At 39.1% G+C, this 71,215-nt stretch overlaps 4 protein-coding genes across 8 annotated transcripts in view; 2 read left to right on the plus strand and 2 right to left on the minus strand.

Annotated features, from left to right (window-relative positions):
- Positions 1–2,169: 2,169 nt before the first annotated feature.
- On the minus strand, positions 2,170–8,240 carry LOC118563939 (PRA1 family protein 3-like). Its single transcript, XM_036140264.1, has 4 exons — positions 8,049–8,240; positions 8,001–8,011; positions 7,349–7,517; positions 2,170–2,596 (listed from the first exon to the last, which is right to left on the minus strand). The coding sequence occupies exons 1-4, from the start codon at positions 8,197–8,199 to the stop codon at positions 2,421–2,423; spliced, it is 507 nt and encodes a 168-aa protein (XP_035996157.1). The 5' UTR covers positions 8,200–8,240; the 3' UTR covers positions 2,170–2,420.
- Positions 8,241–9,200: 960 nt separating this feature from the next.
- LOC118563941 (NEDD8-activating enzyme E1 catalytic subunit) lies at positions 9,201–19,718 on the plus strand. Of its 3 annotated transcripts, none has more exons than XM_036140271.1 (18): positions 9,201–9,213; positions 9,318–9,356; positions 11,052–11,175; positions 11,257–11,337; positions 11,447–11,529; positions 13,077–13,157; positions 13,259–13,302; positions 13,394–13,458; positions 13,601–13,756; positions 16,537–16,639; positions 16,727–16,837; positions 16,953–17,006; positions 18,562–18,598; positions 18,685–18,766; positions 18,853–18,953; positions 19,046–19,109; positions 19,185–19,239; positions 19,322–19,718. In XM_036140271.1, exons 3-18 carry the CDS (start codon positions 11,053–11,055, stop codon positions 19,408–19,410), a joined length of 1,329 nt encoding a protein of 442 aa, XP_035996164.1. In that variant the 5' UTR covers positions 9,201–9,213; positions 9,318–9,356; position 11,052; the 3' UTR covers positions 19,411–19,718. The 3 variants fall into 3 exon arrangements, with proteins under 3 accessions (XP_035996164.1, XP_035996175.1, XP_035996181.1); XM_036140282.1 differs by having other exon boundaries at positions 9,202–9,213; positions 9,318–9,380; XM_036140288.1 differs by lacking the exons at positions 9,201–9,213; positions 9,318–9,356 and adding an exon at positions 9,396–9,602.
- Positions 19,719–21,301: 1,583 nt separating this feature from the next.
- On the plus strand, positions 21,302–30,906 carry LOC105928553 (chemokine-like protein TAFA-2). 2 transcript variants are annotated; one of them, XM_036140294.1, is made up of 5 exons: positions 21,302–21,713; positions 22,427–22,543; positions 25,315–25,470; positions 25,739–25,863; positions 30,167–30,906. In XM_036140294.1, exons 1-5 carry the CDS (start codon positions 21,686–21,688, stop codon positions 30,176–30,178), a joined length of 438 nt encoding a protein of 145 aa, XP_035996187.1. In that variant the 5' UTR covers positions 21,302–21,685; the 3' UTR covers positions 30,179–30,906. The 2 variants fall into 2 exon arrangements, with proteins under 2 accessions (XP_035996187.1, XP_035996194.1); XM_036140301.1 differs by having other exon boundaries at positions 21,303–21,717; positions 22,437–22,543.
- Positions 30,907–48,549: 17,643 nt separating this feature from the next.
- The window catches only part of LOC105928557 (chemokine-like protein TAFA-1), a 64,679-nt gene continuing 42,013 nt past the window's right edge, over positions 48,550–71,215 (minus strand). For both annotated transcript variants that reach the window (XM_012865862.3, XM_012865863.3), the window contains exons 3-6: positions 56,684–56,824; positions 54,761–54,885; positions 49,521–49,596; positions 48,550–49,383 (exon numbers count right to left, since the gene is read on the minus strand). In XM_012865862.3, coding sequence (XP_012721316.2) covers positions 49,564–49,596; positions 54,761–54,885; positions 56,684–56,824 — 299 coding nt within the window. In that variant the 3' untranslated portion in view covers positions 48,550–49,383; positions 49,521–49,563. The remainder of the gene's footprint in view (positions 49,384–49,520; positions 49,597–54,760; positions 54,886–56,683; positions 56,825–71,215) is intronic.

The following is a 71,215-nucleotide window of genomic DNA, read 5'->3' on the forward strand; positions in this document are numbered from 1 at the left end:
TATGGTATGAGTGCTATCTAAGGGACCCATGTGCATCTCCAGGAAGAATCTTACTTAGATTTAACTCTGATACTGACTATAAATGAAAATAGAAATCAGTTTCAGCTGTAAAGACAGACTCTTAGTTAAAAGTTAATTTCTTTCAAAAAGTAAACTTTTAAACTATTCTCTAAACGAGACCCTTGTTTATTTTAGTTATCATTTCCTTTTATATACAGAAAATGTAAGAACCAAGAGCAAAATCTGTTTTTTTATCTCTATATTCACACCATGACTGTGCAAATTAGGTTAAACTTACAGAAGACAAACATGTGTCATTTTCAGGTGCCAGTAAATTTATTTACTTTTTTTTTTAAATAATGAAAAAGTCAGATAGAAATTTTACATTGTGTGCATTTATAACACACCTAACCAAATCTCTTGTATAGGCCGTCTGTAAAGGTAGCATGCATAGTCGGAGTGCATTTGTACAACAACAAAACAATTGCGGATAATTGTCAGAACAAGCAGTATATGATACATACGTAATACAGGTGACAGGCTTAATTTGACCCAACAGGAAAAAAAGCAACAAGGTGTCTTCAGCCATGTGTCGCTCAGGTGTTGCTGCCATTTTAAGATTTCTGCATGCTGTTATAAAAAAAAAAAATGTAACACTGGAATAAACAGGCTTGTACACACAGACTTTATAGTCATACATTAATGATGCACTCGGCATTCGTTTTTCAGTATTGCATAGCTGCGATTGGAGGGTATATACTCAGGCCAGACAGTTTGGCTAGGACGTGTATGTGTAAACGACTAACAACAGGGAAAAAAAAAAAGTCAACACTCCTGTGAAATTGGTCAGGCAATAAAAACATATTTACCAAAGCAACAAACTGGTCTCAGATCAGTAATTGTACAGCTCCTACAAACAAGATTGCCGTTCAAACAACAGTTATCTGGGTATAATCAGCGACTCTCAAAAGTGTACACAATTATGTTAAAATTGCAAAGCTTGATGAAGTAAAAAAAAAATTAGACCATGATGAATCCTTTCAACAGTTTGACTTTTAATGATTAAATCAAATTAGTAACAGACAACTTTTGAGGGGGGGGGGGGGTGATTGGGAATGGGGATCAGATGTTTGGGTTCATCATACCCTATCTACTCTCCCACAAAGCAAAGGGATATTTCAACTGGGTCCGGAGCTTCAATGATTGTGCAAAAAAAGAGAGATGCAGCAGAATACTTCAGCGACTGTGTTTTGCAACCCTACACTTTAGAACCGGACATTCGGAGAATACAAGAGATTGTTGTCACAAAAACAGTACTTGACAGAACATCCTGCCGCTCCTTCAGTGTTAATCTCAACTTCCTGACAAACTCCCTGACCGGTTGCCATTTTGCGTTTTTTGATCATTCTGGAAATAACATTCAATGTCTGTAAAGTCATTCCTTTCCCATATTTTCCTCAATTATTGATGACTGTCTGCCCAGAAGCTTGGTAAATGTTATAACGTGAACCTCTGTTTGTGCTCCTCTCCTAAAAGATACGCCTATTTAATGACATAATTTAAATCACTTGCAACTTTTTAAGAAGCACAGGAACGAATGGCAGGAAAATCCAAAAAGGACAGCTGATCTTTATTTCTGGTTAATCAGATTTACAACAAATAATGCTAGACGTGTACCCGACAATTTAATTAATGGATTAAACTAACGGTGTGCATACTTATGTCACCGTGCTATTACTGCTTTTTTTTTTTTTTTTCAATATATTTTACCCAGATTTGTTTGTTTTACAGTTGAAATTTAAAAGGATATTTGTTAAATGAAAATTGGATAATGGTTAAACATTATGTACAACAGTTCTTTAGTTATAAAAACCTGGCTTTTTCAGAGGGGTGTTTACACTCTCCTGGGCCTTGGTTATTTGTTTAATATGGGTTTATTAAGTGATGTGACGGATAAATGTGCTCATTCTGAGGTAGCAAACATAAATGTTTTGGTTTCTTTCCTTCTTTGTTTTTGTTTACATAACACATTTTTGCATCTTTTTACTTATTTAGTAGAAATAATTGACATAATTCAGCTGAAATAAATACTCAGTCATGATCTATAACAAAGCAAGTATCACTATCTGAAATTAGTTGATTTGGACACGTTTGCACTTAGGAATTATCTCCCCCTTATGTAGGGCACATTGCCTCTCAACTTCCTGCCAACACAGCAGTGATCATCTGTACACTATATTGTGAGAGTTAACACGAATACACGGGATCTAAAACTAAAATGGGTAAAAAGTGGGAATGCAAATATCAGTAATTTTACATGTGCAGGGACTGAAAATATTGACACACCAGGAAGATGCTGTAACCATTTCAAACCCTTCTGTATAACGCTCGCTCTCTTTGGCACTCAGCTAGCTCGAGGATTACTCCTTCAGTTTACTTTCGATAAAATCCTGAATCTTGTTAATCTTCTCCTCCTGCTGGTCGAGAAGATCCATGATCATGCCCATCGGGGTCTTCTTCAGCCCAACGCCTTCCATCTTGTTCTCCAGCCTGTTCTTCATGTTGCGCAGTCTCAGAGATGCATGAATCAGCATCACTAAAACAAAAACAAGGAACAAGGTATTTTTATGGTAATAATAAGAAAAAAAAAAGAATACATTTAAATGCCATATGTGTAAATAGCTTGCAATGAAAAAAAAAATCAACCGCTTGTTTGCATTATTCAGAGCAGTAGGTGAGTGTATAGGCACATGTTTTTATTTCCATGACAGTCAGATACTGAATGCATGACATCAGGCATTAAATGCGGTTCAGTCCAAACCAACAAGCCCTAGCAACCTGTCAACACAGGCATTGGGTGGGTCTCTTGGGATGTAATCAAACAGCTTTGTCTGCTTGCCAGAGCAGTAGAGCTGCTACATTTGCTCTAACGGTGTGAACTCTGCTAAAATCCATCTGCTGGGGGCCACTACATGCCTCAGGCGGTAGAGACAGTTCAAAGGTCTGCAGCACACCTTGTTGAGCTTTCTTTTGTCCTTATGCTGGCCATGGCAGCAGATTTTAGGATCTGGGCTAAAATAAATGAAGAATATACGACAAATAGGAAATGAAAGGCCTAGGCAGGGGCCAGTTACCTGTATGGGATAAAGAAAGGTTTTTAAAACAAGTTATGTTTCAATACCATTAAAATGTCATCGATCATATTGTTCCTATAGCTTTTCAGATGCCACAGAAGATGTTTTTGGCTGTATGGAACATTAGATTAACATAGCACTGCCACTCCCCCACCTGTTTCTATGCAAAGCCAGCCAACAAACCAAAATAAGCCACATACAGTTTTCCTTTGCTTACATAAATTACTAATTCAGCTGTCTGGTACTGTTTCTGTTTGCGAAAAAACAAAAAAAGAAAAACAAAGCATGTGTGTGGAAACAAAAGAAACCCCTCCAATCACTAAGTAATGTAACACAATTTTAAAACAACGCTTGGCGAGCTACAAGTGGCATGTCTGTTAAGTAGCTGACTACAGACTCTACCCGAGCAGGTCATCCGTCTAATACAGCAGCTCATATTAGCTTGTTATACTTGTGGCACTACTCAATAAAGAGGAGAACAGCAAAAGGTGTGAGTCAAAATGAAAATAATGAACATATGTTATAGATAACATTATTATAGCTTGAATAATCAAAAAGGTTCAATTATGTTTAGCAGCAGTAGGGACAAATATGGCTTTTTTAATTTGAAAAAAACAGTAACTATATCATATTTTTGTTTTATATGTTTATGTAAATACTGTGAAACTGTGGTATTTTTACTCAATGTTGTAACCTTGTGAGAACCTCATACGGGCCCATGCTTACTCAGGCCTCTCCAAAAGACAACATTTGGGAAAGGCTGATACTCATGTCTTTAACAAATCAGCAAATGTCCTGATTGCAATGTAACTAAGACAGTGAAAACACTTCAGGAGCTCCAGAAAGCTTTTAAAGTCTTGATTTTTGCAAGCACAAAACCTATGCTGCAGAAAATGGTATATTTGTTCCGCTAAACTGCAGAGGTTCGTCTAAAATGTTTTGAACTCAGCTGCAAAAACATGTATTGTTTTGAATACAATCTTACAGTATACTATATACAGCACTGCAGTATACTGCACAAATGCCCTTGCACAATCCAATTCTGCACGTTTAATGGTTTGTATACTGTGACCTTCTCCTGCATTGTTTACATTTCAATTGTTTTTATAGTGTATTTTAAATTCATGTTTACTTTTAAATCTCTGCTGCACCTAAAACTGTAATCTAACTTTTACTGCAATTTACAAAGCTGTATGCAACGAATTTCATTCTGTACTCACTCTGTGCATACAAAATGACAAATAAAGGTGTCTAAGTCTAAGTCTAAAAAAGAAAATATGTTTGGATAATGAGATAATCATTTTTGGCATTCCCTTGATCTAAAAGATCTATGTGAACTATCTTTCTGCATCATAATCTTGAGTAAATATACCACGTCTCAAGGTATCATAATAATTACACAAATATTTAAAGCATATAATTAAATCAGGATCCTATTTATTTTATTAAAAAGAGAAAGCAACAATTGTTCTTCCGACTGCTGCCAAAATAATGAAATGTTTGGAAAGTAGCGATACAATAATGATATCTATAACATTATTTATTTATTGCTTTCTTCTTATTTGGAATCACAGACTTAAAGTAAAGTAAAGTTTTTAAAGCTGGGGTATTAAGAGTGATGGCTGGCCCTTAATTTAAACACTGTACTGTTTTCCTTTCTTTTTTTGATCAGAAATACTTCCAACCAGGAACTTGGACTCGGGTGAAGAGAGGGGCGGAGCTCTCCACCGACCACTACCTGGTGGTGAGTTGGCTCCGATGGCGGGGGAGGAAGCCGGTCCGACCGGGCAGGCCCAAACGCACTGTGAGGGTTTGCTGGGAACGTCTGGCGGAGTCCCTGTGAGGCGGAGCTTTAACTCCACCTCCGGGAGAACTTTAAACACGTCCCGAGGGAGGCGGGGGACATTGAGTCTGAATGGACCATGTTCCACGCCTCTATTGCTGAGGCGGCTAGTCGGAGCTGTGGCCGCAAGGTTGTCGGTGCATGTCGTGGCGGCAACCCTCGAACCCGCTGGTGGACACCAGCGGTGAGGGAAGCCGTCAAGCTGAAGAAGGAGTCCTACCGGGCTTTTTTGGCCTGTGGGACTCCGGAAGCAGCTGATGTGTACCGGCAGTCGAAGCGGCAGGCGGCTCGGCTGGTCGCCGAGGCAAAAACTCGGGCGTGGGAAGAGTTCGGAGAGGCCATGGAGAAAGACTTCCGTACGGCTTCGAAGCGATTCTGGTCCACCATCCGGCGTCTCAGGAGGGGGAAGCAGTGCAGTACCAACACTGTTTACAGGGGGGGGTGGTGTGCTGCTGACCTCGACTCGGACGTCGTGCGTCGGTGGGCGGAATACTTCGAAGACCTCCTTAATCCCACCAACACGTCTTCCATTGAGGAAGCAGAGCCTGAGGACTCTGGGTCGGGTTCTCCCATCTCTGGTGCTGAGGTTGCCGAGGTTGTTAAAAAGCTCCTCGGTGGCAAGGCTCCGGGGGTGGATGAGATTCGCCCTGAGTACCTTAAGGCTCTGGATGTTGTGGGGCTGTGTTGGTTAACGCGGCTCTGCAACATTGCGTGGACATCGGGGGCAGTTCCCCTGGATTGGCAGACTGGGGTGGTGGTCCCCCTATTTAAAAGGGGGACCGGAGGGTGTGTTCCAACTACAGAGGAATCACACTCTTAAGCCTCCCTAGTAAGGTCTATTCAGGGGTTCTGGAAAGGAGGGTCCGTCGGATAGTCGAATCTCGGATTCAGGAAGAGCAGTGTGGTTTTCGTCCTGGCCGTGGAACACTGGACCAGCTCTACACCCTCAGCAGGATTCTTGAGGGGGCATGGGAGTTTGCCCAACCAGTCTACATGTGCTTGTGGATCTGGAGAAGGCATTCGACCGTGTCCCCCGGGGGATCCTGTGGGGGGTACTCGGGAGTATGGAGTACCGGACCCTTTAATAAGGCTGTCAGGTCTCTGTACGACCGGTCTGTCAGAGTCTGGTCCGCATTGCCGGCAGTAAGTCGGACTCGTTTCCGGTGAGAGTTGGACTCCGCCAAGGCTGCCCTTTGTCACCGATTCTGTTCATAACTTTTTATGGACAGAATTTCTAGGCGCAGCCAAGGTGTTGAGGGGATCCGCTTTGGTGGCCTTAGGATGCGTCTCTGCTATTTCGCGGAATGACGTGGTCCTATTGGCTTCATCAGGGAGTGATCTACAGCTCTCACTGGAGCGGTTCGCAGCCGAGTGCTGAAGCGGCCGGGATGAAATAATTAGTGCCTCCAAATCCGAGACCATGGTCTTGAACGGAAAAGGGTAGAGTGCCCTTCTCCGGGTTGGGGAGGATGTCCTGCCCCTAGTGGAGGAGTTCAAGTATCTTGGGGTCTTGGTTCACGAATGAGGGGAAGATGGAGCGGGAGATCGACAGGCGGATTGGTGCAGCGTTCTGCTGTGAAGCGGGCCGCTGTAACCGATCCGTTTTGTGGTGAAGAGAGAGTCGGAGCCAAAAGGCCAAGCTCTCGATTTACCGGTCGATCTACGTTCCTACCCTCATCTATGGTCACGAGCTTTGGGTCGTGACCGAAAGAACGAGATCCGGATACAAGCGGCTGAAATGAGTTTTCTCCGTAGTGTGTCTGGGCTCTCACCTTGAGATAGGGTGAGGAGCTCAGTAATCCGGGGGGGGGAGGAACTCAGAGTAGAGCCGCTCTGCTCCTCCACGTCGAGAGTGAGCCAGTTGAGGTGGGCTCGAGGGCATCTGGTCAGGATGCCTCCTGGCGCCTCCCTCGGAGAGGTGTTCCGGGCACGTCCCACCCGGGAGAGGACCCAGGGAAGATCCCAGGACACGCTTGGAGGACTATGTCTCCCGGCTGGCCTCGGGAACGCCTTGGTTCTTCCTCCCTGTAGGAGCTGGCCCAAGTGGCTGCGGGGAGAGGGACTTCTGGGCCTCCCTACTGAAGCTGCTTACCCCGCGGACCCGCAACCCGGAATAAGCTGGAAGGACAACGGACGGACGGAAGCGGACTTCCAACCAGCCTTATTTGTCTCGCTCTACGCGATAAGATCATCATCTTAAAGCATGGAGCAGCAATGCACAACATTATGTCGATAGGTTGCCCAATCAAAGTGATAACAACAAATACAACTCTGAAGGATTTTAAAATCCTCCTAAACTAAGAAGACTCAGTTTTCTCCCCCTTCAGATTCTGGAAGCTGGTAAAAGTTCATACAACACAGCGAGACTCACACAGCAAGGGGAACGTGATGCCAAAGATGAAGACCATGACACCTCCGCACAGAGACAACACAAAGTAACTGGTGACCATGACGGCGATCACGAACAGAGTGGGGTTCTTCCTCTTGAAGTTCTTGATTGTGGCCTTGTTTTTCACCGGCCCACACAGAGCCAGCGAAGACTGCACACACCACAGCACCACCCAGGAACATGCCGAAGGGATTCAGGAACTGAAATGGAAACGTGCACAAATTACAACACCACACATGCCAAGGCGTAGCTCCTTTTTCAGTTTATTTTTTTGCACACATCACAGTCACAGTGTGGCTATGGCAGACATTTTTCCACTTACGGTCTGCTGTAAAAACTAAAGCCTCATAGTTTCCACTATGTTACTTTTTTACCAAAGCAGATTATTAGAAGAAAAAAAAAAAGCCAGATTTGACCCTTTAAATACACATAACCCACACGATCACCTGCAAGTTGTAATTTACACAATGAGACACGACAGTAAAAATGGTAACGAGGTCACGTTTACAAAAAGTTTACATCTCATTTTTATATGGAGAAGATTATCTAAACATTACCGTACAAAGACTAGGCTGCATACTCCGGATGGGTGTGTGTGTGGCAAAGTGACAGATGCTATCTGCTAGCTTTAGACTGCAGCTAGGACTCACCCAACAACGAGGAAAACCACCAAGGCCGCCACCAAAATAGTTGGTCTGGTAGTACATCAAATTGCTGATCACTCTGTTGTTCCACTTGGACAAATCTCCGAACTCGGGTTTAGAGAACCGGTCCGCTCCGGGGAAGAAGTCCCCCCACGGTCTGAGAGGAGCAAGCTCCATTTTGGCTGCCATGACTCCAGTTCAACGTGCGGTATAAATAATAAATAAAAAACCAAACAAACACTGCGTAATGTGTTTGACAAGTCAGCTGATCTCCGCTCTCTCTCTTCACGCAGCGGACTGACGTCAGGCAACTCTCGCGAGGTTAGTCGGGCCGAAGCGTTAGATGGGGTTCAACCTGTGCAGTAAAATGCGCAGTATGCGTTAGAGATGACACCAAGGGAGTGGAAACAAACGTTTTATGAGTGGAAATGGCATCTAGGTCAGCCAAGGAAACGCAAAAATTATTTCAATTATTTCATGCATATTTATAACCTAATAGATCACCTTTCTGACAAAAATGAGAAAAAAGTGTAACCCGAACAAAGGGGTTAGTCATATTTATTTTGTGAATTTACGAAGGTGTGGTGTGTGTGTGTGTGTGTGTGTGTGTGTGTGTGGCTTTTATCCCCCTTAAATAAAATCGTCATTAGAAAATTGCCGTTATATTGGTTTCCAATTGTCTCATGTAAAAATGTGCAACTAAACATCAATCACCGATTAAATCTTTTTGGATACAAATACTGAACAATGGATGTACGGTGGATGGCCAGAACATCCACCGATGCATCACAATGTCATTATTCGCATGTTTCTTCCCACCTGGTGCATAGCGCCATGTTTTTAAATCTTTTTTTAATCAGCATCGCTGGATTGGACCACACAGGGCAGCATTTGCTCCAGTCGAATGCTTAACTGCTGCCTAACAATAATAAAAATGTATTTAAATAATCAGAATATGTTACCATGTTTTTTTTTTTTTTTTTTTTTTTTTGTCCAGTTTTTTACTATGTCAATGGCGTTTTGATAGTAAATCAAGTACAAAAGCAACAGCGCCCCCTGGCGTCACTGTAGCGGACTGGTCACCTCATTCGGTGTTAACGCGAGAGGCGGCAGGTCGCTGCGCAGCTTTGACTTCCCTGAAACACGGGCTAGCTTGAATCGAGGACATGGGACCGTGAAAGTATGGCGGATTGCCGAGGAGCCGTAAGTCTCAGAAGCCCTAAATAAATATATATATATTTTTACAGTCAATATAACCCAGACAGTTTCTCTCAAACCAAGCCTGTTTTACTGTCCTTTTTTTCCAGGGAGAAGAAAAGAAGGCGATTAGAGGACCTGACTGAGAAGTTAGTGACGAATGCTAAATAAAGGTCTCTGACTGGCGGCAGGTTTGCGTTGCACTGCGAGCAGCGACTGCTGGGCCAGCAGACATGAAAAATATACATGTTGGCAAGGAGCAGCGGCTTCAGCAAGCTTGTTAGCTGCTAGAGCTAACAAGCCCTTTACCCAGAGGGGAAATATTACGCAGTAAGATGATGAGCTGTCATCTTCTGAGAAAGGCAAATCTGTACAGCGCACATCACTTGTTAGCTGTAAGCAGGTTATGAGCATGTATTGTTGATTTTCCCAATAAAGTACGATTACAAACCCTAAGGTCAATATTCTAATGAATTTGCTCACATGCCTAAACTGCAATTACAGCATGCTATTCAAACAGTTGTTGCTCAAAGCACATCCTTACAGTAATCTAGAAATCTGGTTTCTGTTTTTGCAAACTTTACTGCTTCAGATAGATCTTTTTTAATGGGATTCCTGTGGCATACTAGAGTGCAATCTTCTCGTCCAAACTTGTCCATCCCTGTGTGGTGCCGTTACCAAGCAAGCTCTGCACTGGTGGCATCCTGATTCCTTAGCTGAGTTTACTTTAGATCAGGGGTCTGGTGTCCTGCAAATTTTATATGTGTCTCTGCTTCAACACAGCTGAGTCAAAGAAACGGGTCATCAGCCAGACTCTGGAGAACCTGACTGCAGACTGAGGAGATAATTTAGCCACTTGATTCAAGTATGTTGGACCAGGAGACCAGACCTCGAGGGCCAGAGTAGAAGACCCCTGCTTTAGATGATTCCCTTGGTGGTTCTTGCACTTTCTAGGGCTTCCAGCATTGTATCAGTTGTCATTTAGGTTCATAACTGTTTCATATTCTTTTGATCTTCTTGCTATCCTACTAGTTGCAACATCATGGCCTGTGTGGTGCCTCCAGAATGATTTGAGGCACCACTCTCTTTTAAAGCAGGTACTGCTCCTCAGTTCCCACCATAATGTCAAAGTGAAATGGCTGCCCTGCCCCAATCAGCAAGTTTTCACAGCGTTGAAAAGTTTCAGTTTCATGTTGTGATTTTGATTGAATAAAAACATTCAAAAACTTAAAAAAAAAATTATTTTGTCTGATCAGCCCTCGTAAAGCCTATCTTATCTAATCATTGCCCGCTCAGTGTAAACTTTTACCAATAAATGCAAAGATGTAAAGTGTATTTTTTTTTTAAGACAAGATTTCTCTCATTCTCTCAACTTTTGAGCGCAACTGTAAAAGTGGGAGCGTTTTTCTAAGGATTTACAGCCAAGTATGCTACGTCTCAGGGTCCTTCTCAGTGCTGCACAACAGATTTGAGTTCTAAGGCATCCTATTCACATGTTTGTATTTAAAAAAAAAAAAAAAAAAAAAAACCTTAAAAGAAGGACTGCACAGTTGAGTGCACTTTTGCCTTGCAGCGTACGTAGTTGTGTATAGTTTGCATGTCGTCGCTGTGCATGCATTGGTCTTCTTCAGGTGCTTGTGCAGCTGAAAACGATGCATGTTAAGGTGAATGTTAGGTGTGTGCATGCATGGTTGTGTGTGTGTGTGTGTGTGTGTGTGTGTGTTGCCCTGTGATGGAGGTGCAACTAGTCGAGGTTGTATCCCGCCTCCAGCCCACTTACCCCTGAAGTTATTCGCCCTTTTAAGGATTAAGAGATTGTTGTCTTTGGTGTGTTTTGCGTCCAGAATGGCCGTCGACGGTGGACACAGGGATAGCGGTTGCGACTGGGATGGTCGCTGGAATCATGTGAAGAAGTTTTTGGAGAGGCCGGGCCCCTTCACACATCCTGACTTCGAGCCAAGCACTGAGGTGACGGCGATGAAAATGTGCACGCCGCTCATGACTGTGTGTTCAGATGAAGTCTGGTTCGAACATGTTTTGTCGGCTCAGTCTCTGCAGTTTTTGTTGGAGACGTGCAAGATTCTGGTCATCGGTGCAGGAGGACTTGGGTGTGAACTTCTGAAAAATCTGGTAAGCGAACGCCTTCAATCATTCCTGTAATGGCATACCTTAAAGTCATCAAACACATTCGCTGGACTGTTCGAAGGTGGATGATTATATAAAAGCGTTCTCGTTTCAGGCCCTGTCCGGGTTTCGCCTCATTCATGTGGTTGACATGGATACCATTGACGTGTCAAATCTCAACAGGCAGTTTCTTTTCAGGTTGGTTTTAACTCTCTATTTAAAAAAAGCCCTCGCAGTTGAAGTGATTGGCAACAGCAGCTGAAATGGTTTGTGAGAGCAATTTAATCAAAGGAGATTTACTGCAAAATACGTCCAATGCCTCTGTGTTCTCGTAAAGGAGTCATACCGTGGTATTTCATATATAGTATCCTGCTGAAAATGCCTTTAAAATAACGTTCAGTCATTTTTGGGAGAGAAATGTTTTTAATCGAGCTCATTCTGACCCTTTTGCATACCCCTTTTTATTTCTCATGAGGGTACGCGTGAGAAATTGACTTGCCTGTGCGTTCATGCGCCATGGTGTTTTTACCTAACCTGACAACAGCCAGCTGCATGTATCGCTCCGCCTAGCTCCACTCACATACATCTGGGACCTCTCCATAGGAATTGCCTTTACTGAAGGCTGGGCCTTATCAAAACTCCTTGCATATGATTGGATAAGCCACTTGTCTGTCATCTTTATCGACGTGCTATTTCAACCAGTCACACCGAAGCTAACCCGTGACGCTGATGAGACAGACGCGGAAAAAAAAAAACTTTTTTTTTTTTTTTTTTATGTGTTTGCGGCTGTAGTGCAGGGTTTCCCGCAGCGCTATCTTGGCGAGGCGGCCGCGGAAAACGTGTCGTCCCAAACCCCTCCCCCCCGCTCCGCGAGCCGGTCCGCCTCGCAGAAGCAAATTCCTGCGGGAAACACTGTAGTGGTCACACCGAAGCTAAGAAGAGGGGGGAAGACAGGCGCCGCGGGTTGGAGTCGATCCCGGGCCGACCGCCCGAGCCGTTCTCTGATGTTCTTTTAATGAAACAATATTAGGTAGATTGGACAACACGGAAGAAATAGCAGCATCAATGCTAACGCTTGCTTCCTCGATGCGAGCCGCCATTGTTGTTGGAATCTCACGGTGGCTTCTCCACTACGTCACATCCATGAAACACCCGCCCTGCGTCCTGATTGGCCAGACCAAAAATTTGGTTGGGGAAATCACTTTCAAGGAGCGGTGTCCCAGATGTATGTGAGTGGAGCTAGGCGGAGCGATAACATGCAGCTGGCTGTTGTCAGGTTAGTCCTTTACCACCATTTTCCGGCATTGTTGGCGCTGCGTGACTGTCTGTCTCTGTCACACACATGCACAGACACACAGACACTGCAGCTCTTGTGTTTTTATGGTTTGTACAAAGAGCCCATACAAAAAAAACAAGTCACTTTCACACTCCTGATTTTCTGGAGGGTTTTGAATGAGGCCCAACACCAACACACAAGTTTTAGCATGAAAAAGTCAGAATTCCAGGTGATGACTCCTTTAAGTTTGCTGATAAAATAATTTACATCATCATGAACACTTTGGCGCGTTGTCAGGGTTCCTCAACAGTCTGGAGAACATGTGATTTATGTGTTCCTCACGTCTGGATCAGTATTTTAAAAGAAAAACTATCCATCTATTCATTCCCCCACCCACCTCCTCCACATAAAGCCTGGTATATACAGCCAGTCACATGTGGCATAAATAACATATTAATGTTTGGTGCAGGGCCAAAGATGTTGGAAGACCAAAGGCAGATGTGGCGGCTGATTTTATCAACAGCCGGATCTCAGGATGCAAAGTTGTCCCGTATCCTTCCCTCTTCATCCTAAAAATATAAACGGCTTGTGTTTATCTGGTAGATCTTGTAGTACTCTGGCTTTTTTGTTTTCCTTAGCGATAGCATCCAGTCACTTTAAAAAGATTCAAGACTTCGATGATTCTTTCTACAGGCGTAAGTGGATCCGCGTCTCAAAATCTTAGCAGAGCTAGTCACTTAAGTGAATGGATGAGTGAAGCTCATCTGGAACTATTCATCTTTGCAGAGTTTCACATCATTGTCTGTGGACTTGACTCCATTGTCGCTCGGCGCTGGATAAATGGGATGCTGGTATAAATTGAATTAAAGAAAAATTAAAATATGATTTTGTTTTTTTCTTTCTCTGATCTAGTATTGTATTGCCTGATGTTTTTGTGAAGAGATTTAGCTAACTTTGTTTTTGAGATAACCTGGGATGGCTTGGCCTCTCTAGATATCCCTCCTGAGCTACGAAGATGGCGTTCTGGATCCCAGCTCGATTATCCCCCTCATCGACGGAGGGACAGAGGGCTTTAAAGGAAACGCTCGCGTCATCCTCCCCGGCATGACAGCGTGCATTGATTGCACACTGGAGCTCTACCCTCCCCAGGTAGCACCCACCTCCCGGCACATTCTGCATTTATCCTCTAGGTTCACTTTATACATTTTTTTTTTTTTACTTTTGAAAGCCTATTGATGTCGTCTGAGAAGCTGATACAGCACTCTCTGAAATGATGGGAAACCCAAGTAGAGATGCGTTAAAAGCTTTTAAAATACACTCATTACACATCACGGCAGTGTAATCTCACTGAAAAATGTGGCCAAGCCATTTGTTTGAGTACAGGTATTTGGTAAGGAAAGAAGTTGAGATAAAGGAGTTTTATGTTTGCAGTGATGAACCAGTTTTTAGTTTTCTGGCAGGGACCACCAGGTTTTTATCTAAAATATTCTGGTCTAGTATAACGCAGTGCATTCTAACAAGGGTTGCACAGCCTTGGGGAGGGAAACGATCCTGCAGCATGATGGATCCGTCCGTTAACGTATCCCTCGTTTCTACTCAAGGCACCTGGGATTTCAAAAACGATTAATGTTTATGTTTTAAATGTAGGGACTTATTCTGGTATAAGTCCCAAACAACAAGTTACCGTGGAGACTTGGTGACCCCAAGCCATGTTGGTGCAGCATCGTCACCCACCTATACACCACCTATATGTACCTTCTAGTCCTTTTATACCATACAGTTGTTCTACAGTTGTATCGTACAGTGTGTGGCTCAGTAGAGTAGTTGTCTTGCAATCAGACAGTTGTGGGTTCGATTCCAGCTTCCCCCTGCCACATGTTGATGCGCCTCTGGGCTAGGCACTTAACCCCAAGATGCCCACCGATTTGTGTGTTGTATGTGACTGGGTAAACGTGGCTATAGTGTGGTCTGTATGGCTAGAAAGGTGCTATTATCATCTCAGACCAGTTAGCAGTTCGTTTTTTATTATTTTATTTATTTATTTGACAGGGACAGTGCACATTAATTAGCATTCCTGCAAATGCACCAGAATTAGCCAAAAGGCTATCTGTTGTCCCTGGACAGATCTTAAAATTGTCTACCTAAAAACACAACGGTAAGAATTTTACAGTGAACAATACAAATATAAAAAGAAATAAAAACAGCTATAACTCTTCAGAACTTGTTTAATAATACAGAGTTCATGTTCGCTTAGACTAAAGATTTTAGGTTCCTAAAAATAGAATAAAGCATTCAAATATAAATATTTATACTATTTTTATATATATATATATATATATATATATATATATATATATATATATATATATATATATACACGCAGCAGAGATTTATTCGGATTCAGAATGACAGATTTATAAATTTTGTTTAACTCTCAGCAATCCGTCTGCTGCATTGTGACGTGATCAGTTTCACGGTGGCATGTTACCTCCCCACCTTCAGGGCGGGTTACAGATGGATAAATTATACTTTATTGTCCCTATAAGGGAAATCTGTCTTGGACTACATGTTTATAGTGCCACGTCCAGCTTGACAGCTATTAAGCCCAAACAAAAGACACGTCTTTGCTTTCTTGTACGTAGTAAGATACACTATACCTGGTGGCATTTTACTATTTCAGAGAACTATTTAATTGGGATACTAATGGTGAAAATTGAGATAATGGTGTTCATTACAATTAACCCTCAGCTTTGGCCCACTTGATTTTTACCACCGCCTCTCCTTATTAGCTTTAACATGTCAGCCACTAAAGAAATACGTCTGGTGTGGGCATTACAGCACAATTAGTCCATTTAGCTAGCTGAATATTTTACAGAGAAGCAAAGTGTAAACACGTAGCACATTAATATTTACATGCAAGCAAGTAACGGTGTCTAAGCAGCCCTTTGCTATGGTCATATTACACAGACTGATGTTAGGATGATGGGTATGATTCGATATATTGTGCAGCTCTAATATCTGGTAACATATTTGTGTGTTTCTCAAGAAGTCATTTCTAGTATGTTTACTGCCTCTGAATTATTTTATTTTTACATAAAAAACTCTTGACTTTGTTCCAGAAGCTTTGCTTTGTTGACAAAAACAAACTCACAATGAAAATATTTCAAGTAAAGAAAAGTTTCCATTTATTGATCAAATTAAAAAGTGAATATAATTGGAAAAACTGTCTTTGTTACATTTATTTTATTGGATTTCTTAGTGTTGCCATTGCAGCCCTGGGCATTTTGTCGCAAATTACTATTTTTCAACACGAGTTTTTTTTGTTTTTTCCTCTCTCCACTGAATAAATCGAGTCCAATTAAATACGAGTGGGAATTGGAATTAGTTTTCTGAAATGTTTTTCAGTGTGAGGTTTTTTTCTTATACTATAAACAAACATTTTTTACCATGGGGGAACCTATAAATGAAGAGAATAATGCCTGCAGCAAAAAAATTAATAATAAAAAAGTAGCTCTTACAGAACTTACTTGCTGTTCAGATTATATTTTACAAATTATGAATCTGCCATACACAGGTGCCCACTTTCCATTTTCCATCAGGGACAGCTTTTAATTATATTAAAATTAAAACGAAATATTTGAACCACAAGGTTAAAAATGTCATAACCTTCAGACTGAACAGAATGATCTAACGTGAAGCGAAGGGAAGTGGTCTGCTGGAGTTTTTTGGCAAAATAAAGTTGAAAGAATTTAGCTTTAATGGCTTTGAGAAAGACCCTAAAGAGCAGCAAATGCAACATCAGACGGAGGAAATGTTGTAAACACAACAAAATGGAACAGGATGAAAGTATTTCAGAAAAGACGAGAGCATGTGAAAACCAATTTCCCCAAAGGAAATATGTTTACCCTTCAATTCTTTTCAATCCACAGATAAATTTTCCCATGTGCACCATTGCATCAATGCCCAGGCTGCCAGAACACTGCATTGAATACGCCAGAATCTTACAGTGGCCCAAAGAAAAGCCCTTTGGAGGTTTGCCAACATACTCTTCCATGTTTACGATTCATATGTATCTAACATTATGAAAATGTCTTAGAATAAATGTTTCTCCTCAACTAGACGCGAGTTTAGACGGGGACAATCCAGACCACATCCGGTGGGTGTTTGAGAGGTCCCAAGAAAGAGCAGCAGAGTTTAGCATCACAGGAGTGACGTACCGACTCACGCAGGGTGAGGCTGTGAATTGGAAGACTTTAATTCTTTCAGCGCTAATTTGTCACCTCACCTCTTCTTATTTCTGACAGAGCTGATTGAATTAAGCTCACAGATGGCTCTTGTGTTGCAGGAGTTGTGAAGAGGATCATTCCCGCTGTGGCATCAACTAATGCTGTCATCGCCGGTATGAAACTTGGGTTTTTGAAGCCATTATGCGTGCCAGTGCTGGGGATACCATTGGTGAATCTGCTCAGCCTTTTTATGAAAAGCAACACCATGCAGTCCAGTCTAAATTGGTGCGTGCCGGGCCATTTAGCAACAGAACAGCTTGTTCTTTTGTTGTCAGGTTGCTGTTGTTTTGGTTTTAATCATGGCTGCCTTAGGAACGTATGGTCTGCACACTACAATTAGATGCTGTTTAGGCCCTCTTCAAATTCAGCTCTGTTGGCACAGAGACGGAGAAACAGAATTTCTTCCTCATTAGGGAACATTTTTTTCTTCTGTATTCCAGTCTTCACAGGTTTGTTTATCTGACTGATTATAGAGAGGCTCACACGTGTTAAATCACCAAATTTATCAAATTTGTGAGGATGACTTTTTGACCCCGTTTTGCACATTTTCTCTGGGTTTTCATCATTTCCCTGGGATAGCCTTTTTGCCTTGTGAATTTGGTTATTCCAAATGAGGATGGTCTGTAGCTCAAATCTTATGATTCCTTCTCTGCTTAAATTGTTACATCACTGTTGAGCAGCAATGCAGCGGTGTTAAAGCGCTGACTTGAGATGATGACTTCTAAAAAAATCCCGTCCCTGGTGTCAGAGCGTCGTACTTTCATTGAAAATAAAATCTTACCAGATCCGTTTTACAGCCTTGATACTGTTTACTTCTCAGATTTACAGATTTGCTGTCTTCCTACAGTGGCGTCTGTGCAGAATGGACTATAATGTATCAGGATTATACTGTTTGGCAGCTGATTTTTTAAAAATATATTAATCATTCCAAAAAAAGGTTAAAAAACAAAAACCAGAAAGCTTATCAATTCAAATGTGTGGAGTCATGTGGAGTTCAGTACTCCACACTGAACTCCACACGACTCCAGACATTTGAATTGAGAAAGCTTTCTGTATGGGAAGCAAAACGTCTTCAAACTTCGGAAAAAAGTCCAGTTGTTTTTTTTTTTGGAATGATCCTGACCTGGATGACTGAGAATCTTCTTTTTATATTAATGTTTTTGTAATTATAAGTTATGCCTGTAAATGTGAATTGGTATTTTTTTTTTTAAGTTAGAGAAAATATATAAACTTTTTAAAAGTTTTTCTCAGAAAAACACAATGTTCCGTTGCGGTTTTTGCAAACTTTTTTTTTTTGTTGACATTTTGACTTGCTAAACAGCTATTATTATCCACCAGATGTTGTATTTGCAGAATACTGAGACGGCTTATGGAGCACACATGATATTATGACCAACATACGACCTTAGCATTGAAACGTGGTTTACTTTTACTTTTTCTTCAGCACTCACTTTAAATTGAGTTGTTTATACTGTTTCTACTAAACTAATAAGTGAAACTTTAAGTTAAACGGGTCTAATGCAACGTTAAAGCTACTACTTATTTATTGCATTGTTTATTTATTGAGGGAAAGGAAAATTGTGTAATTATTCTGCAGTCCAAGCACTTTTTTTTTAAATACAAAAGTTCACACACATCTTAACCAATTTTTCCTTTTGCTCCTCACAGCTGCCTGTGCAACAGAAGTCTTTAAAATCGCTACAAGGTTTGTAACTGAAACACATTTCATTCCTGTTTCTTTTTCTTTTTTTCTGATGCGAGCATCCATTAACGTCAGTTTTGTTTTTGCAGTGCATATATTCCCTTGAATAACTACCTGGTCTTTAATGATGTGGATGGACTATACACCTACACCTTTGAAGCAGAGAGAAAGGTTTGTGCTTTTTACCAACTATGCATTTGTGCTCGCAGTTTTCATGGAAAGAATAATCAGTATTCTAAATCATCTTTCTTTGACAGGAAAATTGCACCGCTTGTAGCCAGGTACCTCAGGATCTCCAGTTCCCTCCTTCTGCCAAATTACAGGAAGTTTTAGAGTACCTGACTGAGACGGCCTCATTGTGAGTCCTCAGCACAAAACATGACAATATCACAGATTTTAAAAAAGACACTCTGACTTTAACACTTTATCGTTTATTATTTTACTTTCCAGACAAATGAAATCACCTGCCATCACCACAACGCTTGAAGGAAAGAATAAGACTTTGTATCTGCAGGTAATTATCTAACATTTAAATTCCTGCCCTACAGTCTTTCCTTGAGCTAAAACAAGTTTTATATTCCTAATGTAGTCCGTAAAATCCATCGAGGAGCGTACAAGGCCAAACCTCTGCAAAACTTTAAAAGGTATGTCATTTTTTTTCCCTCCCCCTCACATTTTTGTCATTAAAAGTGTAACTGCAGCATGTTTTATTTTGCTCCAATGCAGAGCTGGGCTTGTCAGACGGTCAGGAAATAGCTGTTGCAGACGTCACCACTCCCCAGACGGTTCTGTTCAAGCTCAATTTCACCGCTTGAACAAATGGCAGATTAAACCGCACTGACGCATCTGAGAAGCTGGACGTTCGATAATTGCGGTCTATTTTTCATCTTTTTGCTCTCGCAGTTGCACATTTGACATTAGGATGTAAATAAGGCGAGTATGGTCTCACTTGTGAGACATCATGTTGTGTTGTCAGAACATTGAGTCAAATAACATTGTTTTTGTTACATCGTTTACTTCTTTATTTGCCCCGTGCAGATTCATATTGTATCCAGTTTCCTATCATTGGAGAATAATTATGTATGTAAACTTTAACCTAATAAAGTTTTATCATTACAAATTGTTTGGTGTTTTTTATAGCTATTTTTTTGTTAAGATAAGATAAGAATTCCTTTATTGTCCCGCAATGGGGAAATTCTGGTGTGATAGTGGCAAACACAGACAGTCACATTTGTTTGCAATGAAAAGAGGAAGGAAAAGGGAACACATTACTCTAATCAAAATTATCACTAAATGAATGGCAGTAATAGGAGATAAAAAGTTATTCTGTTTAAATTTAACACCAAATTGACTCCACCCAGACCACACTGTCTAGATAGTCTTAGGGTCACAGTTGTAGTTCTACATTTTTTTAATGATTACACTAGAAATAAGCAAGTTGAGACTGGTAGCTATTTTTGTCTTGCCATTTAATGACCAACAAAAATCTGTTGGCTTGAATGGCTTTAAAACAGACCGACCTCTATGTGCTGTCATATTTACAACCTGTTTTGTGCCAGTTCATTGACAGTTCAGCAAATGGAAATATAAATTCATGTAATTGATGTAATAGCGGCCAGTTTAGGTGACGATTGTAACGGAGGTCACTTTTTAATGGTCGATAATACACAAAATAAAATTGCTTTTGTATTTTGCAGCCATAGAAATGAATCCAGTTAGCCTGTATTTAATCTGGGTCATAAGGGCGTTAAAACACTACAGGGTTCCTCTAATAAGATGCTGACTGTTCAAGCACATTAGCTGACAAAGCCTTTAATGAGGCACATTTAAGAAATCTGCTGCAATTTTACCTACCTACCTGTATGAAGGTCTGGAAGAAGAGTTGAATGATTTATTTCTCACTAATTATCAGTTTTTAGAACTTTTTTGCAATCAGGATTTGCAAGTTAGAAAGGAGTAGGAACATACAACACTTCTGACAGCAGACTGATTGTCAGAAAACTTGGTTTCACATTTTTTATTCAATTAAATATTTTTCTCAGTCATTTTCTATATATTTCTTTCGTCGGGTTCATTCTTGGTACAAGTACAACACTACTGATCTAACCCTCTGGCTCCTTTTTTCATAGCCTGCACAACACATAAAGGGAAAAAACACTATAACATAAAGACTATAATGTTTAAGGTTATACTTTTTTATTATTATTATTATTTGATGGCCGTCAGCACGCTTCTTTAAGGCATTATTTCAAGCAAGGATATTCACTCTTTCTCTACCAGTCCACAGAGATTATCACTCTTCCAATTTAATCAGATTTCTCATAGTAGTAAGGCAGAAAAATGTTAGTAGAAAGCCAATTTTCCCCCAGAAAAATACATCTCATAGTTCCTGTTGAACTTAATTTTTCATTATTCTTTATTATTATTTTTTATAAAGAAATTTGCCTAATTCTTTTTCTTCCTTGCCTGATTTTATTAATTTAGTTTTATGTTACAGTGTATGCCTATTTAACACAACATAAAAGTCAACCTAATTTGAAATCTTAAAAAAAAATAAAAAAAGCACATAGTTATCTTTTAAAGAGAAGGTTGAATAAAAAAAAGGGTTATTCTCCATGATCAGTGTGCATGTCAACACGTCCTTTAAGCTTCTTAAGGCACTAATGAAAGTGGCCGCTTATTGTCCAGAAGACAGATGGTTTCTATCTTGATTAAGTTTTAATTTTCCTCTTGGATGGAACTGACAGGCTTGTCTGGTTCTGTCACGAACAAGCATCTCTCTTGCATTGCTTCCCGTCTAAATGGTATCTCCAGTGTGACTCCTGGGACAGGAGTGGATCTGTGAGAGTGCATTTTTTTCTCTCCTGAGCTGACTTTTTGAATCTCTCTGCTGCTCTTTGTTCAGCACAAGGCGGGAACTCCTGTGATTATTTATTGATTTGATTTTGTTTCATTTTTTTTTTTTTCAACTTTGAGGGATAACACTTCAAAAAGTGAAGATTGGTATTTAATGCAACCTTGTTTTCCTCCTGAACCGCGCTCTTGATGTTTACAAAGACTGACTGATGGGGACTCCTCCAAAGCCTTATCATGCACATAAGTAAGACACAAGGCTCAAGTAAGTGGAGAACATTAATTCTGAGCACTGCTAGAAGCTAGATACTTCAGCACAGTATGTACATAGTGTTTATAAAAAGTGGAGTAGCCTTAATGACACAGGATTACCAACTACTTCATCTAGCACAAATGTATTTTTGTCTCCCAATAGGAAAAACAGATATACTAAAACATATGCTGTTGTTAATACCCTCACATTGAAATGCTGACTTCACTTTGAAAATTGTATCCTTTATATATATATATATATATATATATATATATATATATATATATATATATATATATATATATATATATAAAGTTGGAGTCTTAAAACTGCCACAAGGAAACTCGCAGTCTGTTACTTCATGTCATTTGTCAGCTCCATGTTGCTTAGCATTAAACTTGCGTCCCAGTTTTACGTGTGACTCATCTGGAGTGCAAGTTTCGATTCCATGTTAGCTTTGCTTACAGAGATGTACACAGCTGAGAGGAAAATGTGACTCACATATGACTTTTTAAGTCTGGGTTTTGTCTGCTCCAAATATTGCTCCCCGATCAGGCTTTCTGTTGTTGTCCAGAAATACCTTTCTTGCATCTAGGCTTAATGGTTTGGCAGACATTTTTTCCTGGGGAATCACAGCTTTATGCACATAGTTTTGATTCACTTGTTTGACACATAGATTTGGCATGTTTCACGAAGTCTGCATGAATCTCTGTTTTCCTGTGCAGGTAAGATAAAGATGATCAAATTGACACAATTCCTCTGGGGGTTTATTTTGCTCTGTGTAATAAACCTCAGCATCCAGCAAGTGTCCAGTGGCAACCAAAGCTCTCGAGGACAGAGAAGTAAGCATCAGCCCTGCTCAGACCACTCACACACCCAGCGGGGCTCATTAAAGCTCCTGGTCAAAGGCCTGCTCACTTGGAGGGAAGCTCAATTAAAGCAAAAACATCTTTAGACCCACCATATCACACTAAACGTTTCTACACATCTTACACTTACAAATTTGGTATGTTATTATTTATTTTTTTCACAAAATGTGAAATCATTGTGAATAATGAGATTGTGCATGTCTGTATATAAACATTTGACTAAACAGTTTTTTTTATTTCTGTAATTTAATTCCACATTGAAGCTCAAATATACTTTCATTACTCATAGAATTACTATTTCAAACATTTGTCTAAGTTACTTTTCTTTATTATAGCATACACCTCATGAAAAACAAGATATAGTTTCTCAAGAAATTAAAATATCACACAAGATTAATAAAAAAAATAAAGAAATGTTATGTTAGGGCATGTTGGAATAAATGCAGCATTGCAAGCACATTTTCCTTCCACTAAACATTCCATTAATAGGCTTGGATACAGCACATTAAAAAGAAGCTTATTAAGCAATTACCTTGGACAACTGTGACATTTACATCGTATTTTCCGTGGTTGTATAGAAACATAACATCACGTTTATAAATAATTTTTTATTTGTTCAGTTTAATTTTACTCAATGTAGCATTCAAAATTGCTTTTGGGTTTTCAATTGTTGAAAGCCATATATATGAAAAATAAACACTTAAAATGTATAATTCTGTATGTACTGAATCTGTATAGTTTCCCAATTAGAATTGAATTTGTGATATAAATTTATTTTTGAAGATACTTTTCTTTACTTGGCTGCACATTTCTATTTTACAAGACTTTTTAGAATTAAAGGTCCTAAACAGGTTTTCTTTAAAAAGAAATACACGTCTCTATATGAGTTGTTGGCTGTAAAATCAGGGGCTTTTGCTTTAGATCAGGGGTTACTGAGGCGGGGGTCGGGATTGCGAGACACCTCTTGTGGGTTGAAAGATGATTAGATGCTGATGTGCTAGAAAGATTTTGTATTTCCTTATTTGTGAAACCGATACCAAGATGCTCAACATTCCTTATTGTGATGTGTGAGAAGGTTTGAGAAGAGTTCTTATAAAAATGCAACTTTATTGTTATTTTGCGACTTTTTGTTCTAATTTCCAAAAAAAAAAAAAAAAAAAAAGAAAGCAAAAAAATCCCACCCGTCAAAACAGGGTCACCAGCTTCTGGCTGTGAAGTTTGGGAAGCCCTGCTCTAGTGTTTGGATCCCCAAAAGCTTTTGGAAAATGTCCTTAATTCTTTTGAAATAATAATGTGATGTTTCGTAGATTTAAAAGAAACAGACTGGATATGGTGTCATGGGAAAAAAGGGTTTCCAGGCATTACTTAACGAAATCAAGCTATTATTTATGAAGTTCTGCATTTGCAAACAATGTGTTCTGAGAAGAGTGAATTCATTTAGTTGAAAAATTTAGTCAAATTAAGAGTACATTGCTTGTAAAGTACTGTCACAAAACAGCATTATTTTTCAAAAGCTATATATATATATATATATATATATATATATATATATATATATATTCACATTCAACATTAAACATTAAAATAGAAATGAATTGAATGAATGAAATAAAAACAGGAATGTCTGCTTAATGAAAATGTGTTTAGTACCTGCTTAAAAGGTTGTTATTTGCAAAAAGTACTTTTGTTCTGACAAACTAGCCTCATGGGAGCTCATACACTAATCAGTTGAAAATTATTGTCATTATATTTTTTATATAGATGTACAGCAATAATTTAACTTCTTTAAGTAGTAACCCAATGATGTGAAAACATCATTATTCCAGTGTTTTAGAAAGTATGTTTTTCAAATAATTCTAATTTAATAAAATTTCTACATTATGAAAACAATATCTGAAAATGTTTGGTTTTTCTTCCTTTTTTCTTTTTTATATTACTTTAAAATAACAGAATTTGCACATAACCTTCTATCTTTGTCCGATTACATTATTTTGATCAGTTACTCTTTCCTTGAATAACCAAATCCTTTTTTTTTTTGCCTTGACTCTGGTAACTTTTGAGATGACAACTTAGTAATACTTCTACTTGAGTAAAAACATAGTGACACAGCACTACGCCTACATGAGCACAATTTTCAGCTACTCAATCCACCTCTGATGTTTTGGTGAAACCATTTTTAACAGTCAACTCATGAACTGGACTGGTGATACTTTTTACTCCACTAGGCGGTGCTGCAGCTCTAAAAACAACATGGATCTAAAGTAAGCGATAAGCTGCTTTCATACTGGGTAACTAAATAAAATAAAAATGCAATTTATTTATTTTTCTTCAGAATTTAACGCTGACTAAAGCCTGGACACCGCTCACGTCTGTTGAGACACAACGGGAGCTAATCGAGCCCCCGCTGAGCATTTTTAAAGGTCCGGACCAGATGAGGTCCCTGAGGAATGCTTGAGTGGAACACAAACCCAAAAGCTTTAAATAAATATTTAACTTATACAGTCATCAGACACAGAGGGGGACAAAACCGAAGGATAAAATATAAATTAGTGAATAAACAGAACATTGCATTCGACTTGTCTGCACTTTCTTTCAATCAAATCAACGAATATTAATTTATAGCGATAGCCGTTGCCTCCTGTTCCCCCTTGGTGGTGCCACTGTTGAGGTAGTGAATGCGATGGCCTCGGGTGCCGTCTCGCATCGAACTTATCCTTTTCCTTACTGCATTTCTTTTTTGTCAGGGTCATCACAGGAGAGGACAGGGACATGTGAAGTGGTTGCTGCTCATCGCTGCTGCAATAAGAACAAGATTGAAGAGCGCTCTCAAACAGTCAAGTGTTCTTGCTTCCCAGGACAGGTAGCTGGGACAACAAGGGCACTGCCCTCTTGTGTTGAAGGTAATATTACAGAAAACGCCTCTCAGAAAAACGCCCTTGAAAAAGAAATGTTTTGCTATGGCATGAAAGGGTTGTGTGTCAAAGTTGAGTCACGTTCACGAGAATCCGCTGATGCTGAGGCTTTTAAAGACCACAGGAGCATGACATGTGATTGGGATGTTCCCCCCCCCCCCTCCAAACAACTCATCTTTTTTTTTTTTTTTTTTTTTTTAGAAGCTCTTCAATTGAAAAAAGTGACCTTCTGCCACTCCTTCCCTTCCCCCTCTAGCCTCCATTGTGCTCCAGAAATGGTGGTGTAGAATGGAGCCGTGTCTGCAGGGGGAGGAGTGTCGAGTTCTCCCTGACCTCACTGGTTGGTCATGCATCTCTGGGAACAAAGTGAAGACCACGAAGGTAAGGAGGGGCCCGGCATTAGTCTGAGTCACAGTTCGATTCATCCATCCATCCAGCTGTTAGCGCCACACGTTCGAGTCCTCAGAAGGGGGCAGATCCCAGCTGACAGTGGGCAAGAACTGAGGGACACCTTGAATAGGTTGCCAATCCAACGAAGCCGTTTAATTCAAGTTGTATTTTTATAGCAATCAAAATTGTCTCAAGACACTACACAGGATTGTGTGCCTAAGCTCCCTGGAGCGAGCACTAAGGCGAAAGCAAAGGGAGGGAGAAAAAAAAAAACCCTGCCTTTTAACAAGAGGAAACCTTGAAATCTGCCAAGCTTTTACAGATGGGATAGGGGGTGGAGGACTGAGATGCATAAAGTGAGCCAGATATCCAGGAAAAAAAAAAAAAAAAAGAACAGAGGAAGAGGGCATGGAAGGAGAGATTCAAAAGGCAAACCGATTTATTCATACAAATGTCACATTGAAGTTGGCCTAACTATTGCGTGCATACATGACACATTCGGATGGTACATTGCATTTACAAGAATGAAAATGGATAAAGCCGGGCGAGCCAGCGTTCGGCGTATTAATTATAGAGCAGCTGAGTGGGCATACAGTGTGCTTATGAGGGTTACTGTTGGAAGGATAAACAGAGCAATGAGGCAGATAACTGTGTCAGTGATGACAGTCATTTACATCAGGGGTCTGCATGTGGGCACACTATATAACAGATCTCATTAGCGGAATTGAAAGAAGTGGAAAAACTCAGCCTCAGCCGGACACAATACAAACCAGCGAATGACTTTACATTAAAGCATTTTATTTACAAATGTGGTTCAATGGTAAGTCCCATCTTATTTTTTTTTTTTAGGACTTTCAGGTCGGCTTGTTATACACATCTTAAATTTTTATTCTCTCCTGCTCTCCCTTGACTCTGACACGTTCCACAATCAAGTGTAATAACGGCTCCCATTGGCTGTATCAAACCTCTTGCTCTCGCCAGCCTCAGTGCGCTCGGAAAAAAAACCCTAATTCTATAATCTGGTGAATGATGGGGCCAAGAGGACAAACAGGAAATAAGCTGTGAACTAATTCTGCACACTAAAACCCATGTAATTAAATCTGACGGCCAAAGGAAAACCCCACCGCTTTTAGAAACGCGCTGTCTCTGAAGTTGCCTTTTTGTTGAACTGTTTTTTATGCATAATTCATGGCAGGGGGAAACATTTTACAGTGAAAGTGGGGCAGGTAAGCAATGGAAGCGTACCGAAAAGGATCAATGGCTTCGCTGCAGCCACAACACTCTAATCTTTAACAAAGGGCAGAACAGAATCGGATCCAGCTGTCTTTTATAAAAGGAGGTGGGATAACGTCTTTGCTGTCAGATGAAAAACTATCTTTAGCTTGATATAATTATTCAACCCCCCACCCCCAACCCAAGACCTCATAAGTCTAAGCAGAAATAATAGTAATTTGAAAAAAAAGAGCAAAGTTAACCCTAACAATGTTGTGGACCAAAAGCCAATGGAGGAGGATTTGATGCAATAAGAGGTTTTATTCTGCCACACGGGGGAAAAAAAAACAACGAGTTAATCCGAAGAAAATGAATTTTCCAATCGATGTGGGCATCTTTTATCTGCATCACATCCTCACCCAGTTGTTTGGTGAGCACTGTTTTCAACGTAGAAGACGAAAGATCCGTTATTGTCCCACAGTGGGGGGAAGTTGCTCTTACATTTCAAAGACTTCTTGAATCGGCGAACCAGTAACACAACTTGTGTGCTCGTGTGGCGATGGGCCAAGCAAAGACCTCCCCAACACATGCGCTTTAAAAGTGCCTTGATGTAATCATACTTTTACTTTCACATCCTCTTCACCGGTTCGCTGAGAGTTTAGAATCAGTTCAACATCAGTTCATGTTGCAGAGAAGCGGCGTAGACTGCGTACCTGATTTAACGATTATGTTTCAAGTTGTTTTGTCAGCTATGCAGCTGATAGTTACATTACTAATTGTGTTGCTTTTCCTTACTTTATCAAGGCAAGTTTACGTTTGCGTGTGTTTCTCAGCCCACGCAAAACGAGTGCCAAGGTTACAAAAAAAAACAAATTTCAATTTGAAGGCCTTCACAACCAGGCAACAAGTGAAAGGTTGGGAGGAGAAAGAGCAGAAAATGAGAAAGAAAACGGCAGAGTCCAGGCTGGTAACGCCACAGGCTGTCCGTTTCAAACATTAAGTTAAAGATTATGTGTTTAGTTTTTGTTTAAATTCCTTGTCTGCAATGACCTCTGCTGCACTACAAAATAAAAGGATCAACTTCCGGACAAACACATTAACTGTTGCCGCAGATATTCAAAATCGTACTGCGAGCACTGTGAGACTCGCTGCAATTAGAGGCGGCTGAGCTGCTGGTGGCTGAGGTCAGCTTCATGCTTTGATAGTCAAAATCAAGTATTGTGTGAGAGGCTTGAGTCTTTAGTCAGCTTCAGGGGAAAAAACTCCAGCAGTGACCTGTCATGCAGTGTTTATATGCTTCTGCAGGAGGTTGCCTGCACAATCTGGCCCATTTTGTGTTTATTACTGGTTTATCGCTGATCAAAAAGAACGAAAACGGGGCCTGCCAAGCCCACAGCGGGATGAGATGGGGGAGGGCGCCTATTGCTCATATATAAGAGAGTGACAACACCCTATAAAGGCCATTTAATAGGCTGATAACAGGCCAAGCAAATGTCTTGTCTTTAGTTCACGGGGGTTGATTCATCGGCTACAAAATAGATTTTTATAAGCCGTAGCTATAAGTTGGCGATAATACTGAGCTGACCTGACTGCTGCTCAATTATTTCTCTTTTTCACACCGCCGCTGCTCTGTTTGTAACAGTTACTTTATACTTTATTCACAACGCTGCAGTAAATTGAGATTTTGTCTAAGCTTGTAAATAAACTATGTAAACAGCCCCAGAAAAGTTTTCCAAAGTAAAGACAAACAAGAAGCATCAGAGACACATGGATTATTCTTTCGAATGACAAAGACGAAAGCACCAGAGGAATCCTTAAACATTATCCACTAGGTGTCTAAAGTAAGGTTATGGCATGGCTCTGTGTGTTGGGTCTCTGGCTACAAAAGAACATGCTAATTCTTGTCTGGTTTGCGTAGAACCATTTACTAATTTCCACACAGATTTTCAGTTACTGTGGGCAACCACAATCCAGGGAGGCACTTGAATCAATTCAATGTATTTGTCCTGCTGACTGTCCCTGCAAGCAGTTGTCTAAATATCAGCATCTTTAATGTCTAAAGGCTGTTTTAAGCAACAGCATGTCATCAACTCTGTTTACAATACAAACCGTCCTTGGAGATCTTTCACCAGCTTTTACAAATGATACTCCACACAGGAGCTAAGTGCACTCTTTCAATTATGATTTGCAAACACCAACGTGTGAAACTAACAGGCAACGTGTCTCTACACAGTTGCAAAAGACCCTTAAAGATTCATCTGAGAGTAGCGACGGTACTGTGCATTGCCCTGCGTATAAAGAAACTACTTGGTCATTGGTAACTTATCTTATCAAGCTCGCCCTTAGCTTTAATCTCCGGGTCTTTTATATGGACAGGGAAAGCGTTGGTGCCAAGATAGAAGCAGTTTTATGTTGCGGATTAGCACAGGAATGTTTTCAGGGGGAGAAAAAAAAACAACATTTTGACCTGGAATCCTTTAGTAGACAAAATGTTACCAGAAACATTTGATTACTTCTTATTAGAACTGCTTCACTACTGTCTTCATCAGGTATTTTTCTAAAGTAGGGTTTTTGATTACAGTGCTATAAACCTCTAATTAGAGAAGGATTAAAAGTGATTTTTCTTCAAGCAATTGTATGGATTTGATTTGTGAAAATGTTTTAGCAAAAGCAAAAGTGACAATTTCTGTTGAAATCTATACAAAAGCTTCCCAGCACAACATTCCTGCAGGAGCTACCACTGTTCACCGTCATTATTTTTGCTTCAATATTGAGAGCCTTTTCACTTTTAGATACAGTATTCATTTTATTATATGAAGACTTAGACTTTACTGGCCCTGGGATATATTTACCAACCATACCAGCTTTTCTCCTGACATACTTCAGTTTACGCAGTTTCAGATGTTGAGCTGTGTTTTAACGATCGCTTGGAGCTGGAGGTTGTAAATTGTGACTGTCACATTAAAAATAAGCAACACATTCCAACACATAGAGCTTTACTTTGTGTCACTGACATAAACATGTATTTTCCCTTAAAAAGAGAAAGAACCACTAACTCTTTTTTTTCTATATCTGTGTTTAGGTGGCACGGTAGCAGGAGAAGGTTTCTGCAGAAGACTGCGATCCTCACCTGACCTGCAGCAGATAAATTCAGCAATATTGGACCCCTCTCAGACAATGCAGAGAGAGAAAAAAAATATATATATTTATATATCTCCTGGCTGAGCTTAAAACTGCAGAACTCATTATTTAATTTTCATTTTTCTTTGAAAATTTTTTTGTGTGTGTGAATCCCCCAGAGAGAGAAAAGTCTATTAAATTTGAGAAGAGATTAAACGATGTAGTTTTCCAATCCAAACAGACAGCCTCTGCTGAAGTCTTTGTTTTTTGTGCTTGAAATGCTGGGCACATTGTGATGCGCTCAATCAAGGTTTGGACCGAGCGGCTGGCAGACCCTTAAAAAGAGATTTTGTGGATTTTTTTTTTTTTTTTTTTTCAGGTGGCAGAAAAGTGAACCTAGTCCGTGGCTCATGACTCGCGGCTGCTTAAAGCACCAGACCACAAATACTGAGAAATTTATGATTACACTGTGTAGCAATTGTAGCTGCTGCTGTCCCCTACTCTTAGCTTCCTAACGAGGTCAGGTCCCTTTAGACTACTCCTTAGCGCAAAAAAAGCACTCTCACTCCCTACACATCCAAACACACACAAACCCATGCAAGCAAAAGCAGCTTTTTTTTTTTTTTTACTCCACTGGTCACAGGACGCCACCTGCACAGCTGTGATGGCATGCACACAGGCATGAAGTCCTGACGAAAAAAACAAGGACCGTTTGAAATGCTAATCATCAGGAGAAAGAGGAGAAAAAGGAAAAGAGAAGAGGAGCTCCTTCGCAGCAGAGCGTCTTTACATCAGGCTTTTTTTTGTTTGTCTCTCTAAACTGAGAGCTCCCATGGAGGAGACTCTTCGTATAGTAACGATTTGAAGCACTGGCGTTTTTCTGCCTCAGAGCGAGTCGTCGCCTGTGAAAGAGCAGAATGTTTATTACCGCTTAATCAGTTGTCCTCTTAATATGCGTAATGCACATATTCCTCCTGGACTCCCCCTGATTGCCTCTCTTTTATCTCTTGAGCTCAACCGAACGTTTTGCATTTTACCTTTGTAAAAGCGATTTCTTTTTCTTTCTTTTTTTTTTTTTTCCTTTTTCAAATAGCATAAATTTAGCAGCTGCAAATCACTCCATTTTAGGCATCATGCTTGTATGAAGGCCACATGCTGCGCAGGCTGAAAGCACCTGAATCCCAAGCAGCTTGCTCAACATCACGCAATTATCCAATATAATTGTTTCCGTCGAGACAAGATTCTTTACTGAGCTATCATCTTGTTCAAGCATTTATGCAGGATTTACTTTGCAAACATTTAAGTCGTAATTATCATTTAATGTTTGCAGGGCTGGGAATGTTGACTAGATAAATCCTGTCATTTCAGGGTGATGACCATGTGTTCATGCCTACCCTGAAACGGGGAGGTGACTGAGAGCAAAATGCCTTTGCTCTGCAGAGTTCCTGTCAAATGTCACATGATGGCTAAACTCAGCTGAAGCTTGAGGCGCTGCTGACGCAGTTGGGTTAAAACGTGTTTGAACTCAGTTAAATAAAGTCAGACATTGGTGCTTTGACAAAATGTCTTTCTGTGCGGGTTGGCGAGTGAGCAAGTGAGGAAGAAAGTCATTTCTATTTATATGTAACTTAACACAGATTAAATAAAAAAAAAAGTCCTTTACAGAGTAGACACATGTTCCACACATAAAAATGTAGACTCAGAAATGACTAAAACAAAGGCAGCCATGCAATAGAAAAAAAGAAATACCTTAAATAGTGCATTTAAATGGGCTTTACTCTTGTTCAATTAAGAGCCCGTCTTCAGTATCTTTTTTAATGAATCTAAACAGCATAGGGCATTATATAGTTTGGATAGTGTTTAAACAATGACCTTTTATCTTAATAAGCTTGATAAGGCTTTCGGACTGCAATAAAGCAGCAAGGTCCGTATACAGTACAGCAAAAAGGAAAATAACCACTAAAAATGTATTTTGTTGTTCCTTCTTTGTCACACTGAATATTTTGGCTGATCAAATACATTTTAATATGAGACAAGGATGACCTGATTAATTAAAGTTTAATGTTGATTAATCACATCTTTTAGGTTAAATTGAACCAGCTACACTCCGATCTGATTACTGCCTGGGCTATAGAATTAGAAAATAAGGTGAATAGAATCTGTCTGACAGCATGAAGTAGGCTCAAATGTCTCAAAAATATGCATGTCATACCCTTATTTAAAGAACTTCAAGAACACAATTTCATCTATTAGTCTGGAAATGTTCACAAAGTTATTTACAAGAATTTGGGAATCCGGCAGACCACAATGAGAGCCATTATTCAGAAATGGAGAAACAGTGGCGAACCTTCATAGAAATGGCCGGGCTACAAAACGTATTCTAAAGAGGTCACACAGGAACCCTGATCAACATCTAAAGAACTGCAGGCCTCAATTGTTTCATTTAATATCAGTATTCGTATTTCAACAGTGATGTGTGTGTCCCAATAAATCTGCCATAAAACTAACAAAGCATTTCAGAAAATATAAACATTATACTTAATCACACAAGGTGGTGGCAGTGTGCTGTTGCTATTTCAGAACGTGGACAACTTGCCATAATTGCTGTAATCAGAAAATCCTGAAGGAGGATGTCTTCTGACCCTAAGCTCAAGCACACCTGGGTTAACCATCGGGACACCAACAAGTCCTCTTCTGACTGGCCTTAAAAAACCAATTGAAGCTTTTGGAGTGGCCAACTCAAAGAGAGGACTTAAATCCCCTCTGTGACAATCTGAAATTACCTTAAACAGGCCATTAATGTTCAAAAACCCTCTAGAGTGACAGAATTATACAAATTCACCAAATAAATTGTTGGGCCAAATTTTCCTTATATCTACGCAAAAGATTCACTCCAATTGAAAGTGTTTACTCAGGTTACCCAGGGCCAAAAATAAAATTATTTTGATGAGTTGAAATGTTGGATTGTGACAAAAAAGCAAATGCTTTTTTTTGACTGCACTGTATTTAAGTAACAGAATAAATAGTATTACTCAGTGACAACATTAAAGATTTTTGTAAAGAGGGTAGAAGTCAAGCATTTGCAAACCCAATCAACACGTTAAACCTACAAATCCTTAAACATTATCCACTAGGTGTTCACAGTAAGGTTATGACATGGCTCTGTGTTGGGTCTCTGGCTACAGAAGAACATGCTAATTGTTGTCTGATTTGTATAGAACTATTTACCAATTTCCACACGTATTTGCAGTTTCTGTGGGCAGACACAATCCAGGGAGGCACTTGATGTATCAATTTAGTGTATTTGTCCTGCAGACTGTCCCCGCAAGCAGAGTTCCCTGATAACATGACGTCATGTATCACTTTAAGTAGGGCAATTTCTATGGAAAATTTCTTTTCGGGACCTTTGGAGTTACACTTTTGTCCAAACGTGTATATCCGTCCATCGATTTTCCACTTAAAGTTCATGCCAGCAATCTTTTGGTGAAAGGATCACTCTGGACAGGACACCGATACCCCAGGCAGGAAGAGAAAAAACGACAATACATTAATAAAAATCTTCACAATATGAGTCAATTAGATGGAGCAATAACACATCGTTCTGTATTGTAGCGCTGCACAGGATGATGGATTATGTTATACTGTGGAAGAGTTCATGTAATTTAGCACTCCTCTTCAATTACTATTAGTGGGCATATGAGAAAGTGCACTGAAAAATTATACATTGAGACAAAATAATTGCACATCTGCTTTTTTTAAGGTGATAAAAAGTCAACATCAGTGTGTCAGTAAGATGGATTCACTTCATTGTGATCAATGTTTTATAGTTTTCAAATTAAAAATGCATTCGCTTTTTCTGTCTTCATTGAAATCTTGGTTGTGAATGTTTGGCCTTCAAATGCTCTGATCTATTAGTTTGCAAACAATGAAATTATATTCAGTCTGCAACCATTCTGATGGTTAAGATATGTAAAACCCAAAGTACTTCAGTATTTAGATGCAGCAGCTTAAATTAATCTTACAGCGGAAAAAGAAAAAATAGGGTTGTTAATAAACAACATTAGAGATAGCACAACTATGGGCAACCCAAACAGTTTCTGTCAAATATGTGAAATGATGGCATTTTTGTAATTGCAGTCTTAGTTTAGGTTGCTCAGAGTGTATTGTGACTTTAACTAAGTAATTCATGAATCTCTGTTTCTTTGGGGTGTGAAAATGGTGCCAGACAGAGACCCATTGCTCATAGTTAACATTTAAAATGTGGAAAACAAAAGAACATGCCATTCATGTAAGGGAAATTGGTTTTGGTCTTCATAAGTCTGGAAATACCTATAAGACTTGCCAGTATCTAAGTTTATAGCAATAATTAAGAGCTGTGACAAACCAGGCAAGAAAAGGTGGCGTTTATCTTGCCACCAGACTTTCAGAAAAATGTCAAACGTTTATTTTTAGAGAACTGCTACAATGAGTGGGCTTCACCTTTGATGCAATTCTTATTTTTTTTTTTTAAATATATTTAGGTATGTATCTCTGATTGAAAACCATGACACTATTTCCATCACAGCAGGTTGTTTTAGAAGGCATACTAGGAATATATATATATTTTGTCCTGCCACCGTAAATGTAATTGTGTGGAGCCATGCTAAACTCTGAGACTTTGACTAAAACTGTCTGCTTTCATCATATGAAACTAAGATTGGCCTCTTTAGCTATAAACATATGGCATAAAAAAGGATCTATATTTGGAAAAGCACCGCATACCTATTGTTAGGTATGATGGAGCATCTATGATGCTGTGGGCAACTTTCAAGGTCACTGGAACCTTGTCAGAGACCACGGCATACCTGAAAGTCTTATAAAATCTAATGCCTTCTGTGAGAAAGCTGAAAATGTGTAACCATTAACTCTCCCAGAGAACCTACAGCTAATGGAAAAACAGCGAGTTGTCCAAAGTATCAACGGGAGGGGTGGCAATAATTGTGATTTACATGATTTCACGTGGCATAGCAACAATTTATTCCAAACCTTTTCTTTTGCTCATATTATGCAGGGTTGTTGATAATTATGGAAGATGCTGCAATGTGAATTGCAAGTAAACAAAAGAGCCGGAGGATCTCCCTTTAGCCCCAACAGTCAAACAGATGCCTTTTTCTATTGCTCAATGAATTATTGTCCATGTAGGATTCTTATTCCTCTGAAATGCAAAGCTAATTGAACCTGAAGGTACAGTTACTCCACTAGTGTTTTTAAAGCATGAACGGGTCGTGCCAACTAAACTTCGGAAAGGTCAGGAACTCATGGAGCTAAAACTTTACAGAATCTGAACAGGAGCTGAAGCGAATGTAAATTTCTCATAGAGGCATATTTCCACCATTTCTTCTGTGTTTACTTTTTGACATACTTCTTTTTATAGTTTTGTTGTATTCCTGTATTTAACCTTTACAGGCCTGTACTTCCTATTACTTAATATTTTTGTATCTACGTCTCCTTTTATGAAGTGGATGAGTGCATAAATATTTTACGTTTAAGCAATAAAAGTTTGGAGTAAAAAAAAAAAATCCTTTACACCCAGGGGGGCTTATGTCAGTGCTGACATCACACATCCTCTGATGTTTCTAGTCCCAAAATACCAAGAGTATTCATGCACTTTTTACATTTAAAGGAGTTGTCTCACATTCAATGGGGGGTTTTCAGATGTGTTTGTGATCCAAACACTCTCATGTCGGGTCCTACAAAAAGTTTCAGGAGAGTTGCAGCAGTCTTGATTACCTTTTATCTGCGATCTACCTTTAAAGTCTCTCGGAGAGGTTTTATTTATGTTCTTCTTTAAAATTAGTTAGAAACCCTCTCAGCTCCTGTCAGAATACTTCTCTTTAAAAAATGCATCCCCTAATATGAAGATGACAGCAGCCAAATTAGATGATTAGGTTTATAGGTATTATAAAACCTAGACTCTTAGTTGAAAAATGGGAGAGTGCTAAAACCTGAGGTTTGAATGCTGAGAATAATAGACCACGTTATATTTGCAATGATAACTGAGGAAAAAGGGATTAAATATCCACAAAAGGATATGGAAATAATTATTTGCCATTTGAGATTTATGAGTCACTTCGTTTTCATAACACAAACAAGATCCACGAGTAATTTCTATCAGCCCATTTGAGATGAGCTTCAGGATGAGATGTGGGATGGCGTCTTCGGTCTCTGAAGTATCCTGTGGCAAATTAAAAAGGTATAGTTTATTCTCTACAGCACTGAATCTAGCACAGCTCACAGGTTTCTTTTGGTGGCTTTGTCATTATAAATATATACGTCAATACATAACTTTAATGCAGTAGGGAGAAATTGCCGTCTGTGTTCCGAGTCTGTAATGCAAATTTCCCTTAGGTTTTTATGAAAGCTTTGTATTTTGGATTTTTCTCAATGCTTACATTTCTTCTGAGGCTGGTGTTAAAAATCACCTTCATCTCACTTGTCTATGTAAACTGATGGCACTGTAAGTTTTTATTTCAAAAGAGTTTGTTAAATAAAAATATGTATGTACTTTTTTATGGGAATACATCCCCGCAAGATGAAATAATTCCTTCCTTTCAAGCTTTTTGCATTCACACAGACATTACTCAATTGCTTTCTAAGACCAATTGCATTGTGAAACTCGGCTTTTTGAAATGCATCGGGCAGTTTTAGTGTTCGCCACACGGCAGCATGATTTACAAAGTTCAGCGGTTTTGAGAGCTACAGTAAATCTTAGATGTGTTACAACTTAACACTTCAGCCCCGAACACTGACTGCTGGGAAAACAAGGCATATTTGAAGCGGGAATGTTGTTATCACCAACCAAACCCTGACTTATTTATTTCGTTATCAATGTTTAACTTGACATTATTTTATCACAGCAGCAGTTCCAAGATGACTCTGTGTCTCGGTTGAAGTAATGATAATACCAGTGGATCCTGCAGAGTACATGTGAAGGGTAGATCGGGACTCTGATGTACCCATTTAGTGAAATACTGCAAGATATACACTTTGAGGCTGTTTATGTAGTAAAAAGAAGACGGCATGAGAATGTGCAATCAGGCTAAATTGAACATATATGGCAGGGTGAAATTAGAATGGTGTTTATGATTTGTGAAAATGACATTGGTTTTGGTTATTGCTTATGTTTTGTTATCTGCACTCATATCTGTTTGTGTGTGTGTGTGTGTGTGTGTCTTCTTGGACTTGCAGCTAACTAAGAACATTTTTAGCTCAATTTACTAGTATAGTGAGGACTTTGATGTAAAGTGAGGGCCCTTTTTGGTCCTCACTTTTTTTCTGGGCTAGGGGTTAGGTTTAGCATGAAGGTGTCAATTAGGCTTAGATTATGGTTAGGGTTAGGCCACAGAAAGGCTTGAAAATGAATAAAAGTCTATGGAAGTAAATGCACGGTCCTCACTTTGGATTTTAAACAAGGACATGTGTGTGTGTGTGTGGTTGTGTGTGTGTGTTCCCTGGCTTGCTTCATTTACTCTTACATTCTGCTCTTTTCCTCCCACCTGGTCCTGGTTTGCTGTTCACACCACCTGCACTGTGTCGGTTGTCTGCCTCCATCAGTATAAATTCTTCTTTGTTCTCTGTCAGATCCTTATTTGTGCTTTTTTTCAGTCTTTTCCTGGTATAACTGGATTTCAGCTGACACAATGTTCCACTTTATGGATGAAGGTTTAGCTAAAATCTGTCTCTGAGAAAGATATTTTGTTCCTCTGTACATACAATGTATAAATATTGTTTATTATCAGCAGTGTAAAAACAGTCCAAGATGTACGTTTTTGGAAATGTTTAGTTCTTTCCTTTTTTCTCTATTCTCAATGAACTAAGATACTTTTAAACTTAACGATGAGCAGGATCTACTGTTAACCCTTTACTGCTTATGCTACAAAGCAAACAAGCTTCCCCAAAAGATCAAAATATGCATTTAAAAATGTTGACATTATTGGAGCAGATTATTGTATGCTTGCAGTGTCTTGGAAAAACATTCAATTTTCTTCACATTTTGACTCATTACAACTACAAGTTATAATACATTTCATTGGGATTTTATGTGTTAGACCAAGATAATATTGTGAACAATTGTGAGATGGAAGAAGAATGATGCGTTGTTTGGATTTTTTTGATCTGAAAAGTGTGCCATGCCTTTGGATTCAGCGACATCTCACAGAAGCATCCTTTAACTGAGATACCTGGAAGTCTTCGAGAGTGTTTCTCTATCAGTTTAGCGCATTTAGAGACAAAACATTTCTGATCATTCTTCTTTTAAAAATAGCTCAAGCTCAGCCGGATGGCATGACGAATGCCTGCAAAAAGCAATTTTCAAGTCCTGCCACAATACCTGTATTGGATTTAGGCCAGGACCTAGATCAGTTCTAAAACATGAATATTGATTTGATCTAACCATTCCTTTGTAGCTCTGACAGGATTATTAGCTATTTTTACATGTGCAAAATTCCTTGATCGGATTGAAATGTGTTTGGATTAAAAAAGAAAACATAATCCAAATACATTTTGTTATATGAGGGAGAAAATCAGTTAATCCGGTCATAACGTGTGTTTACATGCCCCAGGCTTTATTCAGAATAGAAGAACTCTGACATGCACAGAGTTGTCAAATTTCCCTAAAAAACACACAGAAGAGGCTGTATATCGGGCTGTGTTGAAAAAAACAAAAAAACAAATGTGGAAGTGTGATCATTCTGTGTCTGATGAGCTTCCAGAATCGACCTGCGGCAGGTTCTAGGAATGGTTGGGATGTTACTTTAAACCCTAATTAAGCTAGGGGCTCAGCGACACAGGCTGCTGGTTTTTCTGCGTTACAGGATAAGAGACATGGGGCACACGTGTGCAGTCATGGCAGCTTGCCCCAAATCCAAATGACATGATTGAAACAAGTGTTTAGATGGACGCTGTTCGGATTAAGGATCGGCATAAACCACCTGTCTCATTCAGAACACATTTTCTTTCAGATTGAGTTTAATCTGACCACGTCATTCCGATGGGCGTGTTCACAATTTGTTCCGATTGGCCCTTTATTCAATTACGTATGTCCATGGAAACATAGCGATTGTGCTTCTGGAAGGTAGGTCTGCACCTTAAACAGGTTTTCTACCATGATTGCTTTATATTTACCTTCACCCATCTTCCCATCAATGCCCTGTCCCTACTGAAGTAAAACATCCCCACATCATGATGCTGCTACTACCACATTTCATCATGGGGCTGTTTATTTTTTCCCAAACATAGTATGTGGCCATAAAGTTCCTCTCTGATCTTATCTGACCACAGTATCTTCCTCCATATGTTTAATTTGCCCTCCGCATAGCTTGCAGTTTCCTTTAAATAGAACTTATTATTGGTTTCTTTCAGCGATAGATTCTACCTCCCGAACCGTGGATCTTTGAGCTCCTCCAGAGTTACTATGGACATGCTGGCTGCTTCCCTGTTGAATGCGTTCCTTGACCGACCTGTCAGTTTAAGTGAATGAATATGTCTATGTAGGTGAGCTGTTCTACCACAATATTTCCATTTTCAAAAACCTTCCATGTTTTCAATGCTTGGGATATTGTTTGATAACCTGAACCTACTTCGAGCTTCTTCACAGCTTTCTCCCTGACCCCTCCGGTACGGACGTCGTTCTTCATGATGCTGCCTGTGCACTAATGTTCTCTAACAAAACCCAAGAGATCATTTCCCAATTGGGTGACTTCTGAGGGGAATCGGTTGCACTGGAATTTATTCAGGGGGAATCACGAACGGCAGTCAATATTATTTTATTTTACTTGTAAAACATTTTGTAAAACCACATACAACTAATGCAAAACTTGGTGTTGCTTAGTGTCGGTCTGTCACAAACAAATGCCTGGTAAAACACACATTTTTGTAGTTGCTCTGTAAAAAAAAAAAAAAGACTCTGGAATCCACGAACACTGTTTGGCTTAGCAAGGCTTTAAGCGACACCGCTATATTTTGGGAGCAAACAAGCACACAGACGTAAGCAAGTCTCTGTACCAATAACGGCGAAACGGCTTCTGAAGGATGATGCGGCACTGCGGGGCCGTGCCCTCCTGTATTTAATTTACTGCATCCTAATTTCTAGAACTATTTTTAAAGTGTCTCATACGGGTAATTGTGATTTACTGTCAGTACCCATTAGGTTCAAGTTTAAGTGTGAGGGGCGAGAGGTGGGGACAGAAAATAACTTGGAGCAAGGCACGCCGGTCGCAGAGAGAGATTGGACATGAGTCGCTTGCTGCTCATTTCTCGTCCTCAGCCCGGAGGCACCCGTGTGTCATAGTTAGTCTGTTCAGGTTCCCGCAAAGCCGAACCGCTTTACCAAACCTATTTTTGCAAACCTGAGCTAACTGCATACTATGTGCCGTGTTGTTCACAATAGCCCAACAAAAGGCACAGGGAGCTCATCTTTAATTCAAAGCTTCTCTCTCTCATGCACAGAGATAAATCCTCTTCCTATTTATAAGGGGGTGGAGGGGGTGGCTCCCAGTATTCATCGCTTCATTCAGCAATTATTTAGCGTACCTGTATCCTCGACAATTTTATAGAAGGATTCAATTTTACGTTTCCGTAGGCATTTAGGCGAAGCTTTCACCCAGAGTGACAATGAGTGCTTGAGCTCATTTTTTCTTCCACGAACCCTCGGCACGTGATCGAGGCACAGCTTGTCACGTTCATCTCTAAACAATCACATCAGGTTCTCAGCAGGTTACAACTTATTCAAGTCACCACACCTGCTAACTACACCTCTATAACACTGGGTACAAAAGTATTTGTCCCCTTGCAGATTTCTTCTGCCTTTGCTTTGTCGTAACACGGAAAGGTTTCAGATCGTTCAACCAACTGATTTTACTAGAAAGGGAATTTTAGTAAATACGACTTGATGTTTTCAAAAGAGGATTTCACTCAAGGAGGAAAAAAACCTTCCTAAACCAACCTGGGCCAATAAGAAAAAGCTTGCTTCCTCTAAATGAATACCTAATTGCGCAACCCTTAGTGATAGCTGTCATCAAATGTTTACAAAAATTGCCAGTGGGTCTTTGAGGAGGCTTTTTTCCATCTCCATGGGTTTTGTGAAAGGAACATTGTGGTTAGGGGGGTTGAAGTCAGCCCACTTCTGTTACTTCCTTGACTCAAAGGAAGTAACCTCTTGTACAGGGACAAGCCAACTTTGTTGTCAAAGGGAGTGATGCGGTGACGACGTATAGTTTGTTCGACCCGACAACTGCAGGATTTAAAAACACAACCTCACAAATAATTTCCGGCAAATAGAGGAAGAAAGTGGGATATATGATTCAAATTTGAGGAATTTACTTTCCAAATAATTGCCATAACTGTTTAAAAAGGAATTGTGTGGGAAGACTTCCTGTTATGGACAACACAAGTGGAGCAGTTGCCTTGCAACAAGGAGGTCCTGGGTTTGAATCCTGGCCTGGGATCTTTCTGCATGGAGTTTGCATGTTCCCCCTGTGAATGCATGGGTTTTCCTTGGGTACTTGGGCTTCACAGTCCAAAAGCATGACTGTTAGGTTATTTGGTTGCCCTGAATCGTCCTTTGATATGAGTGTGAGAGTGCATGGTTGTGTGTCACTGTGTGATGGACTAGAAACCTATCCAGTTCATACCCTGCTGCATAACCATAGTGTGCTTATGCATAAGGTTACATACTGGAGAGCTGGAACTTTTCCTTCAGGATCTTTGACTTCCACTACCTACGGCAATTTCTCAAAACTCCTAAAACACCAAAGTAGGCCACAATCATCACAGTAACACCGCCAAGTTTGACTGTAGGTTTGATGTTCATTTTCTAAAATGCTGTCTCAGCTTCAGGCCAGATGTAACATGATGCAAACCTTCCACAGAGTTCCCCCTTTGTCTCATCGATGCACAGAATATCTTCTCTCTAGTATTAAGGAGCATCAAGATGTTTTAAGGTAAAAGTTATTTTTGGTGAGTAGCTTTTTGTGACCTTTTTGTTCAGTCCCTTTCTTATGGTTGAATCATGAACCTTCACTGAAGCATGTTAGGTCTGCAGTACTTTAGATATCGTGCTATGTTCTTTTGAAGCCTCATGGATGAGTCGTCAATGCTGTCATCGGGTAATTTTGGTATGTAGGCCACTGCTGGGAAGGTTACCTGTCTTCTTCATTTCCACGTGTAGTTAATGCCTCTCACTGTTGATCGCTGCAATCCCAAAGCCTTAAAAATGGCTGTCAGTGGTTTGGATCAATCATCTGAGGTCTCTGAGCCCAACTTCAAGCTGCCAGACTTTAACGCAAGACTGTATTTCATGAAGTTCTTGATTCTACACATCTAGAAGTAATCAGGCCAGGATTTATCTAGTGAAGCTGAAGTCACCTGTCCAGCAAAGCGGACAGTTACAGTTAATTTGTGAGTAAACAAGGGAGGCAATTAACTTTTAACATTGGGCCAGGTTGGTAGGGATAGCTTTTTCTCCCATAATAACTTAAATTATAATTTGAAACTGTTTCATTGCATATTTAATCGGATTATTTGAAATCAAAATTTGTTTGATGATCTAAAACATTTAAGTGAAACATTCAATTCAATTAAATTTTACTTATATAGCGCCAATTCATGAAACATGTCATCTCGAGGCACTTTACAAAGTCAAAATCAATCATATTATACAGATTGGTCAAAAATTTCCTATATAAGGGAACCAGTTGATTGCTTCAAAGTCCCGACAAGCAACATTCACTCCCGGAGAAGCATAGAGCCACAGGGAGAGTCGTCTGCATTGTCCATGGCTTTGCAGCAATCCCTCATACTGAGCAAGCATGAAGCGACATAAAAAGCAGAAGCAGGACATGTATAAGGGCCGATTTTTTTCATCGCAGTGTATATGCATTTTGTAGTTTTATTTCAATGTGATTTCATTAAAAGACACATTTTTAGCCCTCAGATTTTATTTGCGCTCTACCGTATGCCAGCTTGGGTGTTTGTAAAAAAACAAAAACACCTCTTCCACAATACGTAAAATGCCAACTGAGTGTTCCTGCTTTGGTTTGACATGACTTGATCTAAGCCAGTGCAACAGACACTGTGCCGGGTGTCATTGTAAATCTATCTAAGTTTGTCTGCTTGTGATCAAGTTGTTATTCCTTTGCGGGGACCTAACGGCATGAAAGGCCTGGTATTCTCTGCATGAATCATTTAGATGAAAGCCTTAGGAGGAGGGGGGGAGAGGAGCATGAGGCACCTGATGTCAACTTTAATTAGAATCCAGTTTGGTCCGTGCTACCTTGACTTTGAAATCCGAGAGTCCTGCAGGGGGAAGTGGAGACGGTTCTCGGTTACAGGATGTGATTAGACTGCGTAATCATGGTCACCGCTTGATGCCGCAGAAAACAACCACAAAAGCTGTTGATAGCTTTCATGCCGTTAAATTTGTTTTTGTTCAAGCCTTTGAATATTTATTCTGTCCCGTCGTTGATTTTAATGGCATTACTAAACAGACATCCTCAGCACTGATCTTTGCTCATGCAGATAATTTCCGCCGCCTTTCGGGATTTGGTCTCAATGGGTACCATTTCACACCTAACACCTTATCGCCTCATCCTGTTGCTCCAAGTTGATATATGTGAAAAGAAAAAGAAAAAAAAAAAGAGTGCAGATATGCGGTGCCTGACCAGACAGCTTGGGTGTGTTGAGTGAAATGTGTCCTATGGGAGCCTCAAATCCCTGCTGTCCCCAGTGCGTCATGAAAAGAAAGTCAGGGCACATCACCGTCACTTGTGTCTGAAATCTCGCTGCTTTGTGGCACGATACGAAACAACAGAGCCCCACAGCAGCAGCAGCTTAGAGAGCGACTCTGGAGACTGACAGGAAAAGGGATGCTGTTTGCTTGCATCTTCCTCGCAATATAGGCATTTAGGAATCCCATGTCGGACAGAAGACCTTTCAGATTTTTGTTAAAAGTCTGGGAGCCTGAGGGGAAATAAGGCGACACCTAACACGCATGTTCATTAATTCGCACAGAGGTTGCACAGTCGCCGCAGCTGCCTTTGTGAGGAGTGTGAGAATGTGAGGACAGCTGATGATGGACAGAGAGCTGTAATTTGGCACCTGTCTCACTGCACGACTCTCAGAGCAGCCAGACATCACGTCACGTGCGGGGCGAGAAAAACTGCAGGGGGATTGAATATTGAATAAATGCCATTCAGATGCGTATTGATTGCTAATACACCCACACCTGGATTTACAGTAAAATATCACTCTCATTAAAGCCAAGCAAGTTGTTTCTGTTCTCATTAAAAAGCCTCAGCTGCATGCAGTTCACACGTAGTCTGCAAAAGGTAGAATCAATTAAAATGACTTTGCTGGCAACAGCCACGTGTCTCACCGAGCTCCCGTGCTTCCATGTAAGTACTGCTGCATGGCTGAAATTTATTCTGGGTTCATGTTTTTGATTAGGTCATAAAAGTCAAGTCGTTATTTTCTACCTGTTACACAGCAGTGATTTTCTTTTTTTTTTTTTTTTTCAAGGATATTATTTTAAAGCTGCAAATATGTGTTGTCTGCCTGGGGCGAGAGAAAAAAAAACATGACTGCAATATTTCTTCCGATAGTGTTGGTAACCGCTGTGGCCTGTGCAGTGGAGTGAACACTTAATCTATTTTTTATTTCTCCAAGATCCCTTGGCAAATGTTTCATCTCTTTAGACAAAACAGATATCTGCAAGATTATGAAAATACCTTTTAAGATTCCATCCTTTGATGGATTATGGCCAATATATGATTACATATTATGGAAGTGTCAAGACTGTAAGTGGATAAAGGGTTTCAAGTTACCAGTTAAAGCGGTATTTGTACAATACCACATTATGATCTCATATCGGAGCGAAAATGGCAAGGTGTTCATTCTTAGCTAGAAGATATTATGTTTGAAACGCAGTTCAATGTAACAACGAGTGACACGGCGGCCATTTGCAGTATTCATATTTGTACTGTTATTACTTTAAAACCTCAAATGATTTTTGGTTTTATTTTTTTTTATTTGTAAGATACAACAAAAGAAGTTAGACATGAAGTGGACAGAACATGAAAATGTTTCCTCTTAAGCGCAATTTACTTCAACCGAGGCTAAATAAGATTTTGTCCAACCAGCAGTGGGGGTTGGAAGCTTAGAAAATAGTGTGTGTGTGTGTGTGTGTGTGTGGGGGGGGGGGGGGGGGGTCCTGTGAAGGCCCCAAAGTGTTTGTTAGAGAACATTAGCTTACAAACATGATCATGGAGAAGACCAAGGAACCCACTGAGCAGGACAAGCAATATTCAAGAAATATTCACACCCTTTTTTTCCAAATTTGGTCATGTTAAAACCATGTATTTATCAGGATGATATGATAGACCAACACAGAGTGATATATATATTTGTAGAGTTGAAAGAAATGCATTTATTTTTGTTTTTAAAAAATCCTCTTACAATTGTGGGGTACATTTATCGAAAGCCATCTGTTACCCTGATTAAGAAACAGTGAACAGACAGTCTCCACCCATTCCGACTGAGCCTTCACTCTTTTTGAAGAGGAATGGGCAAAAACCAGAAAAAAATAGCAAAAGTGGTAAAGACAAGTTTTAGTCTTGGATAAGTTATTGGTGTAAAATGTTGTTCTGAAAGCAAATGACTCAGCCGGCTAGAAAAAAAAACAAACGAAAAAAAAAAAAACATACTTGGCCGCAGCCCCCAGCTATGATGTGCTACTGTAGCTGTCCATGGTAGCTTTCACTGCTCTGCCCTGGTGTACTCATACTGACAAAGGCGATGCTAGAGGTAATTATGCCAATATATGGAATAACTGCTGAATTAAACATGTACCAAGTAATCAAAAGCAGTATGCTTCTACGTTTCTATAATGTTTTCAGAATTTGTCTTTGGGAACTGCAGATATATGCTGGGGCAATTGTACCAGTAAAAAAATCAGTGCTTTATGCAATAGCTTGTGTCGGTTTATCACAGAAAACCCAAACATTATAACATGACTAAATCTTGCAAATTTTAAGGGAAATTAATATGTTTGCAAGGCACAGTACTTTTACTGTCTAGAAGCGACCCGAGGCTGATGCAATTGTTTTTTGTTAGTTTTTTTTTTTATTTTTTTTTTTTTTTTTTTTTTCTTTTACTCAAAACTGTTGTGGCTGGCGGATCACGCTTAAAGTTGGCAGACACAAAATTATTTTTAGGTTAAGAAAAAAGCAGATAAATCTAAAATCATTAATGTCAACTTATTCTACTTTGGTAATATCCTACAAAAAAGAGTTTTAACTTTCCAGAAATAGATGACACTATACACAACACTGGCAGCTCCTCTGGGAATAATTCCTGAGGGGCTTTAAAAGACTCGGTCAGTATCCTGCGGTGTTCTGCCCTTACAACAGCAAGTTCTGATACCCATTCATCTGTGTGTGGGATATTTCTAAAAGTCTTTTGAAATATGCAGAGCGACACCAAATAATGAATGTGCTTCTAGCTCAAATGCACAAGTGCGTTGGGCTAATGAGTTTTTAAACTGTTGATAACTAAACGCAATAATTTGGGATTTTTGAAAGTACGCTTGATTTATGTCTTGCTGGGGCTGGATTGAAAGATTTGATATTCTTCGATATGCCTGCTATTTATGAGGTAATTGCATGAACGTGGAGAGCAAAAAGAATCTTTTTTTTCTCCCCCAGATTGGCTGGATTTCATTTCTTACCGTCATTTCTGGTCCTGTTCCTACATTTCCTCTCTTAGTGCTTCATTTGAAAGCAGAAAGGGGCAGTGGGTCAAACAATCCACTACATAATGGGACATTCATTACTGTAGCTGTTGCTAGTTGTTTCAATATACAGACAGCAAAACATAGTGTATGACTTTTTTTCTTTTTCTTTTGATTGTTGAGGACAGTGATATAAAAGTACATTACAATGTGCTGTTTTAGGATTAGACAGAATTTCGTTTTTCAAGGTTACTCCTGTTTTCCACTGGGACTTACAGTATGTAGTGATTAAAATTTTCCACTAGGAAATAGGATACTCTTTATAAAAAAACATCATATCACCAACCCTCACAGATAGCTGTGTTTGCAAATGAAAAAGACTTAATTTTTCAACAGCTGTTGTATGAACAGCCATCAGCCCTGCGGCAGATGTCAGGATACATTATGTTTTCATGCTTTATGAGGAAAAACTAAAATGTTATCACAATGTATTCAAGTACATGAAACTAGACATTTTGGTTCTTGTAACAATTTATTTTGACCAGAAAAATCCCATGCATTTTTCATTTATTTATTAATTTTTTTTAAAAATTTTTTTATGGCTGACAAACACTTGAAAATACTTGTTTTTGGTCTTAATGTATGATTCTTTATAGGGAGGACCAGATGTTTCTGAAAAATGTTCAGGGGCAACCTTTAAAATGTATAGATAGGATCTGTGCTTGCAAATAATCAGAGAAATTAAAATATTTACTCATCTAACTTACTTTTAGTTGCACAATAAGAACTGATATGTCCAACTTAAAGTTTTGTATAGTTTTACTTTTTGCATCGCTCCTAATATGGTTAGCAAACACAACACTGATTGATTTAAAATATGCTCCCATCACTACCAGAAAACCATTTTTGTTCAATGTTTTCGGCTAAAAAAAGCTAAATGAAAAAAGGAAAAAATATACTATATCTCAGTTATTAGCATATTGTCACAAGACCAAAAACACAAAACACACTACATTATTTGGTTGATGTTTTTAGTTAATTTACATTTAGCTTTTTACTGATAAATTGATGTATGCAGATGTCAGCTGCAGGACTAATGATGCAAACAGGCTCATGAAGTCATATATTTTTGTACCTTTGCATACGAGAAACTGGCAAAAAGTGATGTTGAATCAGTTTCTTAAAGTAATGTCCCATGTTTTAGTGGAATATTTTAACCAATACCTCAAATAAATGTCAGTGTAAAATGGTTAGAGATAATACTATGAAGTAGGAGGTCCCTAAATTTTTTGTTGGCTGTTTAGATTAATCAGTTAATTTACAAATGAGTTGACAGATTGATTATAAAAAAACATTATTAGCAGCAGTCCTGCTATCTATCTATCTATCTATCTATCTATCTATCTATCTATCTATCTATCTATCTATCTATCTATCTATCTATCTATCTATCTATCTATCTATCTATCTATCTATCTATCTATCTATCTATCTATCTATCTATCTATCTATCTATCTATCTATCTAGTGCCTGAGTATTCAGATTGTCTTGAGTGAAAGTAAAAACGACATGTTCAGGTAAGTTACAGGAACAACAATTTTAATGGTTTTCAGCATGTATCAATAAATGGTTTCATATGTACAGAATCATCAGTTGAACCATTTAACATAAATAAGGCATTTCAAGTATTGAAAACAACCCACTGATTGCACATCTCTGTTGGGTTCATCAGTTCCAGGGCAAATGGTCGCTAGTTCAATTTGTAAAGCCATTTAGGAGGTGATGAAAGGCATACAAGTAGCCCACACACTAATGGTAAAATGTGTCAAGACAAACAAACATCTCTTTCAGAATGCATTTGTTTCATTTTCACATCATATACTCGGTTTCATCAACCTTTGGCTGTTTTGGATTTTTCCTGTAAGAGAAAGAGGGAAGATTTACCAACTGCACAAATTAAGTTTTCATGTACACTGGAAAAGACAAACAATTTATGCACAATATTTTACACTCCACAATATTAAAAAAAAGAGAAAAAAAAGTCCTGAGGGCTGTCAAGTTCTACATTTACTCCTTCCATGTCCTTTGATATCTTTCTCTGCTGTTATGGGTATTTTGCCGCAGACATCCGTCTCACTAAGCAGTCACTCCCAAAATATTTCTCCAAATGCAGAGACAGCCGTCTTCCATGTCAAAGTTGCAAAAAAAAAAAAAAAAAAAGATTAAAATAGATTCATTAGAGGGTTGTGATGAAGTTCCTCTCAGGCTGCCTGGAGCGTCGGTATTTTCAGGAGCCTCAAGCAAGATGTGCTTTATGTATTCTACATCTTTTTGACACTCTGATTTGAAAGTGTTCACATTTCTTGAAGCAACAATAGATTCATTGTCTCTTGTGATAATTGGTCCAATGACAGTGCTAAAATAGGATGAAAAAAAAGTGTGAATATCACAGAAGTTAGCATAAAACGACTGTTTGCCCTTTGCAGAGCTGAGCAATTAGATGAGAGAAATAAATTACTACAGTGGTGCTTCAGCATGGGGAAAAAGACTGACCTTTGAACCAGAGGTATTCCCTTGCATCCTCTCCAACCAAATGTTAATACGTCGACGTTGTGTATGGCTGAGTGTTCTGACGAAAAAAATAAAAATAAAAAATGGAAGGCAGAAATAGAAGGTTAGGCTATGTTGTTAACAAGTCAATTTGCAGTGAAATTCAGCAGCAATAACTGCTGTTTTGTTATTCCACAGCCAGCTTCACATTGCTGTGCATTTGTCTCCCTCTGCTCCGCTCTGCATTGCACGCGCACGTATTAGGCAAGCGAGTGCTCCGGCCCCGTCATTATTTCTGTGAATATTTTTCAACTCGAGAACGCCTGCTGAATTTCATCATTTTCAGGTTGTTCTTTTTCTTTTTTTATATATATATATATATATTTGTTGCACTCTCGGTCAAAATCAAAAGAGCAGGCTGTCTTGTGAGAAGAGCCTCCGAAATACAAAAAGAAGAAACACGAGGAACAGAGAGGGGAGAGAAAAAAAAGTCGGATTTAAACTCAAACAAGCTGTCCATCAGCTGATCAAATGTTTAAGACCTCTTGCTGTAAAGAGTCAAATTGCGCACAAAAATTTGGCTTTTATGTCATTTTCTATCAGGTTTTTACACTTTCATGACCCACTGAGGGGAAAGGCAAAAAAAGCTTTCTGTCCTTGAACGTGGCAGGATTTTTGAAATGCAGACACACACACACAAGGCCTTGGACACAGTAAGACATTCATTTTGAATTTCCTGTAAGATCCTGAGGCGGTCGGCATAAAAATGTCATATGCTACACCCTAACAAATTTCACCTGCACTGTGCTGGAGGATGTAGTGGGCTATCCATGAAGACACAGGCAGATCCTCCTTCCAAATGAAGGCTTTCGCTGAAGCTGACTACAGCCCAGTAACCACAAGGGCTTAGAGAACAAAAGCCACTTTTTCTCCCACGACAAGAGCCTGCCCAGTTAGACTGGGTGTAGCAATAGCAAACACAGGGCAGTGAACGGTGGAGGAAAAGCTTGTTCTCTGACCAGAAGAAAAATATAATCAGGGTGGTCCTAATTTACCTGACTCCGCCAGATGGATTTGCTCCGCATATCCATCTGGAAACCTTCTGTTGAAGTAATTTTGGGAAGGGGCGAAAATACTGGTTAGCTGATTGGCCTATGTTGGTGATAGACGGGCCAAATAAACCAATCAGATTCACAACCACAACCACAAGCCAAGCTACTCTTGCTGCTGCAGGTAAAGGCTCGTTAGCTCAGCAAAGAAATACTCTGTAATTCCGATAAAACTTGCTCGATAGCCACGCTAACGCTAGTTTCATCGGCTGAAGCCGCCATGTTCTTTAGACTGAACTGTCGCGCTTCCCGTTGCGTCACACCTCAACCCGCCTCAAAGCCAACACTGATTGGACGTTCGTTTGGTGAACGGCTCCAAATTTTCTTTAACGGAGAGTAGCCAGACTGATCTGCGAGTGAAACCTTGAAAGCTCGCGAGATCAGGATGGTCTCACGAGGCTAGGTCCTAATGGCTTCCATTGTCATTGGCATCGCAAGCAAATCCTACTTGAGATAATTTTTTTTATGAGGCACATGGAAGAAAGCTGTTATGATCTGTAGAGCTTTTTCTCTTAGAGGAAAATGAAGCTTCATGGTGGTCAGGTTGGCGAGGGGCATCACACTGCAGCGGCTGGGTATGGGGAGATGAAGCAGCTTGCCTCCCTCTTTATTGAGCCCCCTTATCTGTGCCGTAATGACTGGGTCTTTTTTAAAAGAATGAAGTAAAATGTTACTATGCCTGTCTGACAAAGGACTTCCCTCAGGAGAATAATGACCTCTTTTGGAACACCATGAATGTTCCCCTGATGATTTGTTTCGGTCAAATTGGTCAGGAACTTTGGATCAACTGCTGAACGTCTTAGTCTTTACTAAGAATATAACGTCCTTTCCTATTTTGGTTGTCTCTGTCTTTTTTCTTATATATGAATTGAGGCTTTTTTTCTGTTCAGGATAAACCTGTAGGATCTTTCAGACAGACAGAGAGTTGGATTAAAACCCCAAAACACCTAAAACATTCTCTGCATCTCAGAGCTTTAATTGCAAAAAAATGTTCATCACATCTGATTCAAGTGTACATCTCTTTGGTTGCCACTAAACAGCTGTGATGGTCTCTTCCACCTTTGAACAAAACCATACCAAGCTCTGGTGGCTATCTTACATCAATTTAGTGCCTCTAACCCCGACACTGCTCTCTGAATCATGACTACATGCTGTTACCATCAGGTCAAAGATCCAGGGTTGCAGAGTTTAACAAGCTGAAAAACTGCTTTTGTACATCAGTCAATCCTGAAGCTAAACATGGAAGAATAATCAGCATGGAATGCCATCATGTGTCTATATTGTCACATTATTAACTTATTCTTTATCTGAATAAAATGAGTTTCTCATGAGATTCATCTGCCTCCTAATTTTGCATGGAAAAGACAGAGAATCCTTTTATCAATCTAGTCAGATTTGTTTTTTTCTTTTAAAATACTGCTAGATAATATGGTGTGAACTAAAATTGCAAAAAACAAAAAACAACTTTGTCCACATTGTGTTCATTCAGGTCAAGTTGATAAGTTGAGTTTGGTAACTACTGTGGTACACAGTCAGCTTTTGTCAGATACCTAAGTAGATTCTAAAGCATTTTTATCCAGTTTGTTCTAGGTTTTTCCCTGAGAAACTCGTCTTAGCTGAAGCAGAACGAATTCAGTATGAGACAGTAGGAGCGTTTGAGCCACAGACAGTTTAATCTTACTTGTTTGAGTTTGACTTGTTTGACTGATGATCCGCTAGTCGTTATGGATGGTGAAACTGAAACAAAAGGTGATGGTGCAAATGTACGTAGCTCATTTTTGGAGTTTTCTATCTGATTAGTTTCCGTACATATTGCTTATAAATGCCTTATTCTGCTTGCATGGCCTTGATGAGTTACATTACATCCCAGTACGACGGGAGTGCAAGCAGCTTCTGAACATATGCAAACCGAATGTATTATATAGAACAGATCAAAACACCTTACTGAATAGTTCTCCCTTTCTTGGTGCACAGTAGTGTTAGTTTTATTGTAAGTTCCCTTTGATCTTGATTGGAATGATGTGATGGGATAGGCTGTATTGATGATAGTGAGGCTCACTGGTCGCACTGGGTTGACTATGTCTTCTGAATATGAAGTAGTATTTTAAACCTTTTAAATAATCTGCAATCAGGAGCTACAGTCAGCAAGCTAATGTTACCTTTAATGGCGTGCCATGCAGCAGTTCTGCACATCCCGACAAGAAACAGTCAGAACTAAATCTTATAATTTCCAGCTTCTTAACATATGTTATTGCCGTTTTTAAAATAACCACCTGGTTAAAAATAATTTCTTCCACTCTTTGATGATAAACTGTTTCCAGTCTACCACATTATCCTGCAATCCAAACAGTGGCATCCTGGCCAGCCAGATTGATAATGTATAACACTTTCCGTTCTGCACATTATATTTACAGTGGCTTAACTTGACAACTTAGAAACTAAATAAATTAAGTTGGATCCACTTAATTCAATTACTTGTTACCAACTGAAGCAATTAATTTATTATTATTATTTTTTAGAGTATTCTTGTAAAACACATATAAACAAATTGGCAAACCAATATGTGTTGGAGGTGACAACCAAGTAACTCTCAATAAATGAGACGTTCATAGAAAAGTTAGATAATTTCAGAACTTTAATTCAAAACGTGATACTCACATATAGACTTTGGTAATTACACTCTAAAAGAGAATGTTGAAGCACCTTAAATTATTTGCTTTAATTGGTAACAACTAATTGAATTAGGTTTACCTGACTTTATTTATTTAAAGTGGTTTAACTTGACAACTTGTAAACTAAATAAAATAAGGCGGATAAAACCAGTTCTATAACTGGTTACCATTTGAAGCAATTCATTTAAGTTTTCTCTTTTTACAGTGAAAGGCTTAATGTTTAATTAATAAAACAACACATTTTAGCTTCTTAGATAATTCGAAATATCATCTAAAATAATAAAAAAAAGTTTATTTCAAAAATGCTATTTTGTGGCTTACAAAATAATGGGAAAGACTGCTGAGTGTAAGCCAGAAAAGGTAAATGCTAAAGAATGTCACAGTAATTTCACAGAGTAATCATCTGTAGCTTAGTAGAAAGCAAAGGTGCGATAGTAAAATTGGGATAAACAATTAGAATAACTACAGCCTTGAGAAGAAGTTATGCACAGCCCATGCAAGAGTCTTGGGGAGATGTGGAATGCAGCTCGAGTTGGAGCTTCAAAAGCTACAACACACAGTGTCAAGGACATGGCTTACAACTGTCACATTCCTCCCATTAAGTCCCCCCTGAAGGGGAGACAATGTAAGAGGCAACTCACTTAGTTTAGGGAGAAACCGGACTGCCCAGTGGTTTAAGGCCCTTTTTTTTCTCCAATGAGAGTAAATTTTCCATTTCATTTTGGAAACCAAGGTCCCAGAATGTGGAGGGTGAGTGAAGAGGCACGGAAACCAAGTTGCTTGAGGTCCAGTGTGACATTTCCACAGTTAACGATGATTTAAGGGGTCCTTTCATCTGCTGTTGTTCATTCCACTTTGTTGTATCAAATCTGATTTAATTTCCCTGCAGGACTTGGTACCTGTCCAAGCTTACACCTAGTACTAGTACTTCACTCTGCTTAATTGTCCAGCGAGCTCACCTTCCTTGTTAGGAGCAAGATGCAAGAAATCAAAGCCACCAATGCCGATGGACTGAAGGCCGGTATTAAAACAATCTGAGCTCGCTTAACTGCTCAGCATTGCCACAGGTTGATTGCTCCTATGCAGCTCTCCATTGATGTAGTAATTCATGCAAAAGGAGCCCTGACCACATATTGGGGATGCATTATGTACAGCATATGGACATACTTTTTCTGTAGGCTAACATTTCTTTTATAAAAACATTTAATGTATAAAGTATTAAAAAAAAAACATTTCACATATATGTGAAATATGTTACTTTTTAACGTTAGTCTAATTTATAGAGATACAAGTGTATATAGCAAGTTTGACTGATTTTAGTTTAAAGGTAAACTATGTTTGAAGTCTAGTTTACTTGACTAATCCTGTTGTATGTTCAACAATAAAACGAGTCCTAAAGAGGTATGAAAGCTGTGAGTGCAAATGATTTATAATTTCTCTCACTTCTGGCAGGTTAACTTACCCTTGTGGTTTTGATCTTGTTTCCGGCGTAGCACATCCAGCCTGAGTTGTCAGGAAGCGTCTTGCATTCCTCCCCCTCCAGGCAAGGCTCCATCTCACACCACCACTTCCCAATTACTATGGATGCTACAGACAAGAGAATCAGCAGTGTGGGCATGTTTAACTTTAAATGAGAGCAAACCAAATCCAGCACCTAAAAAATAGATGAGCACAAAGTCTGACTGGGTAACTCCATTTCAAGTCTGCCAGGAGTTACCTCTTTAAATTTTGGATTTTGTTCATATTTCTGTGCTCTGGAATGATACTAGCCCAGTAAATAGTCTTTAATATTCTATGACACAATTATATGACCAGTGTAATGTATCTTCTGCTTGGGAAACTAAGCATTTAAAGCAGATAATATTTTGGGTTTCTGCAAGTTCCAGTGAGCAACATTTAAGATTTTTTTGAGACCTTAAAAATTACCTTATTATTTAAATCTAAGACGTACATGAACCATGAAAAATAACTTGGGTATGTTACCACAATAATTTGTATAATGTTTAATGTTTAGAAATTTGTAAATTTTCACTAGACTTCAGTTGTAGGCATTTTTTAGTTATGTTGGTAATTGAAAATTAAACTTTTCTGAGAAGGATCACAGGGGTTTTACACCGTGCGATAACACCATATCCCATCAGCCAGAACTATAACATTCAGCAACAGTAAGATGTAATCAAATGTAATTTAAGACTTGTTGTGGAAAATCTGAGTGTATTTAATGCTTTTAACGGCCTTAGCCAGAAATAAATTTGAGACATTTTATCACTTTTTACAACCTTACATAAGCCTTGATATTATTTTTCATTCTGAACCTGGTTTTAAAGCCCAGGCACACAAATTTAATGATATATGACATTTAAGCATCCTTGATCCAATTTATCAGGCTAGAACGTTTGACCTTTAGTTAAAGTAGATAATGTTCAATATATAACATTTCTGAATCATAAGGGTGACATTTTGCTAGAAACAACAAAAAACATAAGCAACAAATTGAAAGAAATGTATACATTCTGTGACACTCTTTCTTCTTTGCATGCAATTAGACCTAAATGCAGGGGAGGGGGACTTTGGCTTTTCTTTTAGAAGAGAGGACTGGGAGGTGTGACTCAGACTTGACTTTAATGCACACCGCACACTCTCCATCAGAAGAGAAAATTGCTTTAAATACAGGGTAAGTAGACAGTAAATGGTTTGTAATGTGAGACCGAAGGAAAGAATCTGTCAGAGCTGACATCGAGAGACCTCAAATTCCCGCGGTCTGCTCAGAGATTGCTGTAATATTTGCAAAAGGATTTAAGATAAAAGCTGCAGGTGAGAGATTTCCTGGAGCAAATATGTTTTTTAAGTTGTGTTATACCCATGCACCAAATCCATTTCCTGCGAAAGATTGAGGCTGTATTGCAGATATTTGTCAAAATACACATGTAACCGTTATGAAATACCTACCAATATATGTAAACAGCATGTATTTTGCCTGAATCTCTTTGCATTATGCTGCTTTGTATTTCTTACCTTTTCCCTCAGGTATGCTAAATTCAGCTGCTGTGTTTGTCTCGACTTGGAGCAAAGCTCCCACTTTTAGAAACCTTCTGTTAGTCTGTCTGCAACATGTGGATGGGACATTATCTCTAATGTTGTCTTGCTTGAGATACGGCACAGCATGGTTGACTCCGTATTTTAGGCGATGTGAGAAAGCCTCGGAATCTTTTACAAAACATGTCAGGTTTTTTTTGTACAAGGCATCACATTTGATGGAATACAATAATCCTTGCACTGTAGAAAGCACCAACACCTAAGCTTTTTCTTTCATTCTACAACCACAAAACAGGACTCCGAGATAAGCTGATCGCTCAGTGTTGCCCTTTGTTCGTGAAATACTAACCGTCCACACATGAGGGTCTATTTCTTGTGGTTCCGGCTACCTTCCCGGGCAGACAGGAGCACTTCACCGTCTGCGACCGCTCCTCGATTCTGTTCTTGTTACAACATCTGTGAGCAGCTATTACTTCACACGTGCCGCCCTCTGAGGAGGACAAAAACAGACAAAACGTTGAATTATGTTAGGTAAATAACATCCCTTTTAACAAATGACCACAGTGCCTTGTAGAAGTATGCATACAAACTTCACAAATACAATCTTATGAAACGGAAAATCACATTTTCTTTTGCGAAAATTACCCTGAATAAAAGTTTTTTTTTCCACTCATTTATCTCATTGTAACCTCAAAACAAAAGCATGTTTCTAAGATGTATTGCTTTAAATATCATTACAAGACAGATGTTTTCTGCAACAGTGGTGCAAGAGTTATGGGGTTTGTCCCGCAGTTGCCAGGTTGCCGGTTCGATCCCCCGCTCCGACCATCTCAGTTGTTGTATCCTTGAGCAAGACACCTCACCTGCATTGTCTGTTGCTGGTGATCAGAGGGCCCGGTGGTGCCAATGTATGTCAGCCTCAACTCTGTCAGTCTACCCCAGGGCAGCTGTGGCTACAAACATAGCTCATCCCCGTCAGGGTGTGAATGGGTGAATGACTGATAGTAATGTAAATTGCTTTGGGGTTGTCTGACTGGTTAAAATGATATACAAGCCATTTACCATTTTACCTGTCAGCTTTAAAACAAAATCTTTTACTGGGTTACAACTTAAAGGTTGGGACTTCAAAAGCGTCTTGCAAAAAGAAGAGAGTTTCATATGAGTTGATCTGATAGATAAGTAGCAGCTCATATAGTGATGGTTTACAGTTGAAAAAAATAAGAATACATTTTATATAAAATAAAAGATAAATACATATTATTTAAACTGTGAGATCATATGAAAACACACAGTTTTAGGTGAATTTATGGAACTGGCATTGTGATTAAGCTTTTCAGGAAAAATAAAGCTGATCATGTTGAGAACCTTACAAGGCATATGAGCAATATTTCTAATATAATCGGTGACCGGTTTGGATTGTGGAGAAAAATAACTGTGAATATGTACTCTTGCCATAAACCAGATAAATTAGTTCTGTGCTCCTCACTCAGAAAGAGCCCTGTTGCACGCTGGTAGTAAAATGATGAAGAATAGAGAGCAGAAAAATAAAATAACGTATTGACAGAAGGAAAGGTCTGCTTTGGGGTTATTAGAGATATTAACACTGGAGCCTCCACACAATTATCACCAAACTGCTAGTTGTGTCCTGAAGGATCAGAGGCCTGGACCAAACAGACGCGACCCAACCACAACCGCCGGCCTCTCCCACCCACCGCTCTCAGGCTCTCCACAGATGAGAGTTGTGCGGTAAAGGACCGTCTGACAATTACACCCGTCAGCGTGACACAAGATCAAGGAGGCTGCAGAGAGCAGGAGTGCTGAGAGGGGGAAAGTATCTGGTATATTGCCAGCAAAGTGATTTGAAGTTATGTTTGACAATGAGCTGTGGGTTTGTGAAATGCGTCATGCCTGGATTTGCATATCACTTTACGACATTTGAATATTTTAGTTTGCAAGGTCCTCTTGATGCAGAGCGGTTTCTCTTAAGCAAAAATTCATCTCTGCACTCAGCCTTAAGTGAAACCCAGCTGTATTTAACAAGTAAACTGTACCAAATCACTGCAGATGATCTGATAAAGACCTGGAACTGCGGGTGTATTTACTGGAGGCATTCCACGAATGATGCTCTGATACAATCTGATTGAGATTTACACAAAGAGACCATATTAGAACCCTTAGCCTCCAGCTTGTTATCAGTTATATAAACTCTAAAATACATTGACAGGAAGGTCAGTCGTACAGTGTAAAAGACGCCACTTGGTTTATTACAAATTATTTGGAACGGTTCAAACATTAAACCAGTAGATAAGAAAGGCTTGTGGAAAAATAATTATAGTGCCCTACAATAGTATTCATAACCCCTGACAGACATGGTTTTAATATTTTTACAAAACAATCATCAAGTGCTGCATGCATTTCCATTCCACCTCTTGAGTTAATATTTTGTAGAAGCACATGTCATGTCTTATAATGCTGTGAGTCATTTTTCACTATGCTTCTGCTGGTTTTGTTCATCTAGATATGGAACACTTTCCCCATTCTTCTTTCCAAAATAGCTCAGTATCAGTCATATTGGGTGGGGAGCATGACGCCATATTTTAAGGTCTTTGAACAGATTCTCTGTTGGACTTTGGTCTAGAGTTGACCAAAAGACGGGACATGCCTTAATCCAAGCCATTTCACTGAGGCTCTGCTGTATGCTTCGGGTCATTTGGTGTTCTGTCGGAAAGTGAAACTTCATCCAAGGGTCTTTTGCAACCTTAAACAGGTTTTCATCTAGGATTGCCTTCAATTATCCCAAATAAATTGAACAAGATTTCTTGCCACTGCTCCAGAATAGCATTCCCACAGCATGATGCTGACACCACTATGTTTCACAGTGGGAAGGAAGTGTTAAGGGTGATGTTCTTTGTTGGTTTTTTTAGCCTTTTGAGTGTAGGCAAAATGTTCAATTTTGGCGTCCTTAGACCAGAGCTCTGTCTTCCACCCGGTTGCCGTCTTTCTTCTACAAGGCTTATGGCAAACTGCTACCAGGACACCTAATCACCTTCTTTCAAAAATGGCTTTACTCAGGTCACTTGACCATAAAGATTGAGGCATTTCCTATAACCTAACCCTGCTTTAAACCTCTCCACAACTTTATTCCTGACTATTTATTGTTACTTGATCTTGATGGTGTTGCTTGTTCATTCACTTTCTCAAACAAATTGTTCAGGGCTTCGTAGAGCAACATGATATTAACGTACACAGGGGCCGACATTATTTACTTATCAAGGAACTTTGGAGGATTATTGTTTAAACTGTTTTTTAGAATATCAAAGTAAACTGGACTGAATAAAATGCATGCTGCAATCTTGATCTTTTTTTAAAACTGTTAAACCTATAAACTTTTTGAAAACCATATTTCCATTTCTTTCACCTCAGAATTTGACACTTTTTTGTTTTGGTCGAGGTTAAAGTCTTATGAATACTTTGGAAATGACTGTAAATGAAAAAAAAAGACCTTGAGTTGAAATTGTATTTTGCTCTTCCAAGAAAAAGTTCAGAAGCAATTTAAAATTCTGGGTTTTCGTTAGTCCAATTTCACCCATCTTTCTCAGAGGGGAATAGGTCTGAACTTCAGAATCTGACTGGTCTGACTGGAGATTCATTAAACAATCATTATTTGTTTACCAATCAAAGCTAATATAGGACAACCTTGCTGTTATCCTCATATTTATGTTTCTCCAGTAAAGATTTTATCTGCCTCCCCTTTGTAATATAAAGAGGTGTTAACAAGCATGTCCTTTTCTGTTTATTCTTCCTGTTTCAATATTAACCAAGTTGCCGTTGCTTCAGTTTCATCAAAGAGGACAAATATTTGCCTAGTATTTTTTAAATTCCAGATGAGTTTGGCTGTCATCTTTTTCAGTCTTTCCAAGTACGAACCACACATGTTAGTGTTTACATGCTGGCAATAAATGCTAATCGGAGTTGGGTGTTCATTGTTATGATTACAAAAGTAGGGATGCGTGAAATTTCATTTACAATTGTTGCCGTGGAGATCCCAGGAGAGATGTTTCTGCAGTCTTTTGTTAAAGTACAGTTCTGAATGAACAATGGATTCGGTCATAAAGTAGCTTCTGTTTAAAAAGAGAAAGAGGTAAATTGTATGAGCAGCAGCGTTTTTCTCATATGGCTACAGTAATAAGGCTTTGCGACCAGAGCGACACATCATGGGGTGGTGGCAGGAGGCACCATGACATTTGTCAGTTGTTTGGTTTTATTACTCCTTTGTGTATCCAGTCAATGGAAATAGATTCCCTTTCATGGTGTGCAGCTAAATTAAAGGATTTTGACTGGATTTGACAGTATAAAATTGTACAGGTTTAGCGGGCTAAAACTGCAATGGGTTCTTGTACAGTAAGCAGAGACTAAAGGTAAATTATGGAAAATGACCTCTTTGCATGTTTTTGTATTCCTATTAGGGTATTTACTGCTTCTAGAAACAGCCCAAGCACAAAAAAACACACCCATACAGCTGTTTTTTTGTAATAACGGAATGTTTTTTTGGTGTCTATAGAGACTTTTATAGGGCACTTTGCATTGTCTCTGTACTGAAACGTGCTATATGAATAAATTTGCCTTGCCTTGCCTATAAACATGTCATTTCAAAAGTGTCCCAATTGGCTGGCACTGTTGCCTAACCTAGCAATCCCAGCTGAGCCCAGCCCCTTACCTAGCAAACCCAGTCACAGTGGCTGCTGGAAAGGACAAATGTTTTGTTGTTGACTGGAATGAGCAACAAGTGTCCCAGTCACATAGAACAGAGATGCATGTTTTAATTGTATATTTGAAGGCAATCTTCAGGCCAGGGACAACCTTCCTTGACATTACCAAGGTAGGACTGTTTTGAAATCTACCAATGGTACACGTCAGGATTTACCAAAAGACTTCCACTAAGTTCTGTCCCAACTGATTGTTTGAAATCTGCAGATGACAGAGATATCAGTACTTAATTCTTGTGTAATTTGCATTGCTGTTCAGCATGTACATGATTTCTGATTTAGCACAAGCCAACACATATAGCCTAAGGTTACTCAGCAGACGTCCCCAATTTCTGGGAAAGTCCCAGTTTTTGTAATGATTTACGGATGAGATGAACCCGGTATTCAGCCAGACACAAAAAATATGATGAACAAGATTTATTGAAGGAGATGGTTAGGGTGAATCAGGCAAGTATACTGAAAACTATCCAGTGCCAGGTTCCTAGCAGTCACCTAAGCAGATCCAAAACAAAAACAGGAAACTTGCAAACTCAAAAACAGATGATCAGGTATAAATAGGCAGAGGAACAGGTGAGCAGAGTAACCAACTAATTAATCAGAACAGGTGGAAGTGATCAAGGATGGGGGCGTGACTGAGGGAGCTGACAGGACCAGTGGAAGGGAACAGCATCTAAACTAGGTAAATCCAGAACCAGAATAACATAAAGACCAAACCTAAGATAGAAAATAAAGCAGAAACTAACAGAACACATGATGAAAACCACAACTAATACATGGACAGGATAACAAAAACAGTACACAAGCTAAATAAGAATCTGGACAAGACAGGACCCAAAACAGAACCTGAGGCAGGAGAGAGGACTAATTGATCAAATAATAAACATAAACCAAGACAGAACCCAGAATATTACAGTTTTAGATGACCAGTCCAAAAAGCTGTCTCTGGATATTGACATGATTGTTGCGTTTGATGAATGACTAAAAATGTCGTGTGTAGAGCGTTATCACGGTAGCCGGGTAGACAGGGCGCGTTAACATGTTGCTCATGACAACAGCTGTTTTGGTAGCTGGTCATGCTGTTGAAGGAAGCCAGAGTGGCGGCTGCCTGTAAAAATCAAGAAATAAAAGAGCAGAGCACGAACTTGTCAAGACAGACGGGAAGCTGTCCTGTGATATTATGGTATGTGTGAATTCATTAATTTTGTTTTGACTGGGCTGATCCTTGCTGAGGCCAGACTTCTGCTTCTGGGTCTGACTCAGGGTCAAAGATGTACAGTTGTGCCATTGTCCATCGAAGTGTATAAAAACAGCACATTATGAAGGAACTCCTAATAGGTGAAACTGGTGAAATGAAATCTCATTACCTGAGAATGATTTTGAGCAAAAAAAAAAAAAAAAGTGACATGTTTAGTATAGACCATAGACCTATCCTAAATGTTTAAAGGAAGCATAATAGGTCACCTTTAATTTATTAAACATGATTTGAAGGTGTGTAAAACATTTATACTATTTTTGAAAGAGCTTTCCTACATTAGGACCAGCTGAGATTGAAGCAATAAATAAACTGGTCATACCTGGAGGTTAAATTTTACAGACTGGTCTTTGTAAGGGCACTGGAGGTTAAGTTGACGTCGTTTTGGTCGAGCCCGGTGTGTGAGACAGCAAAGCGTCTCTGTTTGTGAGTCACGGTGACCTCTTGCTGGATAATTAACACAGACTCACATAACCTTTTTTGGTTCTTGTAAATCACCGGGCATCTCCATCGATAAGGTGATTGGAACGTCACAAATTTGACCGCCTTGAACTCTGAATTATCCGTTAGTTTTGTGCAGGTATTCAGTGTATCTGCCTGGTTAAAAGTCTGCTCATGGTAAAATAATCGACAAGTGCTAATAAACATTCCTAAAGAGAGAGCTTCTAATACAAGTGTCAATTAGATGGAGTGACAAGTGAATTTTAATGCAATGTAAAGAATGTTATTAAGAAATATTTGCTGTTAGCCATGTGTTGCATGGAGATTTGTGGTTTTACCTGCGTTTCTGAAAACATCAACAGCCTTTGGTTTAAATTAGCAAATGTTCTGATTTTGAAGTCGTTGTGCTAGGATATGGCATGCTGTCTGATGCGCTCAACAAAAGGGCATGTCTGCACAGCATTAATCGTAATGCGCCAGTGGAAGCAGTGGGGCATCATTTGAAAACAACAGCCCACAGGGGTTTGTTCTTCTTAATGCATCGCCTTAATTGCATAAGACAGCCCCAGATTCCTTCTTTGATCTATTAAAAACACACTACTCAACAGAATTAACTTGCAATGCTTGTTGCTAGCAAACTGAGCAAACAACGCGGGGTACTCTATATTTGGAAATCATCACCTCTGAAGAATATATTAAAATCAAATAAAAATGCAAATCAGTGTGGTATTTTCGAGCCGGCAGGTGCAATGGATACCTTCACACAAAAGCAATGCAACGCTGATTACCACTCTCCAAGTTCACCCGTGATTTCAACCTGCAAGTGCAACATGCTTCATGCTCCAAGAGCCCGTCTTTGCCTTCTGAATATTTCAGAGGAAAGGGAAGAGTAACATGGGCAGATTTGAATACTTTTCCTCAGGTGAGGGGTGGAACCATGCAAGGGTATAATTGTTTTCTGTATTTCCATTTCTCCCATTATCAGGGACAATGAGCAAAGTCGACCTCCCAAATAACAAACACCTTCTGGGTGTGTGCAAGTGTGCGCTTGTGTTGGCTTTGCAGCCACATTGTGATTGACGGACAACAAGGGTCACACACAAATTGTCATTCATAAGGTCGCAGGTCACAAAAAAGCAAAAGGTCACAAGTGGAACTGCACTGATTTCGTTGCTATGCTCCCTTCTCCTGCCTCTTCATTACTCTGAGCGTGGAAACAGACGCTGTCAAGCAAAAAGGTGAACACCACCACAGCCTGCTCATTTTCAGCTCAGACTGTGATGGAAAAGTCATGACTTTGTGCTATATGTAGAGGCTTTTCTGTCATGTCTGGAGGGATTTTTCACTTGTGTTTTTTTAGGTCATATATACTGCTTGCATTGATTTTTCTATTGTTGATTTGATCCTGGAAAAATATGAATAAAAAAATCCAGAGCAAAATGAATGCCTGCTGTGTATACTGAGACTGTCGATGATCCCAGTTTCTCATGTTACTTGTTTTGAATTTAATATACACACGGTGACTTGGAACAGTATGACTATCTTTTGAGCTTTTTTGCATTTTCTCTCATTGCTTTAATGTATTTTGTTGGGATTTTGTTTAAATAGACCCAGGCAATATACAGCATTACTTCTATTTTTGCATTTGTATGTGCATTGCACTGCACACAAAATGTTTTTTTTTTTTTTAAATACTCACCTGTACACTGTGACTTCTCCTGCATAGTCTACATTTAAATTGTTTACTTTTAAATCACTGCAGCACCCTTTACTCTAATTGAATTTTGCCGCAAACTACAAGCTGTATGCAACGAAATTTCGGTCTGTACGCACTCTGTGCATACAAAATAACAAATAAAGTTGTCTAAGTCTGTCTAAGTCTAAGTCTAATTTCCTGACCCTTTCAGATCATTAAGAACATGTTTATATTAGACAAAAAAAAAAACAGAGCAAATATATATAGAGCAGTTTTTAAATTATGATTTAATTTATATTAAAGGAAAAAAAGCTATCCCAGAAACCCTGGCCGTAGGTAAAAATATCATTGTCCCCTTTGATAAATCATGAATTAGCTGTGATTAACTGCATTTAAAAAGGATTTTCACTGCTACACTCAGGCCTGATTACTGTCAAAACCCTGGAATAAAAACAAAACTTAAATGCCACCTGTCTGGGAGCACGAACAAGACTGAAATATCTCAAAAAGCAATGCATCATGCCACATTCTAAAGAAAAGCAAGAAAAGATTTCACTGATGTCCCTGACATCTATCAGTCTGAAATGATTCAAAAGACATTTTCAAGGTGTTGCAACTACAGCAATTCACAGTGAGAGCCATTATGCACAAATGGAGAAGACATCTAACAGTGGCGGGCCTTACTAGGAGTGACCAGCCTACCACAATTACTCCATGAGCACACTGTTAGCAGACGTGACCCCAGAGCATCATCCAAAGCAGCACAGGTCTAACTAGCCTCAGTGAAAGGTCAGTGTTCATGATTCAAAAAAAAGAGAGAAGAAAGAAAGAGACTTCCATCTTCAAATGAATAAAAAGAAAACTAAAGTAATAATTTTTGGACTAATAGAGGAGTGATTAAGAGTTAGCACACAGCTTCAGCTAGTAACCACCGATCAGGCCTGCAATCTGGGTGTAGTGATGGACTCAGGCCTGAACCTCCAAAAGCATCTAAAGACAATTACGAGGTCGGCCTTCTATCACCTGAAGAACATTTGCAGGATTAAAGGACTAATGCCTCAGCAGGATCTGGAAAAAAGTAATCCATGCATTTATTTTTAGTCGAATCGGTTGCTTCAACGCTGTCTTCACAGGTCTGCCAAAAAGTCGATCAGACAGCTGCAGCTGATCCAGAACGCTGCTGCTCATGTGCTCATTAAGACGAAGTAGAGCACATAACCCCAGTTCTGAAGTCCTCACACTGGCTCACTGTATCTCAGAGAATAGACTTTAAAATACTTCTGTTAGTCTATAAATCACTGAATGCCTTAGCACCTAAATACATCACAGACTTGTTATCAGTGTATCAACCCTCCAGATCACTAAGGTCTTCTAACTAAAATCTTTGTGTGTGTGTGTGTGTCCTGTCTGGTAACGTGGCAATAAGAATTGTTCTTTTAATGCCAAAAAGCCCACCATAGCCCAACAGATTGGGCTATGGTGGACCCTTACTGCTTTCACCATAGTGCTTCTGGCTCAAATCTACTATGCTTACCCAGAACCAAACACGGAGAAGCAGCATTTAGTTCCTATGCTCCAGTTATCTGGAAAAAAACTTCCACAAAACTGTAAAAGCGCTGAAAGCCTGAGTTCTTTTAAATCAAGATTAAAAACACATTTGTTTAGGATTGCCTTTGACTGTTCTAGTTAAACTGTTTTACTGAAACATCATTAGTTCAAGTTTGTAGTCCAACAGTTTTTAAGATCATTAATATTTGCATTTAGTTTCTATTTTTTACCTGTTTTATTTTGTTTAAATTTTCCTGCATTTTATTCCTATTGTTTTTTTTTTTTTAAACTTGCTTTTATTATTTTCATTTTCTTTTGTTTTCATCATGTAAAGAACTTTGCTTTGTCCTTGAAATGTGCTATACAAATAAATATGCCTTGCCATGGGGCAAAATAACTTCCAAAAAATAACACAAAGTACTACGTTTGGGAAAAAATAAGTTGATGATCCCAAGATTGTTAGAAAAATATTCTGTGGACTGATGCGATTACTTTTCTATTTGGTATAAAATCAACACAGCATTTTAGTAAAAGAATATCATATCAAAATTCAGCCATGGCAGGAGTAGTGTGATTATCCGAGGCTGCTTAGTTGCTTCAGGACACGAAGAGCTTACTCCAATTGATGGAACCATTAATTCTGCTTTAGAACCTCCTAAAGGAAAATATTCTTCAGACATCAGTTTATGACCTTAAAGGAACAATGAGCAAAATTTCACCACTAGGTGTGACACTGTCTGTAGACCAAAACAAGATGTGATCATACGCCTCTCTGTACCTCTGCTCCAGCTGCAACCTGGGCCACCACTTTGTCCTGCTCTCTGCCATCTGGTGCCTATGGAGCACTGCTCTGGTGGTGGCATTTTATTGGCAGGGAGGGGCTAAGCTGTTCACATAAAGGTACATGTGCGCGCCGCCGGTTCAGCTATGTAAACAGGAAACTGGACAACAACGAAAATAGGTGGTGTGTGACGTCATACCATAGTCCATCTAAAAAGATACCTTTAGTTCTTTGCAAAAGTTTTTTTAGTTCTTTCTATCAAAAATAATTAAATTTCACTTATTGCTCCTTCAAGCACAATCACGCTCAGGTTTACGCAGCTGGTCAATAACACCACAGTCCACCAGTAAACCCACCTCTGAAAAGCTGAAAAGAAAAAAAAAGTAGAATGCCTGCTTCATGCTGGAAAAATAAAGATTGCTTCACAGTGATGTGCAGGACACTTGGTAGCAGTTGTTGCAGCTAAGAATTTCCACGCTAGTTTTTTGGTTTAGCAAATACTTTTTTCACATAGGGACTGGTTGGCTTACATAGTTTCCCCTCCCCCATTATTAAATTAAAAAAATTTGAAATCTGCTTTTTGTTTTTACTTAGGCAAACTTTGCATCATAATACAATTTATTGGGCGATCTGGAACATTTAAAAAAGGAAAAACAGAAGAGGTCTGTTAAGGGGGCAATTACTTTTACACAGCACTGCAGTTGTTAAGTGGAAGAAAAATTCAACATTATTTTCAAACACTACAACTTCAAATAAAATCCTGAAAAGAGTGATGTACTGTATGTTCAGCCTCCTTTACTCTGACACCCCTTAATATAACCACTGCAATTCACATAGTAAATAAAGTCTACCTGTGTGTAATTTTATCTCAATATAAATACAGGAATCTTTGAGGCTTGTTAGAGAACATTAAATAACAAACAGCTTCCTGAAGACTAACAATTACAGCAGGTCAGGCATAAAGTTGTGGAAAAGACTAAAGCAGAGTTATTATAAAAAAAAAAACATCTTAAACTTCAATATCCCACAAAGCATTATTAAGTCCATCATCTAAAAAGGAAAAAGTGCATGACACAAATCTTAGTTTTACATTCTGGACTTTATGGCAAAGTGGCAAGAAGAAAGGCATTGTTGAAAGAAAGCAATGCTAAGTCCCTGATTTTATCTCATGTAATGTGTGGAAGAACCAGATAAGACCAGAACAAACCTTTTTTGTCTGTAGACAAAACGCTTAATATGTTGGAAAATTAACAATCATCTGTCCCTTCAACAAACATGGCAGTGGCAGTAATATGCTGTGGGGATGCTTTTCTTCAGGGATGGAAAAGCTTGTCAGAGTCGATTTTGAAGATGGATGTAAGTAAATACAGAGCAATGCTGGAACAAAACCTGTCAGAGAAAGCAAAAGACTAAAGGCTGGGGCAGAATTTCATGACCAAACTAGCAATATTTATGCATAATCACGGTCCAGTCAAAGTTCAGACCAAAATCTTACTGGAAATCTGTGACAATAATTGAAAATTGCTGTCCTCCGACACTCCATCCAATATGTGAGAAAATGGGAAATCATTTCTCCAGATGTGCAAAGCTGGTGAAGACATACTCCTAAAGACTTGTAATCACACAAAGCATGGACTCGAGGAGACTGAATCAATATGTATGACACATTTTTAATTTTTTTTATTTGCAAGTTGTTAATTATTTCCCCTCCACTTCATGATTATGTTCTACTTTTGTTGGTATATCATAAAAAAAAAAAATCCAATACGTTGAAGTCTCTATATATTCAAGCTTGTCACGGGTCTCACAATTAACAGACATACAATCGGGCATAAAATACAACAGAGATGCAGAATCCTTACAAAAAGATCAAACAAAACAAATACATAGAGATTAAAGCAACAAGAGACACAATTACTAAATTGAAAAACAAAATATCAGTGATAAGATGCAAAACAACCAATACTGGGATTTAAAAATGCGTCCCAGAAGGAGCAGAGAAATAGGAAAAAAATACCAAAAGAAGCAGGGAATATACCTCATAGTGATTTAACAAATTCACTACAAGCTGTACAGTAGCCAGGATTAGTTCTTCTGTGTCTTTCTGTCAAGGTGTCTTAGACCTCAGCAGGTTGAGTGGGATGCAGGTTGAGTGCCCAAAGGCTCGTTGTATCATCATTTATTCATGTCCACATCCCAGGAAAAAAAAAAAATCAGAGCAGCACAATCACTGTAACATGTGTGTGAATGATTTCCTGTCACTATTCAAACACCAGCAGTGCGAAATGCAACTAAATATCTCACACTTCCCAGAAACATAAACAAAAATAGTCTATCAGTAAAGGATAGCACATCCAAAAAGTTGCATGCTAAATGATAATCAATTCTAGTTTTTTCCTTCTTTTTTTTGGCGTTCTTCAAAACAGTAGTCCTTACAAGGCAAGCATTACTTCAAGATAGTCTGTTTTTTAGACAAGTGTTTTGGTATCAAATACTCAGGCTGGAGAACATAGTGCTGCACTGTGTTTAGCATCATTTGGAGAAAAAAAAAATCACATTGCAATTTTCTCACAGTAAGCTATTACTAATTATTAATTTTTGCCAATTTGCCTGAGAATTTGGTTCTTAAGACAAAAAATATATAACAGAGATATTAGACCAAAGAGATCTTTTTTTAGTTACCATGTATTACATAAAACAAGTTTTGCCTTGATAGTCAGTCAGATGACATGTATGAATGAGGATAAAAATCAACAAATATTTTTTATAAAGCGAAATAATTCCTGACTTGCAAAGTTTTGATATAAAATCTTAAGACAAATAATATTTTAAGTGTGTAAACACTTAAAATAAGCCAAACAACTGTTGTATGTTGATTAAACACATACATTCTAATTCAACAAATCAGATTGTGCATTCCACTGATGCTTTCTTATTAAATTAAAAGCACATTTTGAAAATAACAACTTTGAGCAGGTATCAAATAATTGTCATTAATTTAGCATTCACTCCACCAACACCTTAGTCAAGTTTGCTGACAACACCATTGTTGAAGGCCTGATAGTAATGAGTGGGTCTACAGAAAGGAGGTCCAGCTCTTGATATGATGGGGTCTTAAATATAACCTTTGACTCATGAAAGAAGTAATTATGCACTTCAGAAAATCTAAGCACAGCTAACACACTCCCCTCTCGACAGACGGCGAGGAGGTTGAGCGAGTCGAGAACTACAAGTTCGTGGGTGTCCACATCTCTGCTGTTTTCACCTGGAACACACATCTAACATCAGGTGAGGAGAGCCCAAGAGAGACTTTATTTCCTCGGGAAGTTAAACTGTATCCTCCTCCCTCACCAGCTGCTCACAAACTTCTACAGGTCAGTGATAGAGAGCCTCCTGGTGTATTTCTGCACTGTGTGGTTCTTCAGCTGCTCTCAGTGGAACAGGAAGAACCTGCAGCATGTGGTGAGTTCAGTGGAATGCATTAATGGATCAAAGCTGCCCCCTCTGACGGATATTTACACCTGCAGACTCCAAAAGAAAGCCAGCACCATTGCAACATACTCCACTCACCCAGGACACATTATTTGTTGTCCCACCCCCACCTAGTAAAAGCTTCAGGACTTCCAAATCCAACAGACTCAAAAAGAGTTTTTATTCCAGAGCAGTCAAATAAATCACCCCTATCACTCAAAGACACCTTTAGGATAGAATGTAGTAAATATCTTGATTGCTGCGAACCATTGTTTTGTGTACTACTTAGTGTATTCTTTTTTTTTTGTATACGAATCTGTGTGATATTTTCACGCTGCCCAACGAGATGTGAGAAACATTATTTCTATGTGTGAAACAATGAAAATAGATTATATTCTATTCAAAAAAATGTATTTTTAATTTTTTTTGATGTGATACTTTAATCTCAGATGTTGTGTTTTCATTGGCTGTTTGTGGAAGATAATCTTAATTAACACAAATAAATGCAAATGTAATTAATCTGCATAGCCTGTTTCAAGTACAGAAATTAGTTACTGAAATAAACTAAATTTTAATAATGGTTGAAAATGACTACATGTACCTGCTAAATTTGTGTCCTCAGAACAACACTCATTGTACACCGATATTAAAACAGCTTTTAGTGTTGTACAAGTAGTAGATAACAAAGTTAATACATTTGAAAATTATGTCATCAACTTTTTTTGTCATCAACAAGTTATATGCACAGCACAACTCAACTGTTCCAATAATAGTCACACTGTTATGTGTTTATGAGCAGAAAATAATTAGCTTTACATTAAAACACTGGAATTATGTAGGCTAGAAGGAAGTTGTGTATTTGATTAAAACCAATGCTTGTTAGAACACTTCAGGAAAAAAAAGCCTGCCCATGCTGTTAGTCCAAG

Source organism: Fundulus heteroclitus, chromosome 1 (genome assembly GCF_011125445.2).
Source record: "Fundulus heteroclitus isolate FHET01 chromosome 1, MU-UCD_Fhet_4.1, whole genome shotgun sequence".
NCBI lineage: Eukaryota > Metazoa > Chordata > Actinopteri > Cyprinodontiformes > Fundulidae > Fundulus > Fundulus heteroclitus.

What these genes read in the sequence shown, in the direction of transcription:
- LOC118563939 (XM_036140264.1), bottom strand. Translation starts at nt 8,199, where the DNA reads ATGGCAGCCAAAATGGAGCTTGCTCCTCTCAGACCGTGGGGGGACTTC. An exon ending in CATCACGTTCCCCTTGCTGT is followed by an intron (nt 2,597 to 7,348) that starts GTGAGTCTCGCT and finishes TTTTTGTTTTAG; the next exon opens with TGATGCTGATTCATGCATCT.
- LOC118563941 (XM_036140271.1), top strand. Translation starts at nt 11,053, where the DNA reads ATGGCCGTCGACGGTGGACACAGGGATAGCGGTTGCGACTGGGATGGT. An exon ending in TGGAGCTCTACCCTCCCCAG is followed by an intron (nt 13,757 to 16,536) that starts GTAGCACCCACC and finishes TTCAATCCACAG; the next exon opens with ATAAATTTTCCCATGTGCAC. An exon ending in GTCTTTAAAATCGCTACAAG is followed by an intron (nt 18,599 to 18,684) that starts GTTTGTAACTGA and finishes TTGTTTTTGCAG; the next exon opens with TGCATATATTCCCTTGAATA.
- LOC105928553 (XM_036140294.1), top strand. Translation starts at nt 21,686, where the DNA reads ATGCACATAAGTAAGACACAAGGCTCAA. An exon ending in AAGCTCTCGAGGACAGAGAA is followed by an intron (nt 22,544 to 25,314) that starts GTAAGCATCAGC and finishes CTTTTTTGTCAG; the next exon opens with GGTCATCACAGGAGAGGACA. An exon ending in ACTGCCCTCTTGTGTTGAAG is followed by an intron (nt 25,471 to 25,738) that starts GTAATATTACAG and finishes TTCCCCCTCTAG; the next exon opens with CCTCCATTGTGCTCCAGAAA.